The sequence below is a fragment of the Rattus norvegicus genome, chromosome 5 (genome assembly GCF_021556685.1).
Source record: "Rattus norvegicus strain SHRSP/BbbUtx chromosome 5, alternate assembly SHRSP_T2T, whole genome shotgun sequence".
NCBI lineage: Eukaryota > Metazoa > Chordata > Mammalia > Rodentia > Muridae > Rattus > Rattus norvegicus.
This window is the reverse complement of record NC_141538.1, coordinates 85,850,599-85,922,687: the sequence shown is the minus strand read 5'-3', so window position 1 is coordinate 85,922,687 and position 72,089 is coordinate 85,850,599. Positions and strand designations below refer to the sequence as shown.

The following is a 72,089-nucleotide window of genomic DNA, read 5'->3' as shown; positions in this document are numbered from 1 at the left end:
CAATAATGAAACATATATGCTCACAGGCCATTTGATGTGGGAAATCTCTAAGATGAGATTCCCCTCTCAGGTCACTCTAGACTTTGTCCAGTTGACAGTTAAATCTAAGTGGGATACGTTGTACCCCTGTGTACTCATCTTTCCTGCAGCAGCATGGGTAACTGATGAGTCCATATTCCCAGCCATGAGTTACTCATAGCCTCAGAAGTGAATACTGCTGAATTGTGGAATGTGAGTTCTCTTCCATGTAAATTTACTTTTACTATGAAAAGACTCACTTCCCTATACTTCTCATCTATTAGCCTTTGACTTTAAAAGCAACTGCCATGAATCACTTCCTACTGTTTAATCAAGAATGAATTCACACATAAAGGCCCAGCTCTCTCCTCTCAGTTAGCAACCCTAAGATCTTCAAAATGTCTTCAAATGTAAGCATTAAAATTCTCTTGGTTCCTCATTACTATTTCCATCTGTGAGTATAAAATTACTGCAGATTATAAGATAGAACTTTGGGCGGTGTTGGTAGGTCAAGCCACTGTTATTTGCTCATTACCCAGAAATTTTACATTTCTTGATATTCTTAGTAAAATCTTCAAATATCTTGGCAACTGAACTCAAGTGTTACAGATAGTGTGAATAAGAGTATCAGGCAGGGAATTTTTATCTATGGGCAAGAGAGTAAGTGTAAATGAGCTTAGTAAAGGCAACAGAATCATGGCTAGAGAATAAAAATTATTTTCAGTGCAGTGAAGCTCCACATGATTTTGAAAGAGCATAGGAAACAACCTAGGCAAAGAACAGCAACTTCAGGGGCTGGAGAGATGGAGCTGCAGTTTAGAACACTTGACGTTCTTATGGAGGGGATGGATTCAATTCACAGCATTAATCTAGTGCCTCATAAGCAGATGTAAACACGAGATTCAGTTTCAGAGGATTTGACACCTTCTTCTGCCCTGTGAGGACACAATTCAGGAAATGATAATTTTATAAAATAAAAATAAATGAATCAAGAAAAAAAGGAATATCAACTCCAGAATCACATAGACCTAAGTTATACCTAGGCTCTGTGGTCTGCCCCCCAGTAAGATTTCGTAACCTCTCTGAAACCATGTGGTTGTGTTCATTATTTCGCAATTTAGTAATCCTTATGTTATAGGAGTACAACATATACTTTGAATACATTGGATCGTACAACATACTCTGCAGCAAATACTTACTTTCATTAAATTTGTTTATTTACTGGGGACAAATATATTCCACAGCATGTATGTAGAGACCAAAGAACAGCCTAAAGGAAGCTGCTCTTTCTTCTACCGAGTAGCGCCATGGCTAGAACTCATGCCAAGGTCGGCAGTAAATCCATTACCCTCGGAGACATGTACTTGGTTCAAGTACCAACTTTTATTATTTGGAATTACTACCAGGATTAAATTATAGGTACTCTTAAATATATTTTATAATTTAAATGAATTCCTAACCTCTTTGAAAATCAGTTCTTTTTATAATCTGATTAATAGAATTTGCTTCATTATGGTGTTGATTTCTTTAATTAAGAAAGTCAAAGGCTAACTGTTACCAGAAGAGAAATGCTCTATAAACTAGAGTAGAATAAAGGGAAATAGATAAAGACTTACTCAGCATTGGAACTTGGGTTGTCCTAGCTCCAAAGGTAATGTTTTTGACTACCCAAGATTTCAAGGGCTTGAACAGAGAGGAAGATCAGCACAAAGGTTTTCAAACAGTTCAGCAGATGGGCTAACCATGAGCCTTTCATGCATCATTCTTGAGACTGACATAATTAATCTTCACTGGTACACCAATATTGCCACCCCAAGCTTACTCTGTTTTGGTAAGGATCGGTAGTATATTGTAAGAAGGCTCTCAGATGTCTCAGAGGTTTATGAAATGCCAACAAAGTTGTAAGCACAAGCACAGGCAGCCTGACAGGAACCAGCATGCCTTGCACAGGATGCTAAATATTTAAACTAGATCAGCATCTGCAGGCTCACTGAGAACGTGCATCCCTCCATGAACGATTATGGCTTTCAATAAGCACAAGTGGCCGTCCTGATAAAATTCAGTCACATGGAATTAGGGAAGAGGCCTTCATTTGGTTATTTTTCAAGACATTTCCTATCTCCGGCCAGCAGCTCTATTGTTCTGTAGCTGTTTCAAAGGACCCTCTCTGGAAAACCATGCACATTTTCTCACTAAACCTTATCAGCCACCCTCAGACCTGTTCATTTGCCTAATGATGTCTCCAGAAAAGCAGCCAGAGTTCCAAAGCAGAACTGAACAACTCATTATGAACTAGCTGCAAGAATGCCACTGACCTTTGACCTCAGAGTATCTGAGACCTCGAATTATCCCATTTCCCCAACCTTTGACATTATGACAATTGACTGTAGACACAAGAACCTATTGTGTCATGAACCTTCGAGATCTACTGAATCCAACTTGTCAGGGTCTTCAAACTTTATCAACAGGTGTTGTGACTAACGACACCACAAGGTGCAGAATGCCTCTATGTTGGAATATGGCTGGGGATCAATATATGAATAGAAACAAGGCTTTATGGTCAATGTGCTCATTATCATACATTCATGAATTGTATGATTCCTAAATGATAGAACATATATGTTACCTTAACCTTAAAAATGTCATTCTCGTTTATAAAATGGACGTGATAAAAAACAACTAAACAGTGGATCTGTGATCAATAGATGAAAAACTTTGAACCTTAGATTAGTCATTAAGGTATATTGATTTTCAGCTATCAAAATATTACTCTTCTGACAACAGAAAAGCATAGAGAACACAGAATGAAGGAACAGAAGTCTGTTAATCTTCCTACTTTTGATGTTTGACAAACTGGGCGTTCTCAAATTATTTATCCAAAGTGAGGCATGGTGGTGCATGCCTATAATTGCAGGATTCAATAACATGAGGTGTATGTTGGAAACTCAAGATTATCCAGAACTAAATGTGAGATTTTATCTAAAAAAATAAAACACACACACACACACACACACACACACACACACACACACACACGCATAGATGTACATACATTTATATTTTTCTTATAAGTAGAATCATATAAAATTACTTTATTTTATTTTTCTTCAAAAATACTTTTGACATTTTAAATGTTTTTCTGAACTCCTGCTGTTCTTTTACTATGAAATATAGTTCCATTGTGATAGCGATAATGATCTGTCTGTTGCCCTTTGGATTGTTTGGATTGTTGTTGATTTAAATATGCTATGATCATTTGTGGACAAGTGTTTTATGTGCATTTATATTTTCCTTTTCCTTAAGTAAATTTTGAGGAATTGGGTGCTTCTGATCTCTCCTCCCCACCTCCCCTGACACCTGCCCAGAATCTAGAACGGTGTTCTGCCTCTAGGCATCTGCTACCCTACTCATTTATGGAATGTCTTCAACAATTAGCAGAGTCAACTTCAGGGTAGATCACTCAGTTCTGACTGTGAACTTTGTCAGCTGAACACTGAGAAGAGGGAAAAGATCAGTGTGCTGGCTCCATCTGCAACTTGTGTGGGCAATGACTCTGGCGGGTAACCCCCAGGAGTCCTTTCGTGAAACTACTCACCAAGGAGCCAGCCCTGACAAGAGGCAATGTTTCTCTGGCCTTTCCATTTAATAGGCCCTGCCTGGCTGTTTCCTTCTCTCCAGGGAGCTACTGCTCTAATCCCCAGAGTTCTCCCTCTCCAGACTCTTGCAATCCCATTATCCTTCTGCCTGGAGAGACAAGCTCATGTAGCACTGCCAGCACAGAGACTCCTGTGGATGTATTGAATTCACCACCTGGTGACTACAATTAAGATTCCTCTCCTTTGATTTATTTTGGTTAGAGGAAAGAAATCATTTAAGTTCTTGGAGATGCAGATAAGAAATGATATATGTACCATCCATTTTCCTGATAGCAACACTTCCTGCAGCTAACACAGATTGAGAAGAAGCTTCAATCACACTCACACTTGACTACCTGTAGTGGAGGGAAGATGAGGAGTTTGAAGAAGAAAAGGGGAGAGAAGAGGAGTCAGCTAGAGGAAAGAGATAATGAGAAACTTGCATGATATTTCTGGGGGAGAGCTTTAAGCAAACAGAGCTATATCTGCTTGATTCACAGACTTTTCTATTCCATCCGAGAATTCAGCACTGTTTAAAATTCAGTTGAATTGAGTCAGATATTATCTTGAAGACGATCTAACCCAGAAATTCATATCGAGGGGACTGTGAGGATACTGTAGTTGTAGAGACTGAAGATGTCTCAAAAATACAGCAGATATTGACCTGTACCCACTGGTTTTCTTTTTTTTTGGATCCATTAGATATTCAAAACTGAGAGAAAATAAGGACTGGAAGAAGTTTATTACTAGAAAAATGGCCAGAACCACAGACACAAGTGCTGGGTCTTCGGAAGAGTATTGTATAGCTAGGATTTTAGACAGCTTGTTCTATGTAACATTGTAGTTCAGGGAAGGCTTATTCTGAACAGTATTTCTTCTCCCTCCCTTTTATCTTTATATGAGATTTGCAGAGCATATGATGGGAGTACTTTTGTTAGTGATATGGAAATGAAATTATAATGAAGTAAAGGGCATTGGTCATCACAGTTAGCCATGTTGGCACCCAGATGAGGGTTCATCTAGTGTCTTTACTGTTTCAGCAATCTCGCAATATCCCTCTATAATGTAGCTCTACAACTGCATCTCGTAGTAATATACCTACAATTGCATCAGTCTTTAGGCATTGTTTGGCTTGTCCCCCCCCACCGCTGACCCAAACACACCTGGTACACATATAGCCTATCTCAGGGAGGATTGATAAAATTCCTGAACCTGCTGTCAAGAAGAACAGTAGTAATGCACCCTCCTTACTCTCTTTCAAAGGAGATATGGCATCAAGGACTGTACGAAATTAACTAACTTGATAAATTCTCCTTTTTTATAAATGATAATGTTAAATCCAGAGAAATAGATTGCTATTCTTTGCATATTTGCAATTCTCATATTTGGCCCAGTTTTTAGTTTTCTAATGGAAAGCAAAGTGCTTTGCTCTCTGTTCAATTCACCACCATCACTAGCACAAAAGGAGCAAAGCTAGTTCAAGCAACTTCATTCTTAAGGTGTACTTAATAAACCTACATGGGCAAGGCTTCAGACCTTTAATCTAACCCTTCCTTCTAATAGTAGGCCCTTGTATGTAATGTTTCCTTCCCCATCTTCAGGAATGCAAAGCCTCTGTTGCTGTCCTTTAACATTAGAAGTCAGTCTTAAGTATTTGTTTCCCTTTTTAATCTATGGTAAGAGATTAAAATATGAGATTTAAATAGGAGCTGCCTCCTCAAATGTTGACAAGGATTAAGGCTTAGTGGTACAGCATGTGCTTTAGAGGTCTTGGATTCAGTGTCCAACACCCTCAAAAGAGGAGAAAATTAGAAAAAGCTGGCTGAATCAGACTTAGGGAAAGAACAAAGACAGAACAATCAAATCAGTGCTCTAACATCTATCTGGTAGTCCTGTCTTCCCAAGAATTAATTTACTTCCTACCACTTCCTCATCTAGGAATAGTCCTGTTAAAGTCCGAATAATTCTGTTTTGGGAGGAAGTGAAATAAATGAGGTGTCAGTGCAAGCATGTTCCACTCATGTATGCCATTTGCAACTGAATACGTTCTACCTAATACAGTGCCTAAGTGTTTGAAACTTCCCTTAAGCACAGTCTTTGCTATCATTTTAACCAGACCTTCATATGCTTTCTGTGACAATAATGAGCATGCTGGAATACACCTGAGAGAATTTTCTGGACTCCCAAACACAGAGCCCCAGGAATAACAACTCTCCTCTCTCTGAATACAAAATTATGAGGAGGGTGTCTCAGCCCTGCTCTCTTATTTCCTATTTCTCCTTTCTCCCTTTGAATACTCTCTATTCTCTACATTGGCAATCTCCTAACATTCCATGGAGTTCTGATGCCCCCTGCTGCTGGCTGCTGGCAGAAAGAACAATGTATTTCCCTGGTTGCTTCTCTCTCTCTCTCTCTCTCTCTCTCTCTCTCTCTCTCTCTCTCTTTCTCTTTCTTTCTCTCTCTCTCTCTCATTTGTATTATTTCTTCTTTCTCCAATTTTATTTTCCTTTTAGGTAATTGGGCCATCTTTCTCTGTAACTTGTGTCTTTTCTCCATCACCTTTGACCCAGCACCTTTCTTTCCATCTCTCCTCCTCCTGCCTTAATTTTATAAGATCTTGTTGTTCTTGCCCTGGAACATGTATGATCCATATCTCTAGATTCCTGGTCCATGTATGATGTAATATAATAATGCACTGGATTAGTTTCTATTGCACACTCTCAGACACTCATTGGTAGAATGTTTTCCCTTACAGAGGAAATCAATGACCCAGGTAAGTAAAATAACGGATTGATTTTCCCACATCCGACATGTACTGCAAATTGATTCAAAGAGTTCTGTTTAATTGATAAATAAATTATTCTCTCTGATATCAGGAGGTTCCTTATTTTTGCATGCTCATTACTATCAGATTGATGTTTAACACTGGGCACATAAGGTTTATCTTTTGAGCTAAAGTGTCTAAAACTTATAGAAGGCAGAGTTAGAGAGGAAATGCTAGAGGGCTCTGAGCCATCCTCCAGATGAAAAGAGAAAGGTCTGATTGTACAATACCTTGTTGGAGGAGTAGCAGTAACCATATTTGAGTTCTGGGGTGCTTCGTGTAAATTGCCTGCTCAACAGGACGTGCTACACATTCTTTTGTTAACAAGTAAAATTATTATTCTAAGAGCCTACTGCTTTGAGTTGGTTTCTGTGTCAAAGTGAGCTGTTCCTATCTTTTGAGACAAACAATCTCCCAGTATGCATGTCTATCCACCTGCTGAACATAAGGTTTGTGATTTTTCAATAGTGTCTGTGACTTTGCAGAGAAGAATACTGACTAGAATGTAGGAAAAGGGAGTGTGGATCTGCGATTTCTGGGCTGCCTTATAAACAGGATTTCACTGCAAAACTCACAATCATCCTGGTAGCCTTTGCTTTATGAGAGAGATAAGCAGACATTGAAGAGGTTAAGTACATGAGTAGCCACTGTGTATCTGGGCCAGAGTTTAAACCTCAGTCACATGAAAACCTCTCAGGCACGTAAATAAAAAGCACAGGTTTGAAGATGAGACAACTGTGAATATGGAATAGATTCTATTCCTTAGATAAAAGTTCTACCAGGAGAAAGGGTGGGCTCATCTGGTGTTCTGGGATCTAAGTTAAAATATGCAAAACTCTGCCCTTGTATTTCTTTTTACTCTCCCTGGCCTCTTTCCTGTTTATTCTGCTTTTTAGTTTATATTACCACATATGAATGTATGAATTCTGGATTGGGAGTTTCTCTAAAGGCATGACTAGTGTTTGATTTCCCACAATGCTTAGCACCTTGTTGTTTTCAATGTGGAAGGCCTTCAGCTTTCACTTTTGTTTTTTGAAAGAAGAAAGAGTGGGAGGAAACAACTCAAGCATAAAGCCTGGAGGGAGAGGATATCATAAAAGACCAGAAGAAAGGAAGAAAAAGGAGAGAGATTAATAGGTCTTTAGGTGTATTACAGGAACCATTTAAGACGTAACAGAACCTTCATTATTGATTTGTTTTTTTGCCTTTAAGTATCAATGGCTGCAGACAACTCAGAATATGGAAGGATAAAGAATGAAAAAAATCCACTGACTCTCAAATTGGTAGTGAAAATTTCAAATATCTCCTGTTAGAAAATCCAGCACTAAGACATCAGGAATTGCTTTATTGGGTGATATTTTGAAAAATATCATTTGCAGGTGCATGATTACTCTGCAAGGCCAGATACCTCAGTAACCCAAACACACTCCCTTGCTAGCTCCAGAGATACAACTCAGCATGCTGCAGCCTGATGGTTCTGCTCCCAACATTGCGTTTGCTTTCCCTACAGTATGTCCACCCCAAGACTGATGCTAGCAATCGATACCAAATGCGGCCCACTTAAGTCCATCAATGAAAAGGCTGTTACAATAACAGCAGCTATTTTTACGTGGCTAGTGATTTTTTGTGGCTCTCCAAACACAAAGATAGGAAATAATAACTGGTCATTTTTCATCATGACAGACAATGTAGGAGGACAATTGAAGCAGAGGCACCTCCTGTGATCTGTGCAGTCAAGGAGGGCACTAGCTAGGGAAAGCAAAGCTGACTCCTATAGGCTCCAATGTCTGGGATGTCGAAGGCTAGTGTTATGGACTCTTCACTAGCCCAATGGAATGTATTAACCACAAAACTGTAGAAAGAATATCTCTATTCTGTCAGTTTTAAATTTGTCATTTTAAAAACCTATAGCCTATAGGAAAGGGTAGAATAAGTGGCGGGACATCAGGGAGGCAGAAGGATTCTGGGATTGATCCACAAGAGAAGATGTGATGAGACAGACTCATTATACCTGAGCACAGGTAATCAGCCACATGGCAGAATGTAGATGAGAATGAATGAAGTAATTTAAGTTATGATCTACTAAGAGAAAAGCCTAGCAATTTGACCAAAGAATATAAGTGTATTTTGAGTTTGAGTCATATTTCTGAGAGCACGGGCTGGGAGGAAGAATTATCCTTTCCAGTTTTATCTTCAGGTTCCTTTTGCCATGACCTAATACCCAACAAAAAGTAACCAACGAGAGGAATTTAGTATGGCTCAGATCAGGATGCCATGCTGGAGGTCAGGCTCAAGAAAGAGTGTGACAGCAAAAATGCGAGACTGTTTACTCATATCTTGGAGGATCAAGAAGTATAAAAACACTGAGACTAGAAGCAGAACCTGGGTGTAGCCCCTCCAAAATCTCACCTTTGGTCATCCCCTAATCCAATGTGTTCCCACTTTCTAGATTCTTAATAACATCACAAAACAGCACCACAATCTAGAGACCAAATGCCAAAATACATGAGGTTATGGGGTAGATTATACATCAAAACTTTAAGGTAGTTTATACATTCCTCATTTTATTAATACTTTTCAAAAATTAATTTGAATGTATAATCTGATTTAATGAACACACACACACACACACATAAACACACACACACAAACACTGAAACCATATCAAAACTAGATAATTTTGTGAGAAAAGCTTCTCTTATACACCCCATTGCTTTACCCAAGAGAGGCATAAAACCAAGCAATAAAAAAATCCCAAGGCTACAGCAGACATAAGCTGGTCAGGCCCATGAATTCAGACAAATACGTCTTCATTTTGTTAAGCTTTACTGTCTTTATTTATCAACATGGGTATATATTTTATTTCTTTCATAATTTGTACGGATTGGGTTTTCAAAAGTATAAAAATTTAAAGATTCTACGCATGCAAAGCCCAAATGTACAGCCAGACAGGAAGCAGCAGTGTGAGGAAAGAGGGGGATCCTGCTCTAGAAACCATCGATTTATGCAGAACTTCTACCTTCACCAAGTGGTAGGCTGTGGCAGCCCCCATGATTATGTCTTCACAATCAAAGGCGTGCAAATCTAGGAAGGCAGATGCAGCTCTATGGAGAGGGTGGAAGCTTCTAATTGCAAGATTTACATGAGATGACATTCCCCAGAGGCAGAGAAATAGTCTGCAAAGGAGACACTGCTAGCTATTTCCCCAAGCAGAGGAGAAACCTGGGGAAGGATCGGCTTTGTTTCTGTCCCTCAGGGTCTTCTCAAGAGGAGACAAAACTTAAAACTGAACCTAGTAGCAGAGGATCCCCTTACATATTCAAGGTCACTTTGCCAGACAGGTACTTACCATGAGGCATTCTGGGTAGATGGAACAGAATTTGCATCCTCAAGGAAATGTGAGATGCAAAGCATGGTGTATCTTGTGCCTGCTGTGTATCAGGAAATCTGTCAGACACCATTGAAACTATCACATATAATACTTACAATTAGTCTGGGAGGTGGTGGCTAAATAGGAAATGTTGGGCCTCATTCATCAAAAGGTTTTAGAAAACCTGCAGGCCTGCAAGCATACACACTAGCTTCCATGCTTGGCTTACTGTAAATATATTGATCCTTTCCTCTGGCAAGTTCTTTTCATCTTCCCTTCTGCAACAATTGCTTTAGAAGGAATTATTCTGCTTCCCACTTCCAGATCTCAAGGACTCCCAAGGTAGTAGAGTTCCCAACTGAATTCTCACAATGTTCTGCAGCAATGGTGTGTGTGTGTGTGTGTGTGTGTGTGTGTGTGTGTGTGTGTGTGTCTGTGTGTGTGTGAATATATGTGTACTTGTGTATGTGTGTGTGCACAACTACATATTTATCCCTCTACATCTCTCATCATACTTTGTAATTTGTCATTGTTGTTATTCTTATTACTAGGTTTTTCTTTAGGACCCCAGTACTGTTTAAAACAGTACACACAGAGAAGAAAGGCATGCTCAGAAACTGTAGCATTCTAAATTTAAAATGCTGGAAAACATTATGGACAGAAAAGATAAATGGATGAGTAAACAGGTATAATACGGGATATGGGAATTTATACAACCGTGGAACATCAATGGGTGTGATATACCTGACAATGTTGCAGAAGTAGAAGGTGAAAGGGAGGGGGAAGTGAAACCACGAGAACTTAGCACAAAGAATAAAAATAGATAGGCCATAAAAACCAACATCAAAATAATACCATGTCTGGGAAAACTAGGACTATTTTTAGCCTGCAGTTTCCCAAAAAGCAGCATCAGACTTCTTGCAATTGGTTGTGCATTTAAAGAAAAAAAAAAGAGCAGAAGAAAATTCCCAGCCATTCTGCCAATTGAAATCTACTACACCCTTCATAGCTCATGGAGCATCTATAGCCCTCCAAACTTAGAGGAAATAAATGACTACCTGTGTGGGTTCCTCTGAACCAGTTTGGAAGTTTGTTTAGCTCTGACTAATCAGTCTTCCTTCGGACCTTCCACTAAAATCGGAACTCTTGTGCCAAACTAAAGGATATATTAGTCTTATAAATAATAAAAGCCTAACATTTTATGTTTCAACCAAATGAGGTACCTCACCCCAAAATAACTCTCATTTATTAGTAGATTTGCTCACAGCTAGTGGTATTATTTTCAGAAGCCTATAAAAGGTAGAACTGATTCCAGACAGTGCATCCTTGGTGATGCTGGGAACCGGATTCTTCCCTCCCACCTATCCCTCTCGCCTGCTCACCATGAAGTGAGTAGCTTTCCTTTACTACACATTGTCACTCCAGTGATGTTCTACCTAAATACTTGGGCCAATCGGTCATAGGTTGAAAAGTCTGAAAGCAGGATTTATTTGTTTATATTATGCATATGGGTCTTGGTCTGCATGTATGTCTGCATACCATGTGACTGTCTGGTGCCCGTGGAAACTGGAAGAGAGTATTAGGTAGACAAAAGGCTCAGCACTAGTTGGTGTTCCAGAAGATACAGTCAGGTTCCCAGCATCCTCATATTCTATATGACTATCCATCACTCCAGGTCTAGAGGATCCAATGGCTGCTTCTAGTTATTTTTAATATCCAGTCACGGGAAGAACTATAAAATCACCAGATGTGTTTTGAGTGCAGCCTTCATGGTATCCTTAGTGCAGTAGACATAGTATCTTTCTGTTGTTGTTCAAGTGTTTCAAATGCTTACTGGGTTTCTTCCCTATGTCATCCTCTTTGCTGTACAGTAGGGACTATTAATTGTCAGAGACTTCTGATTCATGTCTCCTATTATACTTCTAAAAAGGCTGACTTTCCTCTTAACAGTTAGACGGGTTGTGCACTAATTCTTGTCCATTAAGTAATAGGAGGAGATAACGGGACATGAAGACTCTGATAATGAAAGGTGTTTAGCGACCCTTTAACCCTCTCTAGGTCATATGTTCCTTGTATCCCATGTGGTATCTACATAAGGTATTACTACTAAATAGCTGGGTCCATGCTCTAGAGAGCGGATTCCATTCTACATCTTCTGAGGAGCTAATTCTAAACTGTATCAGGAATGTTTGTTAATACACCATAACCCATTCTCACCGGGTTTGAATGCTCTTATAGAAGACATGGCTTCTATAGCTTTCTGCATTTTGTGCTTATTGTGTCTGAAAGCTTTTCCCAGTCTCCATATCCTGTGTTCTTTTGTAAGCTCCTTCAGACAATTAGTCATGACCCAGTAATCCTCTTTAAAAAGTGCACTTAAATTTTAGCTCCTGATCAATACACTTGCTCCAGTGATTCAAACCTACTCCTGTTCTCTGCACCACCGAAGGAAACAAGGTAGGCTATTCACAGGTGGCCTGCACACCAGGGCATTGGACTTACAATCTGCCCTCTGAACACCTGGAACCAACTTGCATAGCGATTACAGAAAAGAACCTTGAAGCCCAAAGATTTGTTGCAGATTGAAGAATGCTAGAAATTGAAGTAGTTGTGTAGCAACAGAGGTGAGAACGTAGACTCTGTGGGTGGGGGATCTGAAGAGATGGCTTAGACAAAAAAAGCACATTCTGCCCTTCCAGAAGACCTGAGTTCAACCCAAGCACGAAAATGGTGATCGCAGTCATTAATAGCTATGTTTTCAGGACAGCCAAGAAACTCTTTTGCCCTCTGTACCAGGGTCAAAAGTTCTGCACATTGGCACAGGCAGTCAAAACATTCATAAGCATAAAATCAGATAAATACATATTGAAAAATATAGACAAAAATTGCCTATTTTGTGTCACTCTACGGCACAGATGCAAAATGCCACTCGGCTCTACATGCCACCTTCAGGGCAGTCACTAGCTCACAGAACATTCAGCCTACTCTTGAACAATCTGACTCTGGGAAATTCCTCATTGCCTTGGGATGATCTATTCTATTAAGACTGTGCTAGCTGATCTATTCTATCTGACTGTGCAAGTTGTTGACATGAGAGATAAGTAATTTCTTTCCTATAGTTTAAGAATTTCTAAGTTGTTCCTGGGTCCCCCCAAGTTGTCTACCCTTCCTTCCCTTCGAAGTTTTCCCATTTCAACATAAAAATAATTCTTCAAGGAAGAAAAAATGATTACAATCAGCTGGGAAATAAATGGATCTACTGTCAGTCTAGAGCAACGTCGATTTATTTGCTTATTTTAAAAATATTAAATAGTTGTGGTGTGTATGTGTGTGAGTGTGTGAGTGTGAGTGTGTGTGAGTGTGTGAGTGTGTGTGTGAGTGTGTGTGTATGTGTGTGTATGTGTGTGTGTGAGTGTGTGAGTGTGTGTGTGTGTGAGTGTGTGTGTGTGTGTATGTGTGTGTGTGTGTGTGTCTGTATACCAGGCAATATAATTTGAATACAATTCAATTCCTGAAATGAGAAGGCAATAATTCTAGTAAAATATAAGACATGTGGATCATTAAAATTACTACAGTTAGAAGAAGATGAAAGAATCATATTCATTAAATGCTTTCTAAATGTCAGACACTGCCAGGTACTTTTTAATGTTATTTAAGTTTGCAGCTATACCCAAAGGTTGACAGTATCATTCTTTTTTTTCCCACTGATTTAAACACTAAAACACCTTTTCAGTTTATTTGTCTACTGCTGCATAAGCTTCAGAAAGCTAACTGGGACTAGCTTTCTATTTTGGGGCTTAGCTCCTATTTTCTATGAGAGGGCTTGGGCTAATTTTCTATAATGCTTGGGCTTCAAATGTCAGTAAGGTTCTTCTGATATAACACCGGCAGTCATGCAATCTCACATTCACTACACTTAGTGTTGGTTAAAACATCTATAAAGAAGGCATAGGTTAACTTAGATATTAAATAACACTTTGCAATGAAACAGTAAAATGTCACATTGTAGAAGAAACTATGCCATGAAAGCATAGGTTTCAGTTTTATATTTGTACACACTGGAAAAATGTCACGACCTCAGGACACTTGTGATCTGATGGGTTTTCTTGTGAATCTGATTGTGCTGTCAAAGAAACTTAAAAGAGAAGGTACCATTTGAAATGGGTTGTATGATGGAGATAATGTGCATATGTATAGAAAGAATAGTCTACAGTTTAGATGGAGAATGGCTAAATTATGAAGACAGCCATCACAAGCACATCCCTATGTCTGTTTTTATGCTTGGTCATTTGATTTCTTTTTTTTTTCCTTTGGATGCTTTTTTGATTGGTTGTTGTTTGTTTTTGTTTTCTTATGGGTGACTGATCTCTCCCAATGGTAGACAAAGTATAGCAAGTATTTTGAAGCTTTGACAACCAAATGTTTGGCCTGCTCGCAGATGAGATCACTAGATAATTATCAACCATTTCACATGCAGCTTAACTGAGGCACAGCTCAGCCACTGACAGGTCAGTAAAGCTCAGAAGAAAAATGGACTTTTGTCAACCAGAGACCCAGGCATGGTTAAAGCCCTTAATGAAGTTGCAAACTAAAAATTGTGCAGAAAGCATAATAGCTTCTCTTAGACTTGGGAAACACATAGTTAAAAAGTATCTGCAATGTGAACCTTTGGAGAATTTATTACCCACTGGTACACTTAATATAAAGGGAATTAGAAAGATAGTGTCTATCTTAAATTGTACTGCTAGGAAACTCCATGGAAACTACATGCATACTCAGTGAAACCAAAGAACTGGCTTTGGCACTCCAAGTGATACTATTCAAGATAAAGTAATTTTCCATTGAATATTTGGAACTTCTGTTTAATATGTTTTAGAAATACTATAATTTTGACATACACAATTTATGAATGGAAAATGGTAGCAGTGAAAGAGCATATTTTATGAGAATAGAATTCTGACAATTTCCAATGTCCTTTCACAGAACTCAACCTTATATATTATTAGTCTCCCAACCATATAAAAATAGATTGATAGATAGACAGACAGACAGACAGACAGACAGACAGACAGATAGACGGATATACAAGCAAACCCCTAGTGGCAGACAAGGGCAACTGACAAGCTTGTCACTATAAACTACTCCTAAGTCTTTGCAGGTTAAAACTTACTTTAAAATGTGGGGAATCATTATAGCTTATAGAGTTTTTGGTACTCATATATGATTTTACATTCTATTTGGCTTTCAGACAGATTTGAAAATTAACCTCAAATCTTCTACATAAGGGTCCTCTGCCTTAGTTGGTTTTGGGTCAACTTGACGAAGTTAGAATTATGTGGGAAAGAGAATCTCCCTTGAGAAAATACCTCCACCAGATTGCATGTAGGCAAGGCTATAAAGTGTTTTGTTGTTGCTTCTGCTGCTGCTTCTGTTGTTGTTGTTGTTGTTGTTGTTAATGATGGATGTGAGAGGCCCCAGCCCACTATGACTGTTGCCATCTCTGAGAAGATAATCCTGGGGTGTATAAAAAAACACATGCAGGAAGCCAGGGGGAACATGACAATAAGCACCATCATGCTGTGGCTTCTGCTTTGGTTCCTACCTCCAAGTTCCTGCCCTGAGTTCCTGCCCTGAATTTTCTCAATCATAAAATATGACCTGAGAGTTGTAAAATAAAATAAACCTTTCTTATACGAATTGATTTTGGTCATAGTATTTTATCATAGCAATAGAAACCTAATTAAGACACCCTCTTACCTTGTACTAATGTTTAGCTTACAAAACTTTAACTTAGTTGGGATATTGGGAACATAGAGGCTCATGAAGATATGAAGATATTTAGATAATGAAATCACAAATATTTTATACATCCCAATCTACATCCCAATTTTCTCTCCAGGAAATCTGAGGTTGCTGTAAAGCATATTAGAAGGGGAGAAAAGGGTGTTTGAGAGTGTGTGTGTGTGTGTGTGTGTGTGTTTATGTGTACCTGTGGGGATGTCTATGTTTGTATGTCTGAATATTTGTGTGTAAAATAAAAAGGAAAATGAAAGCACATCCAAAGAGTCTAGGAAGGGGGGGCGAGGGAGGGAGAGGGAGAGGGAGAGGGAGAAACAGAAGATACTTTTTAAAATAGAAATATAAATGAATGGAGAAGAAAATAGAGGTAGGGAAAGAGAGTAAAGAAAATGGACAAAGTAGAGAAGAAATGGGAGAAGAAGGCAGAACAAGGTTGGGAAGAACGTGAGGGAGAGAAAAAAGGTAAGGGTAAAGGAGGAGTGGACAATCAAAGGAAGCCAGGAGGTAATTAAAGAAAAGAAGAAAGAAAAACATGGAAAGAAACAGCGAAACAGAAAGGAAAAAAGAAAGAGAAAGAAAAAAAACGATAAAACTGGAGATGATGGAAAATAAAGAGGACAGGAAATGCCGAGCTCCTACACGATCTCAAATTCTCCATAGTAACTTCAGGTTCTCAATTCACTAAGGGGCCCAAATTCCCACTGAGAACCACTGTGTGAGAGCATTGTCTCCTCCATTCTTGCACTAGCCTGACTTTCCTTGTGAGGATTTCTAGCCAGTATGGGAGAAAAGGCCATGTGTTTAGAGGATCCTGATGCTTACCACCCCAAATGTCAATCCTCTCATTCCATGTTCTTCAACTGAATTGTTCTGAGAGTTAGCACAGTCTTGACTGGGATGTTCCTCTGTGTTGATGTCAGTAGGATCCTACAGAGTTGTCCATCTCCACCCCAGGCGGTCATCCAGTACACTGTCATGATTCATACTCTGACCATAGCAGTTTGTGCTGGCCTGCTCTCTCTTCACTTTTAAAACCTTGTGGCCACAAATCTACATTCCTACCAGAAGATCCTAATTTCCTTTTCGGCTTCAACCACTATTTAGAGGGAAGAGAAGAAGGAGTAGCCACTAAAATTTTAGCTCACAAAACATTTGAGCCTTCAGTGCTCTTCCACATCTACATTGCTGGGTCAAATATATATGTGGAAACGAGAACCATTTTCTAAAAGAAAGATGTGAGTCATAGACCTGCTTTCAGAAACCCAAATCCAGACTGGAATTTTGCCATCTTTCTTAACAAGACCTAGAATATAAAAGACAGAAGAGAACTTACAAAGTCTCAATGTATATATGTGTGGGGGGGGGTGAGGAGGGAATCTCAGGCAATCCATAGATCTATAAATGAGGTTAAGTTGTAAAAGAATTCAGTCTGTTAGATAAAAGCCACCATTCCCCAGGAACTGCCCATTCTCCAAAAGGACTCACTTTCTTTGCCTCTGGTGGGGAAAAAAAAGAAAGGCTCTCAATTAGAATGTACCTGTGGCAGCAATGAACACATCAAAGCTAGGCTTCAGGATCCCTCAACACATGCTTTACATTTCAAAGTCTACACTAGGCAGTTGGCCCTTCCATCCCCAGCTACTCATCCTCCTGATAGTCCACATGATCAGTCTACCTCCCACACGGTCATTATGCTCTATTCTCCTCTATGTTGCTCTATCTCTTGTCCTCTTTCTAGCTCCACTATTCTCCCCTGCTACATTCTCTCATGCTCTCCCAACTGTCACTGAAGGCCTTGATGGTGTCTAGTCTGCTTGTCTTTCTGGATTTCCCTAGTTGCCTCTAAGTATTTTCTCTCCCTTATTCATAGTAAAAACCTTCCTCTTAATAATGGAATGGTCATATTGGCAGTTTCTTTACAGTTTTCCCTAGCATATGTCTGGTATCAAACCTGTCCTGCAGAGTGAAAGAGAACTGGTTTGGGAACTATGGTTTCCAAGGAACAACACCAAGGCTGTCTTTTTGTGTACCTTCAGCACTTACTTTTTCCATTTCCTCAGCCTATTGGTCTATATCCCTTTCATCATCATGAGGGAGTTTCTTGTCTCTTCATGCACAGTTAGTAAACCAGATGCTCCTAGTAAAATTTCCCCATCTGAACTGAGAATAGGTCCCCTATTGAAGGAATCAGAGAAAGAACTGGAAGAGCTTGAAGGGGCTCGAGACCCCAAAAGTACAACAATGCCAAGCAACCAGAGCTTCCAGGGACTAAGCCACTACCTAAAGACTATACATGGACTGACCCTGGACTCTGACCCCATAGGTAGCAATGAATATCCTAGTAAGAGCACCAGTGGAAGGGGAAGCCCTGGGTCCTGCTAAGACTGAACCCCCAGTGAACTAGTCTATGGAGGGAGGGCGGCAATGGGGGGAGGGTTGGGAGGGGAACACCCACAAGGAAGGGGAGGGGGGAGGGGGATGTTTGCCCAGAAACCGGGAAAGGGAATAACACTCGAAATGTATATAAGAAATACTCAAGTTAATAAAAAATAAAAATAAAAAAAAATTTCCCCATCTATTGTCATTGACTGACTTTCTTCCTCCCCTTCAACACACTAGCCTCCTGACATTTTGGCTGTCCTAGACCCAGGAAATTTAGTTGTAAAGATTACATTGCCTGTATCACCAATCAAAGGACTGGAACGTTAGGCCTTAGAGACAGCCCATGTGTCCAGAAATGAACTCAAGCTGGTCTGCATTGGGGATATATGTCTCTCCAACTGGCATATATCTGTGGCATCTACCAGCATATTAAAGCCCATGCTGGCTTCTAGGATCTCCCAGTCTCTACTTACAAATACTTTTTACAGGTTTCAAAGTCCATGATAATATCCTTATCCTTCTCAACCTAGTCCCGTATCCTAAACTATCTCAACCTCATGGGCTTCTCTTCCTGCAGCTGCTCATCCTGCCTACAACCCAGTATAGTTCCTATAATTCTTACTGTTGTCTCTGCTCTCTTATTACCTCACTATTCTTGCTATGCTCTGTTCTCTGCCTCTTGATCTTTACTGGCTCTACTATTCTCCCCATTCTCCCCTGTTCTATGCTCTCATGCTCCCTGTGCTCTCTTGCCTCTCTCTAAGATACCCCTGCACAAGCCTGCTTCTCTCTCTCTCAGCTCTGGACTCTTCCAGATACCTCTCAATATTCCTCCCCCTTATTCTTCACACATACCAATCAACCTTCCATTTAATAATGAAGGAATCATGCTAGCAGTTTCTTTAATGTCCCTCAGTCATACAACTGGAAACTGAAGTCCAAAGAGACTAAAATGTTTTGTCTCTCACTGGATGTTAATTAGATCATGAACTTTGACCTTCAAATTTCTCTTTCCTTTTTATAATTTATAAATAGCACATAGCTAGACTAAGTTAAGAGACAGCAATATAAATTCACCAGACTAAATTTTGTCCTGGTCTTCTTTCAAAGCATGGCACAGAACTTTTGAGGGTAATCATTGTCTCTTTGTCTGTCTGGTAGTTAACTTAACCTCTCCCCTGAGGCATAGATGCCATCTGTCTCTCAAAAGCTTAATGTGTACTGATTGAGAATGTTACAGGGATTTATTTGAACATGAAGGTGTTGAAACATCAAGCCTTCAGGGAGCTGGCATGACTATGTTCAGGATTTGGTTTCTGTCCTCTATTCTAGTAACCAGGGTGGGCTGTCTGATCCAAATACAAAAACAGTTCAAAAGAAACACTGGGTCATTAAATAACAGGAAAATAAGAAGGAAGAGAACGAGCCAAAAGATCCTGACCTTACCGCCCATCTTATCTGGATCCTCACTGGTGTCTCCTAAGTCCAAAGAAGAGGGTGGGAGCCGTGGGACTCCGAAAGAAAAGACCCCAGGCCCAAGACAAAGGCAGGCTGCAAATGGACAGGATACAACCAAGAAGCCATTTCCACCAGGTAAGCTATAAATCCAATCTTTATTACCTTTTATTATGTTGTTTCAACAGACTCTTAAAGACAGCACAACGGTCTGCTGATAGCTGCACTAAATCTCTTTCATTTTCTCCCCATATTACTTTCGCCTCCTGGATCCCACCCCCACTTCTCTCTCTTCACGAGTCAAATTTTATTGGTCTTCTCTAGAGGATGATGATAGCATTGGAAACATTGTTTATGATTGAGAAACAAAAACCAGCAGCACCTAAACCCCAAAACTGTTAGCTAGTAATAAACATGTGCGTGTACCATGTATGTTTATCTTTTATTACTGTGTCTGTGTAACATACACATTCACATAAATAGACATATCCACAGATAATGTATAAAAGCAGAATAAATGCATAAATTTAATTTAAGCCCTGGACTCTGGGGTGCATGTGGCAGGCATAAACATAAGAATAATTTAGGGCCAAAATGTTAAATGCTAGAACAGAACTAAAATAAACCGAGAGAAAAAAAGATCTGCTATTTAAGTAGGATTCTATTTAGAACTGAAGAGCAACCCTAAGAATACTGTGGGAATACTGTGAGGTGGGAAAGCAAAGCACAGAGGCAAAAGTGAGAGAAAAGGGGGAAAGAAGAAAGATGGATGAGGCTATGTGGGAAATCAGGAGGAGACAGAAAGAAGAGAGGCATGGAGTGGCATGGAGGATCTAATGACTACAAGTGTAGATCCTAGAGAAAGACTACAAATATTAGAGACAACAGTGAGTCATTTACCACAGGGTGGGTTTCTAAAAAGGACCTGACCTCTTTTTCTCTCTGTTCCTGTCTCTGCTGAGAGTTATTAGGGCTACGTTTTCTAGATAGCTTGTGCAGATTAACTGAGTTAATTTAAGGAAGGCGCTGGGGATTTAGCTCAGTGGTAGAGCGCTTACCTAGGAAGCGCAAGGCCCTGGGTTCGGTCCCCAGCTCCGAAAAAAAGAACCAAAAAAAAAAAAAAAAAAAAAAAAAAAAGGAAGGCGCTGAGGATGGGGAAGTTTGAATAGAATTTACCGATTATTTTCACCATCAATTGAAGAGAAGTGAGAACAGAAGGACACAGACATCTAGTAGAAGCTCATTGAGTGGTAAGTCCCGTCCTGGAAAGAAAGTCTGAAAAACTCCTTTTTAAAAAAAGCCAATCAACCCAGGCAATGCATTTCAAGAAAATGGAAGTTTTATCTCCTGTAGTCAAGGTGAATGTTTAATCGCACCATTACCAAGTATTTGATTTTCATTTGTATTCCTTATACTTCTATATTTTGTTCAAGTAGAGCAGCCCATCAAATTGGTGCCCAGAAATTGGAAATTCACCAGATAGGCAGCTTCCCTTGTTTTAATGAGAAAACCCATTCTTCAAGCCTTGTTAGAATTGCCAAACAGGGTTTCCTGCAGAGCAAGCTTCATTTACTTGGCATCTCCTACTGAGAGAGGAACCAGTACCATTCACAGAATGGGGAGTCAAGAAGACAGGCAGCTGATTAAAAAAATACCAACTTGAATGTGAAATTGTGAAAGAATAGAAAACTATTGTTGAGGGTTTTATTGTTGTTTCGTTTTCTTTCTTCCTTTTTTCTTTCTTCCTTCCTTCCTTCCTTTCTTTCTTCCTTTCGAGCTTTACTTAAGACTTAGGCAAATTATTTAATTTACTTTAAAATGTGAAAAGGTAAATATTTAAATTAGGAGAGCCTGCAAATTTCAGACTGGATGATTCAATTGCTTGGAACAGTGAGAAGGATCTTAGTCCTATTTCCTGTTTCAGTGGAAAAATGCTGAAACCCCCTAGTAATGTCTGCATTAGACAGGAACTTAGGTAATACTGATCTAAATTGTCATGTACTTTCTTTTCCCTATTTAGTCCAATTTCCTAGTGTTATAAATATTTTTAAGTTTCCTACGTTGTGATTTATACCATGTTCATTTATAAATTTTATCTTAGTACAGATTTACTGAGATATGAAGTTCTGAATATGAATAAGAATGATTTATGTATTCCTGGCAAGCTATTGGACATAGCTAAATAGGTTTTAGGAATTCTTGAATAATGTCATTTTTTGAATAGTTTAAACTGGCTTTTTCTTATTCCCACTGGTAACTTGCTTTTAATATTTGCTTCCTAGAAAACCTATTAAAAATAGCTGACAGTTATTAAAATGTTGTAGTGATTCACTTACATTAAATTGTATAAATGTATTACAATTTACTAAGAATTCAGAAAAAACAAAACAAAACAGAAAGGTGTGCGTGATCAGAGTAATCAACTTTCTAACGGGTTTAACTTCAAGGTTAGGTTTTGTGTATTTTGTTGCAAAGTTAATGTATTTTAATTACTGTATTTTTTCCTGTCTTAACTTTAATACTAAAGATACCAATTTACGTGTATTTCAAAATTTTTGATATTTTTAAACACACTCCTTTATTACCTGCTTATGTTATACTAAACCATACACTATAACTATATGGCATACTACATTAATTATACTATTTATCATTTGTATTATTATTGGCACTGAGAAGGTAGAATGCAAAGAATAAAACTGAATCAAATAATAAAAATTAAGCCTAATTTCTTTCTCTTCTTTCTCCTTCCCTTCCTTCCTTACTCTTTTCTCTCCCCACACACATCCCTCTTGAGATTGATATTTCTTTTTTTTTTTTTTTTTTTTTTTTTGGTTCTTTTTTTCGGAGCTGGGGACCGAACCCAGGGCCTTGCGCTTCCTAGGTAAGCGCTCTACCACTGAGCTAAATCCCCAGCCCCTGATATTTCTAACATACCAGCCACTTACATCCTTCCCATTAATCCCATCAAGCCTAACATGCCTGGACAGGAAGCAGCTGTAAGTCAAGCTGCAGATTGACAAACTCTAGACAAACAACACAGGATTCTGAAGTAGCTGAATCAAGGAAGTGGAATCAAAGAAGACACGTGATGAAAATGTCGAGATGCTGAAAGACCACTCAAAGCAGTGTTATGAAAGTATAAAAATCCTTATCTGAAATTCTTTTTTTTACTATTGGAAGGTTTCTAATTACCATTTCAAATGTTACCCCTTTCCTGGTTTCCAGTCCATAAACCCCCTATCCATACCTCCTGCTTCTATGAGGATGTTCCCCCACCCACCTACCCACGCCTTCCTGCCTCCCTGCCTTGCCCAACAAGGCCATTCTCTGCTACATATGCAGCCATAGCCATGGGTCTGTCCATGTGTACTCTTTGGATGGTGGTTTGGTCCCTGGGAGCTCTTGTTGGCTGGTATTGTTCTTATGGGGTTGCAAACCCCTTCAGCTCCTTCAGTCCTTTCGTTAACTCCTCCTTTGCGGACCCTGCTCTCAGTGAATGAGGCATCGCACAGTTCCTTGGAGTTAGGCAAATACACATCCCAAATACACATCATTCAAAACCGATTGCTGCCTCCATATGTATTAGAGCCCTGTGATTTCTGACTGACAATCACTCCAAGTAGCTCCACATGGAGTGCTGCCCTCCCTCAAACGTGTGCCATGGTTGCCAGTGACAGGCTCAGAGCACAGTCTATTCTCTGCCATTTCCAAGATCATAATGAAAGACCCCCAGAGCAGAGAAAACCTCACTCAAGTCTCGGGATGAAGCGACCTCCCAAAAACTCACGTAAGACCATCCTTGCTGTAATTTACATGAGGTTTATTGATAGAAACCAGTGCACTGAGACTCATATCCCAGGCAGGGGCAGTGGAGTTCGACCCCGAGAGATTGGGAGAAAGTGTATTTAAAGGGAGAAAACACAACCTGAGGGGGCAGGGATGGCATCATTGCAAAGTGTCCAGAATAACAGTGAAAAATCACAAGGAGGAGTTTCCTGTTTCTCAAGATTGTTTAACTTTATGGTCAGCTAGTTCCTGGGAGAAGCTTTCTGTAATCTTTATTAGGTTGGGAATCGAATATCTAAGGGCCTTATCTTAAGTCCTTTCATCTAGTTCCTGGGAGAGCAGGCTCAAGAAATGTGACCTTTTACCTACTTTCAGGTAGAGGGCAGGGTCTGGAATTTGAGGTATTTAGGGCTTCTTAGGGGTGAGATAACATTTTTAAACTTCTGACTACTTAGCTGCATTTTTTTTATTCTTTCAATAACTTTAGCCTATGAGTACTTCTAGATGTTTCCTTTATTTCCTTTTCCTGCTCTTTGCTTAACCTTCCAGAAAGTAATAATGATCTCCATATTCTAGGTTGGGATATCTACCATAGCATCTGCTCTGGGCACTAGTCCTCCTCGTTTCTGCCTGGCAGAAGCAACTGTACAGATGAAGAGAAAAGAATACATTGGATTTGCCATAAGTAGGGTGCAGGCTATCAATGAGAGTTTCATCCGGAAATTGAACTCTGTGTGTATGTGACACAGGGTAGAACACTTCATCAATTTCTAACAGGGTTCAGCTAGAGATTTAAAGAGATATTGAGGAAAGTATGGGTGTGAGTCCAAATTAAATCAGCCTACTAAGTTAATCAGGGCTTGTGATGCCTTTACCATGAAGGAAAAAAATGTCATTCAGCTTCCCAATAGATTTCAGTTAGATTTTTCAGAAGCCATTCATTTTACTAAAATCTTACTAAATGAGAGTGAGGCATATGCCAGCATTGAATTATATATAATATATAGTTTTCATATGTATGTGAAAAGATACATTTTTTTGTAATATGTGCTATTTTACAGAATAGAACAAAACTTAATTCACATAGGCACAAAGCAGTATGAAAACTTGGAGTGTAGGTAAGATAGATAGACAGACAGACAGATAGATAGATAGATAGATAGATAGATAGATAGATAGATAGATATATGTACACATATTTATATTTACTATATCTATATCCATATCTGCACATATACTGAAAGGAAAATTATACAGATTTAAGGTTTAAAAATATGAAGTTAAAAGAATAAGTTTCAAAATCCAGAGTCAGGACTAAACACTGTGAAAAGCAAGTCCAGGCAGCCCCGCCCTGCCTCTAGGACTAACAGACCATAAAGATAAAGAAAAGGAATGCGGGAACCAGCCCGAGTTATCAGGACTGACTCAAACCATCTGGCAGGAAGGCACCTCCCCCAGCTTACTCAGAGTCACACCTTAACCAGATGTCCTTCAAACCCTGATACGCCCCTAGCTCCTAAAATCCTGTATGCTCCAGTCAATACGTACTCTCCAGCTGTGCTGTAATCTCACTGCCATGTTTAAATGAGCCAATCACCTATAGCCGCGCCAGAAATTAGCCAATTGTGTGTAACCGCGCCAAACCCCCTAACCTCCCCTATATAAACCCCTGAGTTTGGAGGCTCGGGGTCGATTCCTCTGTCTCCTGTGCGAGATACGTGTCAACAAGGGATCCCGCTAAGACCCGGGATCTTGTTAATAAAGCTACCTCTTGCTGTTACATCAAGAATGGCTACTCGTGATTCCTGGGGGCACCCTACTCCGCGATCGGAGCGAGAGATGCGGCTCCCCGTTTTGGGGTACACTCTTTCAATACATATACATATATATACATATGTATATATACACAAATGCATCTTTCCAAATATATATGTATGTTATATTTTATATGCTTGTTTGTATACAAATGCATTGATTGTTTTCCACATACCAGTAGTAAATCTGTTTACTGTTCCAAACATATTTCTTAACAAATATATCTTTGTAAGATAGATGTGACAATAGTCAGGAGTCTCTAAAAGGACAGATGACATATAACAATATATGGCCAAAATGACTTTGTAGATTTGCTCAGTGATACAGACTGGGAAGTCCAAAAATGCTATCTGCATTATGGAGAGAGTGAGAACGCAGTCTACAAGGGTGGTTGCTTGAGAAGTCTCAATATGGCATTAAATTTTCTGAGGAGTCCTGGAGAGCTACTGGTCCAAAGTCCACATAGGCAGATATTCTGGAAGTTGAGCTCCAATGACCAGGAAAGGTGACAGCAGCAGCAGCAGCAGTAGTAACACCAGGGAGGGAAAAACACTCACGGTTACAAAGTGAAGGCAAGCAAGCCAGCAGCACTGATTTTTTTTATAAGACTTTATGTATGAGTTGCTCCTTGAAGCCTGTCACCACTCCAAATAGAGACCTTTCCCCCCGCCCCAGGTAATCCATTCTAGACATGTTTTACCAACACATGCAGAAACATGTTTTGTGATTAATTCAAGATCCACTCAAATTGACAATCTCTTAACTACTACAGAGGTTGAAGAATTGGTTCAACAGTTAAGATCACTTGTTGCTTATGCTTGGAACCTGATTCCATTTCATCACTCACCTGGTGGCTCATAATTATTTTTAACACCAGTTCTAAGGGAACTGATAACTGCTTCTGACCTTTACAGGCACCAGGAATGTATATGGTGTATGTGCATACTCACACTCATAAACATATCAATAAGAAATTACTAAATTTTAAACATTTAAATTGTTAGAACCTCCTGGGTCCCCTGTAGTGTTTCACCCCCTTGTCAGACCCTTCTGGGTCCCTTGCAGGGTTTGCCCACTGCTGAGCCCTGCTGATGCATGTGGAAGGCTTTTGTTCCTAACAAAGGAACAGTCTGGCCCAGTAACAGTAATGACACACCTGGGCGACTTTCATTCCAGTCTTTTGTCTTTCTGGTCTTTTGTTTTTGAGATTTAGGCTGGTGTTCTTGGATTTCTCCCCAGCAAATTGGGGGCACATATTTTGTCTTTTGTTACCGAAATCTTGAGCCGGGGTTTCCCACTGTGTTTCCTAGATTTTTCCACCTGGTCAACTTGGGATATATATTAGGAAAATAAAGCTACAGAAGGGGCATTCTTTCTTAACACTAATAACTAATAACCTTGTGTGTTTTTTTTTTAATCCCACAGGCTTACACCAGGTTCTCGGTGCCCTGTCAGTGTGGGCATCAACATTAAATAACCACTAAAATAGACAAGAAACAATTAAATCAACATACTCTTTAATCCCTTACATAATTATAAACAATGAAAAAGTAATTTATATTATGTCCTCATATCACAGAATATGCCACAGACTTCTTAAATGACACATATTAACAATTTGTGAAGGCATGTTCCAATCAGAAGATAGGCTATAAAGATACTTATAATTGTTCTCTGGATATCAAATGTGAATCAGATGCTGTTAATAGAACCAAATGATACATGGGCATGTAATATAATGCATTGTCATTAGTAATTATTGCTATAATTTGAATGACCTCATTGAGTACTCTCAGAGCTAAGACTAAAAGCCAAAGAAAGGGAGGGGGAAGGGAGGAAGAAAAAAAAAGAAAGAAAGAAAGAAAGAAAGAAAGAAAGAAAGAAAGGAAGAAAGAAAGGAAGAAAGAAAGAGAAGGGCAGATAATGTGCCTTTGAGACAATGAGTGGAGCTTGAAAGTCCTCTGGTAGTGGCTGTTAGAGAACCAATCTCAAATTCCTATGCTTGCATGGTAAGCAGTTAACTTGCTGAACTATCTCCCCAACTCCCTAGATATGTAAGTTCTCAAAACTCACTGTGAACCTTCTAAATTAGAAGTATTGGAGGCGGGGTCTTCAGAGTTCTGTATTTCAACCAGTTCTTTTAGAAATCTTGAGAACCAGTGGTCTAATGCACAGTATTCTCTAACTTCTACTTCTCAAAGCTACCTGAAGCAGAAGGCATGAAAGGGAAGCAGTGCTAAAAACCATTGCAAAGTTGTTGGTAAGTGTGCTTGATTTTCTTTTGTATGTTAGTTGGTATTTCTTTGGTATCTGATACGTGAAGACCCAGCCTTTTCTAATTACCAAAGGAGCTGAAGTCATTTTTATTGTTCATTTTCTGATTCATACAAGCATATATTTATTCATTCTGCAAATATTTGTGTAGCACTATATTTGGTATTTTTTGATAATAAAGATACAATGGTTAGAACAAGCCAAAGAAATGTATCCTGGCTGAATGTAGTTAAAAAGAATAGTGGTGATAATATCAACAATATAACAAAAATCTGCTGTAAAAATTACAAATCACTGTTTTTGGACATAAACAAAATGTATATGTAAGGAATTTCCAGTTAAATAAGGATCAGTGACCACTTCTCTGAAGAAATGATATTTAGACTGAGCTGAAGGATCAATGAACAGGTATTAACCAAGAAGAATGACACTAACTCACTGTGTTCAAGACACTAAAAGGAACAAATGCAGGGAGAGCGGAGAACAAAGAAAAGTTGTCTAGTTGGTACTAATGAAAGAGCGTACCCCAAAACGGGGAGCCGCGTCTCTCGCTCCGATCGCAGGGTGGGGTGCCCCCAGGGAATCACGAGGAGCCATTCTTGATGTAACAGCAAGAGGTAGCTTTATTAACGAGATCCTGGGTCTTAGCGGGATCCCGGGTCGACACGTATCTCACACAGGAGACAGAGGAATCGACCCCGAGCCTCTAAACTCGGGGGTTTATATAGGGGAGGTTAGGGGCATTCGCGAGGTTACACATGATTGGTCAATTCAAAAGGTGCACGGTTACTTTCGGCGCGAAATGACATCAGCAAGGAGTATGTGTTATCTAGCAGCTCGGCAGGCAGGTAGGGTGGCTCATCTCACTCAGGGGGGTGAAGGAAGGGGAGGGTGTCCTTGGGGAAGGAAGGATGGTCAGTGTCCTTGGGGCTGATAGCTGGTTTGGCAAGTCCTATCTCTGGCTCTCCCTCAGGCACGTCCGGCCCTGCACATCTGGACTCTGACAATGAGCAACCTTTATGAAACTCTGGTTCTACACTAAGACTGTTGATGAATACACAGACCATATCAGCTGTAGGATATATGGGGATTGAGGTGGAGCTAAGTGGGAATTGGCCTCCCTCCCAGCTAAACTTCATAATGCCAGGTTGTGGTATGCAGGATGCTGGGAGTGGAAACCTGTTGACCATTTTACCCAGATGAGAATCCTAGGAGGTACAGATATGATCTACTAGACAAAATATGCTGTCCACCACTATACACATGATTGTATTGGTGGCTTGAGATTGGATTGCTATAGGTTGATAGAAACCAAAATGAAGCCTGGCAAATCAAGGGGCACTGGGAAAGTTTCACTTAAACATGGTCCCAGTGGAGGCAGTGAGGATTGTAGCAGAAGCAATGAAAACAGGAAAAGCCCACAGAGCCTATAGGGACGGACGTCCACTGCCAGAGCCCAAATAAGTACTCAACATGTCCGAATAGTTGGTAAAACAGTTTCTTAAACAGCTGAGACCCCAAGGCTATGACAGGTTGACATTTTCTGGAGCTATTTCCAATCTTTCTGGACCCAGAGAGAACTGCTAGACTTACCACGTGGATAACAAAGAGATTCTGACCTCAGTGGTCCTTCTCAGTGACCTTAGGGAAGCCTTTGCTCAGAAATAGCTCCTCCCTATTACCAAGTCACTGAGTTTCTTTTCCCTAAATGTTGCCCTCCTACTGTTCTTTTAAACTGAAAATCCCCTGAGAAATTAAAGCTCTGAATTCTTTGTGCCTGTCAGTTCTCTCCTGACAGAGGCAGGTAACAGGGTTCCTTGGTTACAAGGCTAAAGTAGCACTGTGCTGTGACCCTGTTTTCCCTCTAACCCAGGTCAGGGCAGGCATGTGATGTGACTGACACTTCTTACCCCACACATGGCCCCTGGTGACTGGAAGTTGACACCTTCACCAGCCCTCCTTCCAGGGTGTCCCGTCATCTCTCTTGAAGAGCTGACAGCACTTCTTTGGCATTGCTGACAAATGACTCATTTCCAGCCACAAAAAAAGGGCTTCTATCTTTGCTTTTCTGAAGTCTCACAGAGTACCTCCCCCATCTCCTACTCTTCTGACAACTTCACTCTAGCAACTCTTAATGCTAAAACCGGCCTAATTATGCCAGATAGGGTTCACCACTATTAGAGATCAGTCTCAATCACAGATGCTGATATGCCTGCAATGACCTGCTTGGTTTAATGTTCCTACGGACCTACAGTCTAAAACCTAGAGTCACAAAACCTATTGTCTCCCCAATTTGACAGGACCCATTATCCTATCCCAGGGTATCTGTTGCCCTTCCTGTGCAACTCATTCTCTTTGTCTTACCAAGGCATGAAAACCTCTTCCTCATCATTGTCCTGCTTCATGAGCTAAAGTATATATCAAACAGACCTTTCAGTTAAGTAAATAAAGGGGAAAACTCATACTTAACCAACTTGTATCTATCTCAGCCAGGCTGTCACCAAGTATGCTTCCTTCTTATTCATTGACACTTCTCCGGTACTCAAGGCAATGCCTCGCATCAAACCACCATTGCTCTATTCTAGAGTATTAAAGAATTTTCTATTTCTCTACCTCCATTCCTGATCATTCCAGAGGCCCCAAAGTAATTATTCTAAAATACAGATCATCTGCAATAACTACTTATAACCCTTTAATATCAACCTATTGACCTTGTAATAACAACTCCAACTTGGATTCAAAGTTAAATCTAAATACTTCTTGCTTCTCTTGACTCTAGAATATTTCTGTTGATGTCCTTGGAAAATTGTCCTCTCAGGCCACTGTGTTTCTTTGATTATTGTGGCATAAAATATCTAGTTGGTTTATTTTTCCCCGATAACATTTCCTTATTCTTTATGGCTCATTTTGTAGGCATGAAACTTTTCATGGCTACCATTCTCAAAAGAAGTAAGTGGTCACTGTGAGGCTCAAAGATCCTCTGTTCCCTTCTGCCTACCTTGAACCTTATTAACATATTAGTTCCTTGTCTTCTCTCTTATTGAACTATGAGATGAGGTCTTAGGTAACTGTATGTCCAGAGATACCACCAGCAGAAGATGACAAACCATGGCACCCATTGTCAGTGCTACCCTGACCCGTCCCCGACACTACCCCTCAGCTGTGGTACGGCTACTGATGCTATGCCTCAAGACCTTCTGTCACAGCATGGATTTTAGTACTTGCCATCCCAGACAGACAAAGACACAAATATAGAAAAATAGGTAAATAGCCCCAGGAGAGTTCTGTAGCTAACTATGGCTGAATATTTAATAGGTGTTTCTTGCTTTTCCGTTGCCTGATGATGAAATGAACTGCTCCAGAAATTGAACAGCTGGCAAACATTTATTTCAGACATAAGCAAAGATAAGCAGGAGGTGTTTCTGATCTGTAGAATACTAACTCAAGCATCCAGTTGCAAGATGTCCTCTTCACTCAACTCCTGCTTGAACTTGGATATCACTTGGGTAGGGAAATGCTGCTCCCTGTCAGTCGGATGTCTCAGCTCCTGAAACTGAGCAGAGTGTTTCCCACAACACACAGTGCAATACTCTTTTGTAATCTTGACTCTTTCATTGTGGTGACTTATTTTTCAGAGGACAAAACGCATGGTGTAAGAGACATAGGCTTCTTTTGAGATACCCATTTGCAGTGCAGAATCTAACTTCTTACACAGTCCTTTGGTCAAATAAGTCACAACGTTCAGCACAGTTTCAAAAGGAGGCGGTTAAACCCAGCCTTTCAATAGCAAGGTATAAAAATTTTGCATCTGTCATTATAAAATACCACTAGTGGTTCTAATAAAATACCACTAGTGGTTCTACTAGAACCATCATGACATGTAGAAGCAATGGTAGTATAGACTTCGCTGCAGTAATCATAGAAAGAATAGAGGGAAAAATGACTGAGAGGTTAAGCTATTGAGAAACTGCCACTGATGTGACCGAGTAGGAACAACCACATTCTCATCTCTCCATTGTAGTCTGCAAAGTCAGAGAACTAAGCAAGTGGATTTCACAAGCCAAGGTAGCACATGTATAAACTGGGACATCAGGAGCTATACTTTAAAGGGTGCTGGGAAAGCTATGAGCACCCCTGGGCTTCTTTTCTGACTCACCTGAAATGAAACTCTGACATCCTCCTGTCACTTTCTGTCCCTTCCCAGAGGGAGGTCACACTAAATTATTATTTTTTAACTGTGGAAGGAAGAGGATAGAAGTCTTTTGTTGCTTTGGCCATCACAAGCCATAGTTACTCATGGGCATAAGGGACACTGGGGGTGGGATAGCTAAAGAGAATGCTACAGTAATGCCAATGCCATACATGAAAAGACGATTTCTATCAGAATAGAGTTCCCATTGCTTTCCTTACTACCACTCATTTTCATTTTTTTCTCTACTTATGTGATATCTTTGTCACCACAAGACACATGTGCCCTCTCCCCCCACCTTTGTTCACTGATCTAAAGAAAAAGAAATAATCCAACGCTATGTAGGTAACCTCTTTTCACGTGCTAATTCTCTTAACATCTGTTTTATAATCCTACAACCTAAGAAAAGACTATATACTGTCTCCTTTTGACCTTCATTATTCCATGTGAATTTCTGACACTATCAACATTGCACAAAATTAAATATACATACATAAGAGCCTATTCACAGATGAGCTTTCATTGACACAATTAAACATCTCATTATTAATAATGTCTCATTTTGCTAATGTGCTCTACAATCCCCTTAATTTTTAAGTATGAACATATACCCTACAACTATACCACCCATTGTCATATAAACAAACATATAGATATACAGAATCTATCCCCCTTGAAATATTTTGAAAATTATTCAACAATTCTGTGCAAAACAAACATATTTCCCAGAACACAGAAATTCTCTCAGTTTGAAATGCTTATTTCTAATCCTGGTTTAAATCATTAATGCCAGACTGACAACACAAATCCATTCAAATAAAGGCCATCATATTTTTTCAGAACCCCACTCCTGCAACATGCAAAATAGAAATGTCAAAAACTTTTGCACAAATCAAAATGGGATCTACTGGCTCAGTGAGAACCTGAGATCAAATCCCCAGCATCCAATGCAAAGCTGGGAATAGCCGTGCATGCCCGTAAGAAGTAGACTGCAGAACCTGATACATTGCCACATTAGTCCAAGAGGCAAGGTTCTGCTTCAGTTAAAGACCCTATGTCAAATCACTAATGCTGAGAGTGATAAAGAAAGAAACTTGACATCCTGTTCTGGCCTCCAGGAGCATATGCACTGACACACATGCATATCTACACGCTCACATTCATGCAGCATATTCAAATTACCACAAACACAGACACTGGAGAAAAAAATACATGCACTACCATATTCCTTGAAATTCCTCACGATCCCAAGGATTCTTCAAACAGATCTCAAAAATAGTAAGAACACTAAATTTGATTGAACTCCTACAAACACACACACACACACACACACACACACTCACACATGTATATGTACATGCATACATATATATATATATACATACCTCAGACACAGTACCTATCACCCTTAGATGTTATATACTCCACTCTCTCATTTTGAGCACAAAGTAATATTCAAAAACATCTACATATAATATTGCACATCCAAACATCATAGCCCTGACCACAGATCTATTTTCTTACCACTACTTGCTCTATTTCTTCTCAAATCCAGATTATGCTCAGGTGGATATCACTTCAGGAATCTCATAAAAAACACATGAACCTTCTCTCTTTAAACATAAACCTTTTTGTGTAGATAACTCTCTTTACCAAATGGCCCCAACTTGCCTATCAGCCCAAACTCACCAGCTTGGCCACAAGCATAGACTCTAGAAATACTTCTACAATTTTTCATCAGACCCAATTTGGACATATATTATTATTCCAGAAATCTAAATAGACCAAGCAGTAACACTTAAGAATGAACAAGAGCTAACAATGAAAGCAAAGGGCCCATACCAAGGAACTAAGAGACCCAGAATCATGACCTCAGCTCAAGTGTGATCTCTTGCACAGATTTGCAGGACAGGAGTATCCTGGCAGCTACATTACTCTCCGGTGATGATTTTCCTAGCTGTCAACTCAGAAGTTTGGCTTCTTGGGCTCCTTTATAAGGTTTTCAAAGCTGTGAATGATTAGGAACAGAAGCTACATGTGAGTCAGAACCATCATGTTGAGTGACTGAACACTTCTATTTAAATACCATAGAAAAAGGTATGGAAAATTTAGACAACAAAATATAGCTCAAGTCTGTGCTTTGGGTAGGTTTAAAGGAATCCACAATTGTCAACATAGCTATCTTTTGCCAGCTGTTGTGGTGAGCACAGGATCATAGACTCACCCACTAAGTTTCTCCACTAAAGAAATTTAACCTGCTTCTTTTTGCCAGCATCCAATTTCAAACTCTGGTTTACAAACATCTCAAATTCCAAGAAACAGAGTAAACCGAAAAGCTACTACTCAGATCATCCAGTTTTTTTTGGCACTTGGCGTCTGTTTCCCATAGGGTAGGAAGGGTTGAGCAATCCCAAGCCTCCTTGAGGATAGGCAATATTGCATGGCACTGATACTTAATTTCATTACTTTTAGCCATCCAGCCTTTGGTACTTCAGCTCGTTGGGTTCCAGCCGTGAATAATTGGTAGAGCTCCCACTGATTCCTGATTAGCTGCTTTTGATTAGGGCCTAATGGCTTCATTCGGTCCCTAATCTGGGGGATGAGTTGCAGGACTGCCAGCTAACTCCTCAAACCGAATTGCAGTTTTTCCAAGCCCCGAAGACATCACTTAAACTCCCCACATGTAACAAACCCACTCAGTGCTCCCTTCCTTTTCCTCATTGCCTCCGGACCACCCTGCGCAGAAGCAAAACAAACAGGAAGCCTGTGACCTAGCTTTAGGCTGCTAGAGCAGATGTCAAATAAAAGAGGCCTGGAAGCCAATGATCTCGCTCCTAGGAGGAAAGCAGCCCTTCAGAACCAGTTCAAGCATGGCACTCAAAGGAAAGACTTGGTGTGTGAAAACCTCCCCGCATTCTTCCACACTCACAGTTTGGATTCTTTGGAAAGTAAAACCATCTCTGTGCTGTGCTCTGCTTTGGTCTCTGCTTACTAAGCCTTCAACCTGAGACTTACAGCAAAGGTCAGAAAACAATTTCTTTCCAGAATCCTAGCTAATCATTCCTAATGAGCGTCTCTGACACTACCTTTATACCCTCAGATGGCAATCATGTACAAAGAAGCCAGACAGCCTGAGATACACAAACATTACCTCAGAATTCCAATGAGAATGCACACTTAACACACAGATTCTCAGGCTTTAGAGTTTTACTCAAGAACTTTGTTTAGTTCAACATTTCACTGTAAAGTAAGCAATTTAGCTAGCATTTGCTTAATATTTACTGTGTGAGAAATGCTATTTGAATCCAAAGAAGCAGAGATGACTAAGATTCTATCCTTTAACTCAAAAAAGTCCTTGCCTAATTTGACTATTAGTATCCCTCTACAGACATCATGTAGTATATGATGTGTTCAACTATAATCACATACACATATGTGCATATATGTATATGTATATTTCCATGGATGTGTTTGTGAATATCAATCACATATGTTAAATTGACAAAATATAGCAGGTATATATTTGGAAGTATGTGTATATATACCATGAGGCATACACCCATGAATATATATATACATATATATATGTATGTATGTGTGTGTTTGTATGTATATATATATGTATATATATATATATATGTATGTGTATGGGTATGTCTGTGTGTATGCATAAATGTGTGTGTGTGTATGTATGTGTGTTTGTGTACACAAAAGTAGTCTATATTCCCTCTGCACTCGTGCTCCTTGCAAGTCAACTGTTATTAAGAATTACTATATTGGTACTTAAAACGATATTTTATGTTCATGAGTATCCATTTTTTTTAAACTTTTTATTGGTTATTTTATTTTTTTATGTTCCAAATGTTATCCCTCTTCCTGGTTTATCCTCTGTAAACCCCCTATCCCATTGCCCATCCACCCTGCTTCTATGAGGGTGCTCCCCTACCCACACTCCCTCTTGCCTTACCACCCTAGCATTCCCCTACGTTAGGGCATTGAGTCTTCACAGGACCAATAGCCTCGCCTCCCATTGATGCCAGATAAGGCCATCCTTTGCTACATATTGCAGCTGGAGTCATGGTTCACTCTACGTGTATTCTTTGGTTAGTGGGTTAGTTCCTGGGAGCTCTGGTGGGGTCTGGTTGGTTGATATTGCTGTTCTTCCTATAGGGTTGCAAAGTCCTTGAGCTCCTTCAGTCCTTCCCCTAGTTGTTCCATTTCGGTCCTTATACTGTCCAATGGTTGTCAGAGCCTCTCAGGAGACAGTTATATCAGAATCCTGTCAGCAAGCAATTCTTGGCACTAGCAATAGCATCTGGGCTGCATGTGGAATGGATCCCCAGGTGGGACAGTCTCTGAATGGCCTTTTTTCAGTCTCTGCTCCACTCTTTGCCCCTGTATTTCCTCTAGACAGGACCAATTCTGAATTAATGTTTTTGAGATGGATGTGTGATCCCAACCCTCAACCAAGGGCTGTGCCTAATCTCTGTATATGGTCTCAACAGGTTCTCATTCCCCTTTGATGGGTATTTCAGCTAATATCATTCCCAATGGGTCCTGGGAGTCTCTTGCTTTCCTGGCATTTGGGTCTTTCTGATGGCTACCCTTAGATCCCCATCCCTCATTGCTTCAAACCCCTGTTCAATTTCCTCACCCTCTGTATATCTCCTCCATCTCCTCCCACACCTGATCCTGCTCCCCCTTTCCCCTCTCCCTCCTCTCATCCTCCCAACTTCCTCCTATCCTCTACTTCCCTTGATTATTTTGTTCCCCCTTCAAAGAATTACTGAATCATCCACACTTTGGTCTTGCTTCTTCATGAGCTTCATATGTTCTCTGTGGGTATTCCGAGCTTTTGAGCCAATATCCCCTCATCAGTGAGTGTATACCATGTGTGTTCTTTTGTGACTGAGTTAGCTCAATCAGGATGATATTTTCTAATTCTAGACATTTGCCAGTGATTTTCATGAAATCATTGCTTTTAATAGCTAGTAATAGTATTCCAATAATAAATGTACCACATTTTTTATATCTATTCCACTGTTGAGAAACACCTGGGTTGTTTCCAGCTTTTGGCTATTATAAATAAGCCTGCTATGAACATGTGTTCTTGTTATATGCTGTAGCATTCTTTGGGTATATGCCAGGAGTGATATAGCTGGATCCTCAGGTAGCACCATGTCCCATTTTCTGAGAAACAACCAGACTGGTTTCCAGAGTACTTGTACCAGCTTGCAATCCTACTAGCAATGAAGGAGTGTTCCTTTTCTCTGCATTCTCACCAACATCTGCTGTCACCTGAGTTTTTAATCTTAGTCCTTCATACTGGTGGAAGGTGGAATCTCAGGGCCATTTTGATTTGCGTTTCCCTAATGACAGTGGAGGTTGAACATTTCTTTAGGTGCTTCTGGATAAAAATAACATAATCCAAGTGTTTCCATGCCCAAGAAATGATTAGAGCAGTGCTCATGATGGATTAATGAAGCATCAAGAGCATAGAGTAGCAAACCAGAGAAGGCCTAGATAGATGTGTTTTGGACATAGAGTAAGAGTAGGCAGGTAACTCACAAAAACTATGGCTAAGACAATTATCTACACAGGCTATTCTAGGATTGTCAATTCTAAATTCCTGGATTGATGCCCATCAATATCAAAACAAGGTTAAACTAGATGTCTAGAAGGGCTTCAGTACTGTGTCTAACCCTTGCCTGGCTTCCACTAGTGTTTGTCAGTTGCTAGACCTTAGACAGGTTCTCCTGTCCTACTGACTGATTGCTTTGCATTTACTCTTGTTACAATCTCCAGTTCTCAACCACTGTTGGTATGACTGTTACATAATCGGAAGAAGGGGTATGGTGTTGGGGCAAAGCATAAACATTAAGGGCATGTAGTTCTCATTTCTAATTCTCATTACCATCACAGCTGTAAAACATTGAACAAACTATTTTTCATAAAATCTACTTTATATCAATAAAAAGAATAATCTGTAAGCAAGAGATGTAGTTCAGAGGTTAAGAGGTTGGTCTTCCTGAGCACCCATGTACAGTTCTACTATATGCAATAGTTCCATATAGTAGCTCACTACTCTCTCTTACTCCAACACCAAGGGATCCAGCACCGTCTTTTCACATGTGTGGGTACCGCCTGCATGTTCTGCATGGATATGCCTGCAGGCAGAGCACTAACACACATTAAAACTAAAATAAAGCTTAAAATTTAACAACAATCATATCTCATTCTCAAACATTTTTGAGAATTACAAACATAAGGAACTTAGAAATTTTCTGACACGTGGTAGGTGCCTTGTAAATGGGAAACACTATTGCCTCCTCCGATTTATTTATAGTTCATTCACTTAAGAGAATATGTTTCCTTGCTACCTGAGAGTATATCATTTCGGGGATATTTGTATGTATAACATGAAACACTGTGCCTGGCATCATAGCAAATGTTTAATAAACAGCCACTAATGGGAGAATAAACAAATGGCAGCTTCTAATTGGTAGCTCAATTAACTGAAATGATAACTCTTGATTTGGGTTGTAGAGAAGTAAGGGAGGCAATTTGAGATAGTTTACAAGCTAAGGCAAGTTTACATGAAGAGCTAATATACTTTAAACATCTAGGAAACACCAAGAATTTTGCAATAGAAGATTGATTTGTATACATAATTGGTGAGAGGCAGCATACCACACAGACAACATTCGCGATGTGTTTCATAACTCGTACTAAGAAGAAGCATATAGAAAATGATGTAGGAATAGACACAGCTCAGGATTGTCATTTGAGAAAGTCATAAAACATGGATATAGTTTGTCCCAGCTCTTACAGCCCCATGAGGAAGATCTAGATGTTTAGCTTAACATGTAGAAGCCATGTCTCTCCAGTAATGAGCAAAGAATTTGAGCAACAATTGTCCAGTGAAGAGACCTACAATCTTTGTATTTAATAGGTAACATCCTCGTTTCAATGTATGTCTCCCCATCACTGCATAAGATGAGAAAGTTTAGGGGGCAATAAAATGATACAACTTTATCAATTTCATTTTCTTCAGTTTTCCTGATTAAAATTTCTTTCACTAAATAAACTCTGGGAGGGGGTTTCAAATAAGCATGATTCCTGAGGGTATTGTTAATGTACTCTTAGATGGACAGCTAATATGCTGTGGTATTGTGTGTCTGTGTGCATGTGCTTATATGTGTGCTTGTGTGTGCCTGCGTGCGTGCCTGCTTTTGTGCATGCGTGCATGCATGTGTGCGTGTGTTATTTGGAGATGGGTATGGAAGGAGTATTATATACTTAAGGATCAGAGAAGACATCTGGCCTTTCTGCAAATTTGACTTGTGTCAAATCTCTCTGGTTCTACTGCTTCATCTTGACTCGCGCCTTCCCCACTATCTGTTAATTATGATGAGAATTGCCAGTAATTGAGTACTTGCCAAGTTTAAAAACTATGCTAAGCATTTTACATACACGATCCAATTCAGTCCCCAAAACTGTCCCTAGAGAAATCCATTAGCACTACCATATTTAAAAACATCTTAAATCAGAGAGGCAAATTAGCTTGCCCATTGTTACACTGCAAATTGATATACACTATGGTTATAGAGAATGTCTCTGTGCCCCAAAGCCTAGGTCACAATTTTCACTTTATTTTCTTGTGTGATGAGGATTCTGGGAGCTACTGTGAGAGATCATTCCCTCAACTATGAAAACAAGAGATCATAGAGAGGAATCATGTCTCGCTGCATCCAAATTTGAATCCCCGAAATATTGACACAGCTTCAAAGTATCTCCAGAATTTCCTTTTAAATCTAAGAATATACTCATTGTGGATGAGCAAGATAGCTCAGCAGTAAAGTACTTGCAGTTCAAGACTGGTAACCTGAGTTCAATCCCAGGAGTGCATGTAAAGATGCAATTCTGACCTTCATATCCATTCTGTGGCATAGACCCTGCCATCAAATCATGCTTATATGCAATAATAAATAAAGTTTAAAATGCATAGTTATACATAACATAGAAGATCCAAAGCAAAGTTTTGAAAATGTCAGAATCAAGAAGCACAGAAGTAAAGCTAGTCTATCCAAAAAGCTAAATCAGCTTCTAGCATCCTGTCAAAGGACCAGAAAAAGAAAATCAGTTGCTTGATGAACAGAACTTATAAAGAAAATATATCTAAACTCCTCAGAGAAATCTAAAGCATATAATCCCATCAAAGATGACAGGATAGTCAAAGGGCAAACTTAAAGAATTGGCCATATGCCAGTTATAGAGATAGGGAAAATAAAATAGCAGAGAATTAAAGAATGTTTGTTTTCTGGTAGAAAGGCAACTTTTTTCCCCCTAGGGATAAACATTTCAGCCATGTCCTAATGTTGGAGAAGCATGGCAGCAGGCAAGTTAGAGCAGGAACCTGGGAGATCACATCCACAATGATAAACACCAAGCAGAGAGCAAATGGGAAGTAGGATGAGGCAACAAACTCTCAAAGCTCACAGTCGGTGCTGTATTTTCCCCCAGTACAGCTGCACCTCTTCTTTACCTGCCCCGAACAATGGCACCCATTGGGGAAACAAAACATCAAATATAAGAGAGTAAGGGGACATTCTCATTAAAACAACTACAAGTAATAACTGGGTCTCAAATCAAGAAGAAGAGGAGGAAGAGCTAGAATCGTTAGGTGACAGGAAGCAAGCATTCATCGTAGATCTAGACCCAGATATGTGAAGAGAGTAGGTGCTATATTAATTAATGATGATGATGATGATGATAGAAGAAGGAGGAAGAGGAGGAGTAGGAAGGAGAGTAGACTAGAGCATGGGGTTAGTGGGGACTGGCATGGCTGGATAAATAAAGGGGTAAAGTCATGGAAGGGCAGGATTTTAAAAATCACACAAAAAGGAGGTTTTTGTGAGAAAGATGTGTGGTTCTAAGAGATAAAGGGGGAAAGGTTAATTAGGGTCAGGATGTTAAGTACCTTAAGTTCTTTGCTAAACGATTAGACTTTATCCCATATGCACCTTATGGCCATACAGTCTGTATCACATGGCCAGTCTGGTGCTGATTTGATTTTGTTCAGCTGAGAACCAGGAGGCATATATTCCTGGAGAGCTCAACAGAACCTCACTTATGGAAACTGTACTTAAAACGTGGCTACAAAAACAAAACAAAACTGTTGAAAAAAAAAATCCTCACCACTTTAAGTTCGTTTCCTCTTCCTGTGCACCCTTCCTCTGTCCTCATGTCACCCACTCATCAACTCTTACATAAGACTGTTTTATTAGGAAATACTACCTAAGGAAGTTTGAATACCATGTGGTTTACTTTAGAGTTTTAGATTTTTCCGTGTATTTGAAACTATACTATTTAAAAAGAAAACAAAATTCCATTGTCTCATTGCCTGACTTAGGGAAAGTTTTGTAAGACAGAAAGATTAGGAAATGAGATTAAAAAAAAAAAACCTTACTCATTCCTTCTAAAATATTTTCAGAATGCACTAATAAAATTTCACTGGGATTATTTGTAAAGAACTTGATGCCAAAATTCCATCTTTTACAAAAGTGGATGCCATACCTGTAGAGATGCACTCACACAGCTAAGCAATAGGGACTTAGTTTGTTGATAGAATCCCTTGCCTATCCTTTGGTACCTTTGGTATCAATGTGCAATGTCTACAAAAGAGAAATACAAATAAAATCAATATTTCATACAGTGGATCGATATTGCAAGATTGGAGTCGGGAACACTGAGGCTTTGCATAGTACTTGGTAACTGTTTCTGTATAAAATTGGTGATTAGTATCAAATGGGGTAATATACCAAAACCTCTTCCTTTTTTCTGGAAACAGCTACTCAGATTGAAAGAAACAAAACACACTAAGGATTTTTTTCTTTAATGGTCTCTTTTTATTTCCAAACACAAATGGAAAGACATGGTTCACATTGAATGGGTAGTTACTCTTCTTGTTCACTACAGAAAGCCCTAATGACTCTCTTGTTCATCAGAGAGTTTTCTCTCACTTAAAACATGGGTGACAAGTGAAAAACAGAAAGAGGACATCAGAAAAGGCCACTTTGTCTGACCTCAAAGAGGAGGGGATAGCTAGGCTAGGGATTGCTCCTGCTCTTGAAGATTTTCTGGTAGCCACAGTTGGCTCTGTCTTGGTCAACTTCCAGATTTGTGTGCTAGAGAAGACAGAGTCTCTATAGTTTCTTTTCCAGCTACAATAGAAAATAGTTTATTGTTTGCCCCACACTATCTTGCCAGCAAGAACACGCGGGGACACACGAATCCTTCTGCAGCTAAAACGTTTATTGTATCTTAAAGAGAGGGCCCGGGGCGCCAGCATGGCACGGCTTATATACACCCTAGCGTGGTGCATCCACACCTGATTGGTCGCTTACCCATGATATCATAGGCACGCCCCGGAGTGGGCAAAGACCTGGCACGAAGGCACTCTTGCACATGTGCACACAGTTAACTTCCTGAAAGGAAGTCGGCTGGCACGGCGGAGGCCAGCGCCATCTTGTAATGGCGAAAGCTATCCTGGCTTTCCACGTGGGGCGCAGTGGAAGCCAGCGCCACCTTGTGGTGGCGAATGTTATTGCGGCTCTCTACAGTTGTTCACCTCTCGCTTTGTCTGAAGATCTTAGAAGGCATTCATGCTTTAGGAATTCATAGTGTTCAAGTGAGTCTATCAGAAAAATAACCCTAAAAGGGAGCGACTGTGGCCCTTTGAAGGGCTGGGAGCACATCCTTTCGTTGTGTATTCCATCCTGCTTCAGAGAAAGGGAAATCTAATGAATTCCTGGAGGAAATGAAGGAGAAAAGGTACAGGGAAGCCTGGGATTCTGGTCAAAAGAAGTATCCAAGGATCTTCTTACCTAGGCCTTCTTAATCTAACAGCTCTAAACTGTATTATACTTTTTGCATCAAAATAAACATGTGTAGCTGATAAATGGGCCAGACATCACTATTGAGCATATTGGCATGTTGGCCTCAACTCTGTTGTAGCATGGTCCTCTTTTATGTTGTTGACAGTCTTTGTATGTTTTTATATTTTAGTTCCTATGGGAAATTCTCCTGAATCCCTGCCAGGCTGCATAGGAAGGGATGGCTAATTTCAGAGAGAGGAAATGGATTAGCATCATAATCAGTTTCATCTAGAAAAACCTCTTATCTAGTTTGGGTATTGAATTTTCTAAGAGGAAGTCTCCTGAACAGAACAGAGCTACTTCAAGAAAAGTAAATAAAAAGGTAATACCTTTTAAATTACCATAGAAATCAATAGCAATAAAGGGGGAGTTTAGAACAAGGCTCTCTTGGCTATCCAGTAGCTCTATGAACTTAAATCAAACACAAGTATGCTTCAAATGGAAAGATTTAAGGAATGAAAGAAAGAAGGTAGTTTGGTTGAATGGATGAATGATGTGTGCATTAAACAAGGGATAAGAGACATTGAAGTGAGATATTGGTGAACTAAATAAGGATGCTGAATTTATAAGTACATTCACATGTTTTTATTTCCTTTCCTAGTGTTTCCATTGCTGCCCCAAAGATAAAGATTTATCATTTCCCTACATGATAATTAAGTGGCAGAAGTCCAAACTGCTGAACACTTTCATTTTGTTCTGTAGGCTTCCTCAGTGAAGCCCCATTTTTCAGATTTTATCTCATAAGCATATTGAGGTGTCTCATGACAAGGCATGTCACTTGTCAGAGATGTTATCAAGTTTGGCCAAACCTACTATTCCCTTTAGAAGTGAGCAGCTGCAATTGGAATAATAATAGTGCCGCTGCACAAGATCATGCCAGGATCTGTGCACTAACGCATATTCTATCTATGCCCAGGATAACATATGAAGGACAAATGTCTATTTTGTGGTAGTGTGCATGTGCAAGCACGTACACACACACACACACACACACACACACACACACACACACACACACACACCACAATGAGCATTCATATGGAGTAATCTTGAATACTATTCCTTAAGAACCATCCATCTTATATTTGTTTGTCTTTCTTTTTCTTTCTTTCTCTTTCTTTCTTTCTTCCTTCTTTTTTATTTTTTATTTTTATTTATTTTTTTTTTGAGACACGGTTTCTCTGTGTAGTTATTTATCCTGGAACTCACCTGAATTTTAATCCTGAATTCTGGGATTAAAGATGTCGCAACAACCACCTAACTTACCTTATTTTTGTTTTTGTTTTTGAGCAGTGTCTTTCATTATCCTGGAGCTTAATGAGTAGTCTAAGTTGCCTGGCCAGAGAGCAAGAGTGATTCATTTGTCACTAATTTACCAATGCTAGGATTATCAGATTCCTACAATGCCTGGCAGTTTTTATATGGGTTTTGGAAACATAACTTCTATCTTCTTGAGTATGTCACAAGCCCTTTAGAAACAGGGATATCTCCTAAACTCGGTATTTCTCTTTTATATTTCAAACAGGGCTCTCATAAATTTTTGATCTTGCCCAAACCCACCACAGTGATAAGGAACATTGTTGAGATTGGAACTCAAGTCTTTCTTTTATTCCACGAGCTAAGGTATTCTCCCCTACCTAGAGCTGACATGACGAGTATAGTCTTAGTTACACAACTCCTGTTTACTTCCCTTCTACATCTCAGAGTTTGTGCAGATTTTATTAGGCCACTGCTATAGAGTTCTCCAGTCTTAATTTTTCTCACTTATTCTTCAAATCGTTTCCATTGGTCTAATCAAAGAGTAAAAATGGAACAAATAAATAGCTGAATAAAAAATACATGGGTAAGTGTGTGACAGAGAAATGATGGGAATGAAGAAGTGGAGTGGGTAAGGTGAGCCAGTTCAGGTGGTACTACTGATAATATTGAAAAGCTGCGACATCAGTAAAAACCATCCACTACAGTCTATATCAGCTGAAGAGAACTAAAAAGGTGTGAGTGGCTCGAGAAGTGAAGGGGGAAAGTCGCATAGAAATATTTGAAGGCTGACTACATAGGTCTCCGCATTGCAGTGTTGGAAGAATGGAGAAGTCATAACTGGGCTACAGCTCACATATCTGATAGATTAAATCATACAGAGTAAACTTTTCTCCTCAAATCCTGCTAGGTGAATTTGGCACAGGTCCAGCTATAGGCTTTCTTCCAACCTGTGTTGTCAGGAGTAGGATGCAGGTGATGGGAGAAACATGGGTCCCAGGAAGATCAAGGCGCATGCTTTTATGCCTCAATTAAAGTTCTGCTTGTAAGGCTTACAAACACAATTTAACCTTTCTCTGCTGGGCTGGGCTAGACACAAAGACAGGCACTGGGTCTTTAGAAACATGGCTCCCTTGAGCTTCTCATAATTAACAGTTCCCTCCTGCTCTACAGGGAAGGGTTTTGGTATACAACACGGCAGGCATCAGAGAAAGGAAGCTGTGGTAGTCAGGGTATGCAGTGTGGGCTGTCTGCCGAAGACTGCCTGTCACAGCCTGATAAGGCTTCAAGACACAAATGCTTGAGGAAGGGAATTAAGAGATAATGTCCAAACAAGGGAGAGAGATGAAAAGGAGGAGGGGAAGGAGGGTGGCAATTTACCTTGTGTGCTGTAGTGGAAAGAATGACCATTTAAAGCAAGAGAACCTACAGCTTGCCCTGTTCAGAATTTGTCACTTTCTGGGCTGCCTTTGGACTGCATGATAGGTCTCAAACTGCCTTTTGGTGAGAATTAAAAAAAACAAAACAAAACAAAAAAAAAAAAAAACAAGATATCTCTGAAAATTTGCTACAAAGACTCTATCATTGCTCTTTTGGAAAAATTGTATTACAGTATTAGTTTCCAGGCTCCCATTGATGCACTTGATAACCTTCCCATGCAAGCTTTTGTTCATCACCATCTAGCCACTCAAGCAGAACACATGCTGGACTAGTCAGGGTTCTCTAGAGTCACAGAACTTATAGAATATCTCTCTATATTGAGGGAATTTATTGTGATGACTTACAGTCTGTAGTCCAACTAACCCAACAACAGTCAGCTGTGACTGGGAAATCCAAGAATCTGGTAGTTGCTCAGTCCCACGAGGCTACTTGTTTCAGGAGGTCTTCTGTGGAAGTAGCTTCCAACAGATGTGCTGGCAAGTAAGTGCAAGCTGACAAGAGTGAATCTCCCTTCTTCCGATGTCCTTATGTAGGCCTCCAGCATCCTTCTTCCAATGTCCTTATGTAGGCCTCCAGCACAAGGTGTGGCCGACATTAAAGGTGTGTACTTCAACTCCTGGATCTGGGACTCATTTTGGCCCTGGGTGACCTTGAACTCAGAGATCTCCTTGCCTCAGTCTCCAGGAATAAAAGGCATGCACTACCTTGCCTGGACCTAAACTCTTCATGACTAACTATGTCTTAAAATATCCATGCCAAAATCCAGGTTGGAAACTTGTGTCTTCCAGCATAAGATCTGGATTGCAGCTGAGCCCTCCAATTCTGGACTGTAGTTCATTCCAGTTATTGTCAAGTTGACAATAAAGGAATAGCCCTTACATTTGTATTTACTTTCCACTCCAGTGTGGGCTATTGAATAACTTTGGATGCCCCACAAGTGGAACTGTGCCTTTGACAGAAAAATCCTGATGTCCAGAGGACAGGGGTACCACAGAAACAGTTAAGCTTCAGAAATACAGATAAAAGTATTTGGTTGATTTGTCTGAAAAGTAGAGGGGCAGGCAACATACAAAGGAGTCAAGGGAGGAGAATACTGGAGATCAGCTTGCTGTTGTATACTTGACCTCGCCTCGGAACAGCAGGAGTCAGAGGCTTAATGGACCTGGAATAATGCCCTCCAGGCCCCCAGTGTTGAAAATGGCATGATTCCTAGGTGAAGGTATTATATGGCATACTTAAAATCGACCAAGAAAGTAATAGAACACTGTGTTCCTAATACATGACAATTGGAGCTGTAGAAGTTCAAGACCATCCTCAGATCCATCATAAAAGCAAGGACACTCTGGGCTGTAAAGAGACCCTTTATCAGAAAAAAAATAAAATTAAAACTATAATTAACAAAAAGAAAATCGTGGATGTAAAGCAAACACTATGGGAAAATAATGGAGATGTTCCTGGCCTCCACACTTTTGGATGTACTTTTGTACCCAAAGTCAAATTTGTACAGTATTTCAATGTCAGTTACATCTCAGAGAACTAGGGGTGTACAAAAACCAGAAGCAGTTAAATGCCAAGACTGGCCTTCTAATGGTACACTCATGGTGAGGGGGGTGTTGGGAGACTGGGGGGTTCTTAACACCTTCTTATCATGTTAACTGATTTGCAGAATCTTCAAGAAAGTCCACCTGGTTGCAGAATCGATTTAATCCCCCAGTGAATCTTGGCACCTCGTTTCCTGGGCTTTGGAAGACTGCCTGCTCATTCAATCAAAAGTCAAGGGACAACAGAGGGGAGCAGGCTGCTTGGTCTGCATAGCAGCAACTCCTCCTTCCTAATAGAAATCGGATTCCCAACCTCAAAGAGGGTTTGAATCATCTCGTTTAATGTTCTCCGTATTTGAGTGTTCATACCCTGCCGTATCTGATCCCTAAGTAACACCGAGTCACAGACTTTGAGGGTGAGGGGAAACAAAGAAAAAAGAAAGAAAAAGTATATCCCAAAGAAAAACGTTCAATGCTTTTACATCAAACAGCTCATTCATCCCCGATGGCCTGGCGAACTCCGGGAGTCCAGCGCCTGTGGTAAATAAGAAGACAGCTAGCGCACCCGCCAGACTGTCCCCATCTTTTATTGTCTCCTGAGCGAATGCTGGCGCTGCTGAAGAGGTTTGTGAGCACAGCAGCTGCCGGTGCAAAGCTGAGCTTACATCCTTCCTAAGAGTCAGGGAGCCACCCCTTCAAAGTTCCGTTTTGAAAGCTGTCAGCGACTTGAAAGGCAGCTCAGAAGTGTTTGCAGGCACACACACTGCCCAGTGGGACCTGGTAGACCTGGCTCCTTGCTTAGAAGAGTACAGTATGCAGCCTGCAGAGGGACCTGGCCCTGGCAGTCCAGGAACCACCAACTGAGTGCAGACTCCAGTGGCCTGGTTGCCACAGGACATCCCAACACTCTTCAAAGTTTTCCAAATGAAGCCCTTGTGCTTCCCTGTTTCATGCAAAGGGGAAAAAACCCAGCAGAGTCAGGGGGCATTGGGGAAAGAAGAAAGAAAGAAAGGAAAAGAACCCTAAAATCTTTCAAGGAAAGATAAAGCTGAAACTTCAGAATAGAGGTTCTCTGCTCTCTTGCCTGGCTCCGTGCATTCTAATTACAGTCTGACGATGGAAAGTGCTAATTCCAAGAAAGATGGATATCTGGGGCTTACTAGGAATTTAGGTAAAGAAAACCAGAGAACTAAGCTAGTGACATAAAAAGAACTGTGAAGGTTTGAATGGTGAGAAGTGTGATTCTTATTGATCCCCAAGAAGGCACTATAGACAGAGGTCCTCCCCCAGTTTTACCAAGAAACACATCATATAGATTATATTTGACATCACAGATGAGAAAACCAATTGCCAAAGAGGATAGGTGATATACTCAGACCAACACAGGCTCTATTGCTGGACATTAGCTTTAAAGACAACGTGTGTTTTAAGACATACCATTTGCCTGCTAATCTTTAAGTAGATAGACAAATGAAATTAACAAAGGAAAAGAGGACAGCTAACCAAGTCGGGTTTTAGTCTAGCAGTGTAAAGACGGGAGCTGTAAAAAAGACTCGCAGACTACTATGGAAATACCAGTACTCTATCAAATAAACAATGTCATTACATATTCATTCACAAAACACAGGAATGACATCAATCAAACACAGAGAATATGCAAGGCTCTTTAGAAAATGTTCTAGGGAATAAGGGAAGGCAGGTCTCATAATCCTGGGAATCCACAGTATAATAAAGAAGCAGTTTAAAGAATCATCTGTGTGGCAGAGACGGTAAAAGGAAGGCAAAAGGAAGCCAGTAGTGGTAGACAGCTAAAGCTGGTGTGCAGGTATGCAATGATGTGCAGAAGATGCCCAGTGTTTACCACGGAGTGATAACAGTGACCAATGCTGCTGGTCCATAGCCTCTTGCTATCACTTTCTCATTGTGTAACCCTTTGCCCATCAATTAACTGTTGAGGTTAGTGGACACACATACACATTCAACAAGAAAAGCAGAGTTAGAGAGACGGCTCACCAAACAATAGCAACTTCTTACCAGAGGTGCAGAGTTCAATTCACATTAGATGGCTCACAACTCCCTGTAACTCCAGATCTATGGGAACCAATGCTTCATTCCTCTGTGGGCACTTGCACAGATGTGGACACCCACACCACACACACACACACACACACACACACAGAGAGAGAGAGAGAGAGAGAGAGAGAGAGAGAGAGAGAGAGAGAGAGTGAGAGATGCACAAAATATATATCTTTCACAATATTGACCAAATAAAAATAAATGTGAAATGCATAAAGCATTACTTAGCACATTTTGAGTGATGACTATATTCTCATTGTGGCGATTTGGCTTTTCTCATTCAGTCCTCTAGAGGGTCACATAAGTAAACTGAGCACAGAAAGTTTATATGGTCGGCTACAGGCCACTCATCTAGTAAACAAAACTTTAGGCTCATACTCTCTCTATATCTGTACAGTGTCACCTCCAGTGTCATCGATTAAAAGTTCTGTGAGGGTAGAGAATTGGAGTGTTGTAAATGGTCAGCCAAAATTATCTTCTGCTGTCTTCAGTCATGTTAATAGCCATTTATCATCCACCCTACTATCTGCTTTAGCATTCTTGTGACTATCAGAACTTTTGGAATATATTAATACATATTAGCAAACCACGAGCTTCTACCAACCCAGAAGCTGATAATGTCATCAGATTGCAGTGGAGAGTATAGCAAAGACTTCAGTGATGTGTAATCTACCTACCCACCAATGAACCTAACCACATACTTGGTAACTGAATTAATTTATGGCTATCCTCTGTTCTGTTACTACAAAAAGTTCATATAAAATACCTTCACAGTGAGACAAATTATTCTGCACCACCTAACCCCTGTTCCTCGGCCATGGTAATTCATGTTAGGCTTAGTATAAACTATCATGTATAATCTTTAGAGCAAGAACTGTGATCTGAACTGACAAAAATTTCCAAACATGGACATGATTCTTCCTCTTTCTACCTCTGCCTCTTTATTGTCTGTCATGTGAAAATCTGGAAGCAAGCAAAAGGTCTCAGTCAAGCAAAGACACTGAAATAAAAATTAGCATTGGAGGTTGATTGCTTTAACAAACCTCACACCCAGTACAAAACTCCCAATTTTCTGAATATCTGCAAACATAAGAGTGTCACTCCATTTAAAGAGTCTCCGATTTGATAATGTCACAGACCCACCAGTCACGTTATGGTTGTTGTAGCTGTTGTTGGTGTTGCTCTCCTCTTCTTGTTCCTCATCTTCCTCATACTTCTTCTTCCTCATTATTTTATATTGAAAAATATATTTTGTTCTCATATAATACTTCCTGATTGGTCTCAGTTCCTCCCCACCTCCACTACTGATCCATTCCCTTTCTGTCTATCTTTTGCAAACAGTCTTCCAAGGTATAATGCTTGGCTCTGCTATGTTAGGCTATGCTCTGAGAAAACTCACACGCCAGAATTATACAAATCAGACAGGAAAGAGACCAAGAGAAGGAACAAAGAACAGAGTCCCACTCCAGATATTTATTCTTATATGAAAATGTGAATTCTACCCATATGTTTTCTGTCAATTGGGAAAAGTGTAATCAGTCTGATCTTTTTAATTTTGATTTTTTTAAAAGTTATACTCATCTCCCTTTAAGTATTTCACCTGAAAATGGAACATCTTTATTTTTCTACATCTTCTTTTAAAGAGTACCTCAGTCACTTTCCTCAATAAAGGATGGAGCAAGCTAGCACATCCATATTCAAATAAATACGCTAGACAGAGACAGATGTGTGAGCCCAACCAGAGTCTGATACATGAACTCCCATTTGGGTACCCACTTCATAAATGCCATCTTGGACATTCCCTTCCACCTTGGAAAGGGAAAATTCAGTGCCAGCAATAACATTGTTAGTTCATCTGCATTTCTGTTGTGGACAGGAAAACCAGGTAATTAATTGTTTCTCTTCTGTGTTAGGCAGTGGCTTTCTTTGGAAAAGTTGAGCATTCCTCATCTAGCCATGGTTTCTGCAATTAAAATTATCCACAGCCAGGCGTTTGATTAATAGCTAGGAGGTTTCTCCTTTGCTGACAAATGAGAAAAGGAGAAATCAGATAGGGAGAGGCTGAATGCATTTGCTTAGTACAGGGCAGTTAATGTTCTTTCCAAAGAAAGAAGTGCAGTAATTTCCTAGGGACCGAAGAGAGAAAAAAAATTCATCAAAGTGTGCACAATAATGGATACAGAAAACAGATGTGCATGCTTCTCAGGAGTAATGTGGGAGGGGCAGTAAGGGCTAATCTCTCAAGCTGGAGAACACATCCATTCACATCACTCGAACAGAAAAATTAATGCCCAGAAATGTCACCTGGTTTCCCCATGGTAACACCACCAGCCCAAAATTCAAGGGCAGGTGAGGCCAAATTCTTTATTCCGCAGAGACACAGAGTAACATTGTTCAGATAAGTTCTGCCCAAGTATTTCAAAGAAAGGAATTTGAACTCTGAAAGGAGAATCCTAGACCCCACTCAGCTCTCTCTCCAGCATCACAGCTGCATGTGGAAGATGTATTTAGTGACCAAGAATAAGCTCTGTAAGAGGTAAATTGGCCACTCTCTACATTTTGTTCATAGTTCTCACTATTCCCCCAGCAACTGTCCTGTGTAATTAACATCTTTTGCCTCCTCAGAGATTAAGACAGCAATTCTTCCACTACAGCCCAAGGGTGTTCTCCCATGACTAAACCCCATAAGTTCCCCGAACCCCTTCCTAAAGGTCCCAGGGGAGTTACAAGAGAAGTGAAGCATAGGGGGATTGAAAATAGCAGCTAATTATAGGACATCTGCAGTCCATGAGGGTAAACTGTCAGAACCAAGGCAAGCCAACTGGGTATAAATATGTGACTTTGTTCAAAATAAATAACTAGGCAGAGACTAAAACCAAGAGGAGACTGAAAAGACTTTGGGACTACCATAGGATACGCTCCTTAGGAATGAATTATTGTGTTTCTGGATTATCACATTTTGCTATAGGGAGATTCTTAGAAGATCTGAATTTTGACCCTGCAACTGCCAAACCAATCTCGTTTGCCTTTTCTGCAGGTGAACACCCAGCATCTACAGAATAAATCTGACACGCTTTTAAACATTTGAGTTTTCAGTCTTGTTAGGAAATGACATCAGTATTTCTCAAAAGATATCTATAAAGCATTCCAAATTCAAATCCCAACATCCAAGAGTAAAATTGCCTTGGAACACAGGCCAAAGGCCACACACTTCTTCTTGCTGTTTCATTTGATATGTTATTTCAGATTTTTTTGTTTTTGTTGTTGTTTTTCTGTTTGTTTATTCTGTCTTTTGTAAAGCAGAAGCTGAGAAAGTAGAGTGGCAACAGAAATCTTACAAGCCTCACTATTTGGTCCTTCAGAGACAAAGTTTGCTGGTCCTCAGAGCAGAACCTACTCTCTTGCCTACCTATCTCTTAAGTTCTTCAAAGACCTGGATTTCTGATTCTATGCACAGGGCATAGGTCTGCTCCCCCAGCTCAGGATTGTATACAACATCAACTATGTCTTGCATCTGTATCTACTGGCATGAGGTGGTGGTGATAATTCTCCATGTGGCTGTGGACTGATAAATCAAGAAGTCCAAGGCCCCACAGAGAGTTAAAATAACCATTTTCTCCAAAGTGCATCTTTCTCCTCCTCTGTGCAAATGCACGTGCTGTTTGTGAAGTCCTAACAATTCTTGTCATAATGGAAAGGAATCTCACCCATTTTATTGCCATAGTTACCGAGATTGCAAGTTTAGATGCTGTATTAGCAGTAAGTGCACAGTAATAATAGAAGTCAGGGAGGAGGGAACGAAAAGGCTCCTGCTTCTCCCTACAGCATCCTTCAGGGCAAATATACCAGAGACAGTTTGCATTAAATTGCAAAGTTAGCGATTTTCTTAAAAAAAATCCAAATAATTGCTTTAAAATCTCTTGTCTTCCCCTGACTCGTTAACCCTCATGCAGCCCACCTCATCCTGAAACAATGAAAAGGAGGTTAAAAGAAAAGTAAGTGGCCAAGGTTACTATGGAAACCAAAGTAAAGGCAAGTGAAAGTCAATTTAAGGTTTAAATGCATATGATGTAGATGTGTGTGGACATATTTGCATATAGACATCTATCTCTCCTCTTCTGTGTTAGCCATAATGTATTTTCCCTTCCAGGCCCACCTAAGGACTCTTACAGAGCGATTGTTCTGACAATTATAATTCCCAGTAATCTCTGCCTTCTAGAACTCTATTTGAACTGCTGTCTGGACACAGGATTTGACCTCTTTATATATTGCCCTACTAAGGGAATGTCCAGTCCTCTGAGAAAGCTGACCACTGTCCTCTATTTTATCCGTATGAATTTCTTCTTGGTGTGTGCCCCGTCAGTACTGTGCTTGCCTACTCTTTTCGTGCTCTCCTCTGAAGCCTCAAGTCTTTATGTAGATATCCATTTATGTACAGTATCTTCTCAATCCTTCTGTGTCTCATGTTAAGTGAGGGGTGTCTCATCAATGGTTAAAGAGCTCAACTTACCGCTTGTCACATTGAGTTGTAATTACTACTTGCAGGATTTCACCACTCTCCAAAATACACACAGACACAGACTGTATTTTACTTTGTATACCCTTATTGCTAATGAATAAATATGAGAATAAGACATTCAAAATAGGTCAAAACACCCGTCTCCATGGACCAAAAACAGCTGGTAAATGTTATTATTATTGCTTCTAATTATTATCATTATCTTCACATGTACAAGGTACAATTTTCCCCCTTCATTCGAAGGAGAACCTGGAATATATGAGACAGGTGCAGAAAGGGAAGAGAGGGGGCTGGGATGAGAAACACTGTATTTCCTTTTCTTATGAAAAATAGGTCAAAGATCCTGGCACATCTGGCACAGGAAAGACAATGGTGAAATGACATTCTATTAAATTCACTTCTCAGAAGAGACTCATCGTACAGAGCATTTCCAGTGAGGCAAGTGCAGGAGCAGTGACATATTAAAGTTATAGAGCAGTCTGTCTCATATGCAAAAACATGCAGAAACTGAGATCTCCTCAATATTACAAAGGACAGTTGTGTGGAATACCGAGTTTCCCAGCACAGAGAGCATGCAAATGGTCCTCACATGGCCAAATGAAAGATATAATATCGGTTTAACAAATTGCCATCAGGAAACTCTGGCTTGATTTGATGGAGGTAGGAAAAGTCAGAGGTGACCAAGACTAAATAGGTGTAAGTAGGAGAAACCAAAAAGTAGTTTAAAGAGCTCACAGCTGACACCTGGGAAGTTGCTTGTTAGTTCTTCTGTAGCAATGGGTGTCGTGGAAAGGAGTTGAGGTAGAATGGAACATGAGCCTTAATGTACTCTTTGAATAAGACTTTTTGTCTATGAATGAGAAAGAATCGGGGTGGGAGGTGGAGTTTGAGGTCTGGAAGACACTGTACAGCTATCACAATAACCATTTATAGAGACTTGAATGATGTTGGGAACACAGGAATGGAAAGGGGCAGAGTAGGGATAGCAAGGGCATGGGATCAAAGCAGAAGAGACAGAGTATATCAGCCTGCCCTTCCAAGCATATTCCCTTCGAAGTGGCTGTGTGCCACCCCTACAGATGCCCACCTGGAAAACAGGGCAAGCCTTTTTATTCACAACGCAAACTCAGACTGTCGCTGGCCTTCGAAGGTTGCAGTCACCTTGAGTGGATTCCCCACGCTGCTCAGCAAGAGGCAGAGCCTTTCCTCTGCTGCTCTGTCAGCTCCACTTTGCATCAAGACTGCTTTGTATGTCACCAAGTTATTAAAGTTGCGGATTGCAGTGCTGTGTCAGGCGTTGTAGTGCTGAAACTGGGTCAGCAAGAGCTGTCTCTCAGGCAAGGCACAGGTTCCTGGTGTCCCCACACACAAGCCCTGGTTGCAAAGATACCTTCTCTGCCTCTCCCCAGACACTACAGAAAGAATGGCTTCGCAACCCACAACCTGGCCTTTCTATTTAGCAGCTCTGGTGGTAAATAATTCCCTACATGAAGATTTGAAAGGAGTTCCTTTGTCCTCCCTAGCACTTATTTAGCTCACAGCAATGCAAGGTCAGAGTTTTTCAAGCCTCTTTTGAATCCTTCCTTTTCACAGATAGAATGACTCTAGGAATTGAGGAATCAGCTGTTTCAGATCTTGAATTTCTCTTCTGCTGCTTCAGGCAGCCCAGGGGCGAAGGGGCAGAGACAGGTACAAAGACAAACATGCACAGCCTCTGAGGGAATCCATGACAAAAAAATGCTCAAAAACCTCCCCAGGAGTAGGAATGGTTACATGTCAAAGGATATTTTAGGCCACAATTTCAGAGTCAGAAGAGAGGAGAGCCTCAATTCTGGTCAAGGACAGATCTGCCTCAATTCCATCAAAAACATGTATAAAGCATCTGCTATGTAAAAGTTAGGAAATACACTCACGAAGAAGGCAAAGAAACAAAACAGAAAGTAAAAGGCCTTATCTTTGCAGTTTGTGTTCTAACAGATGTAAGTCATAAATCATGAATATAGTGAATACTTAAATAGTGTAAATCACATGATATGCTAGAAACTTTCATTACCGTTTGTGAGAAAGTTACATGAAAATCTATAGTAAAAGGATGGAGATGAAGTCAGAAAAGGGAAGAGAGGAAGAGAAAAAACACAGAACGAGAGGTAGAAAATGCTAAGGGTCTGCATTGTAACTTTTTTGAAGGCTGGTGAGGGTAGACTGAATTACATGCATAATGGTTAAATAGTAAAGGAAAGGAGATAAGAGAGTTTAAAAATGGATAATCTTAGAGTGCGTGTTCCACAGACTAGGAAGAACTCCAAGGGTCCATCAGGACCATATATAGCAAGGAGGACAGTGACACTGGAATGCAGAGGCAATAGGAATAACAGCAGAAAAATGAAATTCAGATGAAACCATAAAGAACCTTTAGATTTATATGATTACTTCAGCAAAAGGCATCAATGCAGTCTCTGTTATGAGCTCTCAGGAGAGTATATGTTTTTGTTTTTTGTTTTTAATCCAGAAGGAATGATTCCCAATCAGGCATTCCCTCCCCGCCAGGGAGCACTTAGAAATGTCCTAAGGTACTTTGGCTATTAAAGGAGGGGCTAGTGTCTAGTGCACAGAATGTAGGACCTCTCATGAAGTGGCTGTAGTCCAGCCTTCACAGCACAGGGCCCTACCAGTACAAATGTCAACTGTGATGAACTTGAGAATTCCAGATCAAAGAGAAAAATCACACTGCCCTTGACTATCAGTCTCCATGTTCTCTGAGTAAAATGCACCACCATTTTTAGCAGATTCATGCAGGCAAACCTGAGCATCCAGTATAGTAGGCACCATCCCAGGATACTTTCAGAAAGACATAGCATGCATTTGTTTTCATCTTAAAAGAATAATGTATAACTGATTCTGTATCTTTCACATTGTATTACTCCTTATATGAAAAATGTGATAGTTTTAATTTCTTATTTTGATGGTTTCGATGTAACCTAATCTAGAGTCCAAAGTACTGTAAAACATGGACTGGCTTTGAACTCTTTATCCTCTTGTCTCTTGTCCACCACCAGATAGGAGCAAGGAAAGCAGGGTTCATTCAAGAGCTGAAAATTTGGGGACATGCTTAGGGCTCATACTGAGTCTCATATTTGGGTTACACCAGCTTCCTCAAACTGGAGGAAATGAAATTGGATATTAAAATACTATAAAGGTCCCCATGCCCTTCTTTGTAATTTTGCAATACTTCTCTGCTTCCTGTACTCTTTAACAGAGTACTTCTCCTAACCTTTATAATACTATTATGGATCATAAAGAAGTTCTTATCATACCTTATTCTGATATGCAAGAATAGAGGCTCAAGGATCTACATGACTTGTTAAAGAGTGAAAAACAAATAAATGCCGAGAGCCAAGCCCACTTATACCCCCTCTGTTTCAGGAATGTTTCAGGCCTACTTATACACCCTCTGTTTCAGGAATGTTCTTAGGAATGTTTCAGGCTCATGTATACAGACTCTGTTTCTAGGAAACGTAGCCAGTTTTCTGTTCTTATCAGTTTACACCTGCAGTTGCAGTTCATGGTTACAGGAATGGAAAGAACAATGGGAGGGTGGTAACGGTGATGGATTGGTCTTGGGCCCTATGTGGCCTTTCCACTCGCTTGTCTTTATAAACCACTGCCCTGAGATAAAGTTTGAGAGCTTGATCAGACAGTGTCTTGCTCTCCTTCTTTGTGCTTCCTGTTCCCCATTCTTTCACACTCTCCTCAGGTCTCTGCTGAATCCCCTACCAGCCGGGACAGATAAGAGTCACAAAATAGAATTCCAAGTCTTTGACTTCTCTTTCTAGACTGTCCTTCAAGCCATCACATTGTATTATTTTCAATATGCCATATGATACCTCATATATACTTTGCATTAAAATTCCCATTAAATATTTGAATCAGTTTCTTAGTGAAGAGACCACCATTAGTCTAGGCACTAACAACAGCAATTAATAAATGAGATTTCATGAACAGTTTCTGTATGGCAAAGGACACTGTCATTTGAACAAAGCTGAAAAATGACAGAATGGGAAATTTTGTTTGGCCAGTGCATATATAATAGAGGATTCATATCCAAAATATATAAAGAATCCAAGAAACTGGAAATAACAATAAGAAAAAGCCCAAATTAGATACAGAACTAAGCAGAGTTCTCAAAAGAGGAAACAAAAGTGGTTGAAAAACACCTAAAGAAACATTCAACATCCCTAGTCATCAAGAAAATGCAAATTAAAACTACTTGAGACTTAATCTTATACTAGTCCGAATGACTAAGATCAACAGAACAAGTGACAGTTCATGGTGATGAGGGTCTAGAGGAAGGGGAACAGTTGTAGGAGTGCAGACTTGTACAGTCAATACGGAAATTAGTGTGGCAGTTTGTCAGGAAGCTGGGGATAGATTTACTTCAAAATCCAGTTACCTCACTTTTAGGCATATACCTAAAGGACACAACATTCTTTTGCAGACACACTCTCTCAACCATGTTTCTTGCAGCTCTATTTATAATAGCCAGAATTTGAATACAGACTAGATGTGCATCAAAGAATGAATATGGATGAAAAAATGTACATTTATTCAATGACATAATCTATAAATACTTTTTAATATTCATTAAAAATCACAAAGTTCACAAGTAAATGGATAAAGTTCGAAAAATCATCCTCCATGAGGTAACCCAAACACAAAGGACAAATATGGTATGTATTTGTTTTCTAAGTAATGTGAAGTGCTAGGTCTTCAGTAATCAGGCCTCATCTTAGGATGTTAAGCAGTTGTTCTTATCCTCAGAAGTATAAGAAAAGATTTGTGCAGAGAATTGTACAGAGTTGGTAAATCCAGTTTATTTAAAGAAAATCCCATTGCACTTTATTTCTTCCCTGTATTACTTTCATCAACATGAGAAAATAAATATTGAATAAGGAAATAATACAAAAGAGTACATTAAGATTCTAAGTTTTTCAGGAATTTCTGTTAGCAAAAGAACTATATAAGTGAGACTATTCTACTGAGTAGTCTTTTATTATGTATTCCTCTTATATTCTGGCCTGTTACTCCAAAGAATCCCACAATTTTTCGTAAGTTTTCTGTCCTATTTGTTGAAATATGGTAAGTTCCAGACAAGAAGCTCAAGGCCTCAGAAGGAAGACAGGTTAAGCATTAGGAGAATGTGTCTGATTTGCTCCTACTTGGTTAATGCCCATGTGGTCCATGGATGTACTCTTTCTTTTTTTTTTATTATTTTTTTTTATTAACTTGAGTATTTCTTATATACATTTCAAGTGTTATTCCCTTTCCCGGTTTCTGGGCAAACATCCCCCTCGCCCCTCCCCTTCCTTATGGGTGTCCCCCTCTCAACCCTCCCCCCATTGCCGCCCTCCCCCCATAGTCTAGTTCACTGGGGGTTCAGTCTTAGCAGGACCCAGGGCTTCCCCTTCCACTGGTGCTCTTACTAGGATATTCATTGCTACCTATGGGGTCAGAGTCCAGGGTCAGTCCATGTATAGTATTTAGGTAGTGGCTTAGTCCCTGGAAGCTCTGGTTGCTTGACATTGTTGTACATATGGGGTCTCGAGCACCTTCAAGCTCTTCCAGTTCTTTCTCTGATTCCTTCAACGGGGGACCTATTCTCAGTTCAGTGGTTTGCTGCTGGCATTCGCCTCTGTATTTGCTGTACTCTGGCTGTGTCTCTCAGGAGCGATCTACATCCGGCTCCTGTCCGTCTGCACTTCTTTGCTTCATCCATCTTGTCTAATTGGGTGGCTGTATATGTATGGGCCACCTGTGGGGCAGGCTCTGAATGGGTGTTCCTTCAGTCTCTGTTTTAATCTTTGCCTCTCCCTTCCCAGCCAAGGGTATTCTTTTTCCTCATTTAAAGAAGGAGTGAAGCATTCACATTTTGATCATCCATCTTGAGTTTCGTTTGTTCTAGGGATCTAGGGTAATTCAAGCATTTGGGCTAATAGCCACTTATCAATGAGTGCATACCATGTATGTCTTTCTGTGATTGGGTTAGCTCACTCAGGATGATATTTTCCAGTTCCAACCATTTGCCTACGAATTTCATAAAGTCGTTGTTTTTGATAGCTGAGTAATATTCCATTGTGTAGATGTACCACATTTTCTGTATCCATTCCTCTATTGAAGGGCATCTGGGTTCTTTCCATTTTCTGGCTATTATAAATAAGGCTGCGATGAACATAGTGGAGCACGTGTCTCTTTTATATGTTGAGGCATCTTTTGGGTATATGCCCAAGAGAGGTATAGCTGGATCCTCAGGCAGTTCAATGTCCAATTTTCTGAGGAACCTCCAGACTGATTTCCAGAATGGTTTTACCAGTCTGCAATCCCACCAACAATGGAGGAGTGTTCCTCTTTCTCCACATCCTCGCCAGCATCTGCTGTCACCTGAGTTTTTGATCTTAGCCATTCTCACTGGTGTGAGGTGAAATCTCAGGGTTGTTTTGATTTGCATTTCCCTTATGACTAAAGATGTTGAACATTTCTTTAGGTGTTTCTCAGCCATTCGGCATTCCTCAGCTGTGAATTCTTTGTTTAGCTCTGAACCCCATTTTTTAATAGGGTTATTTGTTTCCCTGCGGTCTAACTTCTTGAGTTCTTTGTATATTTTGGATATAAGGCCTCTATCTGTTGTAGGATTGGTAAAGATCTTTTCCCAATCTGTTGGTTGCCGTTTTGTCCTAACCACAGTGTCCTTTGCCTTACAGAAGCTTTGCAGTTTTATGAGATCCCATTTGTCGATTCTTGATCTTAGAGCATAAGCCATTGGTGTTTTGTTCCGGAAATATTTTCCAGTGCCCATGTGTTCCAGATGCTTCCCTAGTTTTTCTTCTATTAGTTTGAGTGTGTCTGGTTTGATGTGGAGGTCCTTGATCCACTTGGACTTAAGCTTTGTACAGGGTGATAAGCATGGATCGATCTGCATTCTTCTACATGTTGCCCTCCAGTTGAACCAGCACCATTTGCTGAAAATGCTATCTTTTTTCCATTGGATGGTTTTGGCTCCTTTGTCAAAAATCAAGTGACCATAGGTGTGTGGGTTCATTTCTGGGTCTTCAATTCTATTCCATTGGTCTATCTGTCTGTCTCTGTACCAATACCATGCAGTTTTTATCACTATTGCTCTGTAATACTGCTTGAGTTCAGGGATAGTGATTCCCCCTGAAGTCCTTTTATTGTTGAGGATAGCTTTAGCTATCCTGGGTTTTTTGTTATTCCAGATGAATTTGCAAATTGTTCTGTCTAACTCTTTGAAGAATTGGATTGGTATTTTGATGGGGATTGCATTGAATCTGTAGATTGCTTTTGGTAAAATGGCCATTTTTACTATATTAATCCTGCCAATCCATGAGCATGGGAGATCTTTCCATCTTCTGAGGTCTTCTTCAATTTCTTTCCTCAGTGTCTTGAAGTTCTTATTGTACAGATCTTTTACTTGCTTGGTTAAAGTCACACCGAGGTACTTTATATTATTTGGGTCTATTATGAAGGGTGTTGTTTCCCTAATTTCTTTCTCGGCTTGTTTCTCTTTTGTGTAGAGGAAGGCAACTGATTTATTTGAGTTAATTTTATACCCAGCCACTTTGCTGAAGTTGTTTATCAGCTTTAGTAGTTCTCTGGTGGAACTTTTGGGATCACTTAAATATACTATCATGTCATCTGCAAATAGTGATATTTTGACCTCTTCTTTTCCGATCTGTATCCCCTTGATCTCCTTTTGTTGTCTGATTGCTCTGGCTAGAACTTCAAGAACTATATTGAATAAGTAGGGAGAGAGTGGGCAGCCTTGTGTAGTCCCTGATTTTAGTGGGATTGCTTCAAGTTTCTCTCCATTTAGTTTATTGTTAGCAACTGGTTTGCTGTATATGGCTTTTACTATGTTTAGGTATGGGCCTTGAATTCCTATTCTCTCCAGGACTTTTATCATGAAGGGGTGTTGAATTTTGTCAAATGCTTTCTCAGCATCTAATGAAATAATCATGTGGTTCTGTTCTTTCAGTTTGTTTATATAATGGATCACGTTGATGGTTTTCCGTATATTAAACCATCCCTGCATGCCTGGGATGAAGCCTACTTGATCATGGTGGATGATTGTTTTGATGTGCTCTTGAATTCGGTTTGCCAGAATTTTATTGAGTATTTTTGCGTCGATATTCATAAGGGAAATTGGTCTGAAGTTCTCTTTCTTTGTTGTGTCTTTGTGTGGTTTAGGTATAAGAGTAATTGTGGCTTCGTAGAAGGAATTCGGTAGGGCTCCATCTGTTTCAATTTTGTGGAGTAGTTTGGATAATATTGGTATGAGGTCTTCTATGAAGGTTTGATAGAATTCTGCACTAAACCCGTCTGGACCTGGGCTCTTTTTGGTTGGGAGACCTTTAATGACTGCTTCTATTTCCTTAGAAGTTATGGGGTTGTTTAACTGGTTTATCTGTTCCTGATATAACTCGATACCTGCTATCTGTCTAGGAAATTGTCCATTTCCTGAAGATTTTCAAGTTTTGTTGAATATAGGTTTTTATAGTAAGATCAAATGATTTTTTGAATTTCCTCTGAATCTGTAGTTATGTCTCCCTTTTCATTTCTGATTTTGTTAATTTGGACGCACTCTCTGTGTCCTCTCGTTAGTCTGGCTAAGGGTTTATCTATCTTGTTGATTTTCTCAAAGAACCAACTTTTGGTTCTGTTGATTCTTTCTATGGTCCTTTTTGTTTCTACTTGGTTGATTTCAGCTCTGAGTTTGATTATTTCCTGCCTTCTACTCCTCCTGGGTGTATTTGCTTCTTTTTGTTCTAGAGCTTTTAGGTGTGCTGTCAAGCTGCTGACATATGCTCTTTCCTGTTTCTTTCTGCAGGCACTCAGCGCTATGAGTTTTCCTCTTAGCACAGCTTTCATTGTGTCCCATAAGTTGGGTATGTTGTATCTTCATTTTCATTAAATTCTAAAAAGTTTTTAATTTCTTTCTTTATTTCTTCCTTGACCAGGTTATCATTGAGTAGTGCATTGTTCAATTTCCACGTATATGTGGGTATTCTTCCCTTATTGTTATTGAAGACCAGTTTTAGGCCGTGGTGGTCCGATAGCATGCATGGGATTATTTCTATCTTTCTGTACCTGTTGAGGCCCGTTTTTTGACCAATTATATGGTCAATTTTGGAGAAAGTACCATGAGGAGCTGAGAAGAAGGTATATCCTTTTGCTTTAGGATAGAATGATCTATAAATATCCGTTAAGTCCATTTGGCTCATGACTTCTCTTAGTCTGTCGACATCACTGTTTAATTTCTGTTTCCATGATCTGTCCATTGATAAGAGTGGTGTGTTAAAATCTCCCACTATTATTGTGTGAGGTGCAATGTGTGCTTTGAGCTTTAGTAAGGTTTCTTTTACGTATGTAGGTGCCCTTGTATTTGGGGCATAGATATTTAGGATTGAGAGTTCATCTTGGTGGATTTTTCCTTTGATGAATATGAAGTGTCCTTCCTTATCTTTTTTGATGACTTTTAGTTGGAAATTGATTTTATTTGATATTAGAATGGCTACTCCAGCTTGCTTCTTCTGACCATTTGCTTGGAAAGTTGTTTTCCAGCCTTTCACTCTGAGGTAGTGTCTGTCTTTGTCTCTGAGGTGTGTTTCCTGTAGGCAGCAGAATGCAGGGTCCTCGTTGTGTATCCAGTTTGTTAATCTATGTCTTTTTATTGGGGAGTTGAGGCCATTGATATTGAGAGATATTAAGGAATAGTGATTATTGCTTCCCGTTATATTCATATTTGGATGTGAGGTTATGTTTGTGTGCTTTCATTCTCTTTGTTTTGTTGCCAAGACGATTAGTTTCTTGCTTTTTCTAGGGTATAGCTTGCCTCCTTATGTTGGGCTTTACCATTTATTATCCTTTGTAGTGCTGGATTTGTGGAAAGATATTGTGTAAATTTGGTTTTGTCATGGAATATCTTGGTTTCTCCATCAATGTTAATTGAGAGTTTTGCTGGATACAGTAACCTGGGCTGGCATTTGTGTTCTCTTAGGGTCTGTATAACATCAGTCCAGGATCTTCTGGCCTTCATAGTTTCTGGCGAGAAGTCTGGTGTGATTCTGATAGGTCTCCCTTTATATGTTACTTGACCTTTTTCCCTTACTGCTTTTAATATTCTTTCTTTATTTTGTGCGTTTGGTGTTTTGACAATTATGTGACGGGAGGTGTTTCTTTTCTGGTCCAATCTATTTGGAGTTCTGTAGGCTTCTTCTATGTCTATGGGTATCTCTTTTTTTATGTTAGGGAAGTTTTCTTCTATGATTTTGTTGAAGATATTTACTGGTCCTTTGAGCTGGGAGTCTTCACTCTCTTCTATACCTATTATCCTTAGGTTTGATCTTCTCATTGAGTCCTGGATTTCCTGTATGTTTTGGACCAGTTGCTTTTTCCGCTTTACATTATCTTTGACAGTTGAGTCAATGATTTCTATGGAATCTTCTGCTCCTGAGATTCTCTCTTCCATCTCTTGTATTCTGTTGGTGAAGCTTGTATCTACAGCTCCTTGTCTCTTCTTTTGGTTTTCTATATCCAGGGTTGCTTCCATGTGTTCTTTCTTGATTGCTTCTATTTCCATTTTTAATTCCTTCAACTGTTTGATTGTGTTTTCCTGGAATTCTTTCAGGGATTTTTGTGTCTCCTCTCTATGGGCTTCTACTTGTTTATTTATGTTTTCCTGGAATTCTTTCAGCGATTTTTGTGTCTCCTCTCTATGGGTTTCTACTTGTTTATTTATGTTTTCCTGGAATTCTTTCAGGGATTTTTTCGATTCTTTCAGGCATTTTTGCGATTCCTCTCTGTAGGCTTCTACTTGTTCTCTAAGGGAGTTCTTCACGTCTTTCTTGAAGTCCTCCAGCATCATGATCAAAAATGATTTTGGAACTAGATCTTGCTTTTCTGGTGTGTTTGGATATTCCATGTTTGTTTTGATGGGAGAATTGGGCTCCGATGGTGCCATGTAGTCTTGGTTTCTGTTGCTTGGGTTCCTGCGCTTGCCTCTTGCCATCAGATTATCTCTAGTGTTACTTTGTTCTGCTATTTCTGACAGTGGCTAGACTGTCCTATAAGCCTGTGTGTCAGGAGTGCTGTAGACCTGTTTTCCTCTCTTTCAGTCAGATATGGGTACAGAGTGTTCTGCTTTCCGGCGTGTAGTTTTTCCTCTCTACAGGTCTTCAGCTGTTCCTGTGGGCCTGTGTCTTGCGTTCACTAGGCAGCTTTCTTGCAGCAGAAAAGTTGGTCTTACCTGTGGTCCCAAGGCTCAAGTTCGCTCGTGGCATGCTACCCATGGGCTCTCTGCAGCGGCAGCAACCAGGAAGACCTGTGCTGCTGTTTCCGGGAGCTTCAGTGCACCAGGGTTCCAGATGGTCTTTGGCTTTTTCCTCTGGCGTCCGAGATGTGTGTGCAGAGAGCAGTCTCTTCTGGTTTCCCAGGCTTGTCTGCCTCTCTGAAGGTTCAGCTCTCCCTCCCACGGGATTTGGGTGCAGAGAACTGTTTATCCGGTCTGTTTCCTTCTGGTTCTGGTGGTGTCTCAGGCACAGGGGTTCTGCCGCTCCTGGGCCCTCCCCCACGGGAGCCCAGAGGCCTTATACAGTTTCCTCTTGGGCCAGGGATGTGGGCAGGGGTGAGCAGTGTTGGTGGTCTCTTCCGCTCTGCAGCCTCAGGAGTGCCCACCTGACCAGGCGTTTGGGTCTCTCTCTCACAGGCGGATGTACTCTTTCTTAATGGCTTCATTGCAGTACTTTTTTTTGTCCTCACTTAGTCATTTTTCACAACGCTACAGTGGTGGCTTAAAATCATTCTCATCTCTTTCCTCATTTAGTAACAAATGTATTTAGAGCATTCATTTAACACTTTATCTGGTAATTAGAAACTGAGAAAGAAAACAAACAAAACCAAGTTTACATTTCTAGGAGCACTTAGTATAGGTGAAGGTATAAGAATCATACTTGTGAATTAACTTAGATCTACTAGGTAAGATATTAGACTCATGACATTCTGATACAGTTCTCTGGGATACATAAAGAGAAGGACTTGTTCTACTAGCAAATATGTGGTGACTGGAGAAACAGGGAGTCATAGAAGACACTTCAGGAATATGCTTAAACAAAAAGAACATTACAGAAGAACAGTATAGCACTAACAAAGTCAGACATGAACAAGAAGGCATGTCACCTCAGAGAAAGCTCAGAGTATCACAGCAATAAGTAGCAATATGGAGTACTTATTATTGGCTGTAAAGTATTTTACATACTCGGTTCTAGCAAATCATTCATGCACTTCTGATTTTCACCTACTTGAAAGAATAACCTGTGGCCCAAGAAATCTGTCAGTTAGACAAATTACTAAATAAGTCCTGACCTTACCATAGATAAATCCCTGTTCTCAGATGTCCCTGTATGCTGCCCATGCATCTTGTGGATGGTGAGACTATGACCTGGAATGAATTCCTTTATTGAACATGCTTTATTGAACAATAATCAAATTCCTTCATTGAACAATCATTCAGCTTCGAATATTGGCTCAGAAGCTTGAGCCAGTTATGGTCTCTTTCCACTACTCCACACTGTTGTTTTCTGAAAAAATTCATTGAAGAGATTTCAGGATTGAGGCAGAAGTGTTTTCCGTTGTTTTGTTTTGTTTTTCCCCAAGTTGGTGACAAGAACTAAATACACAGCCTCAAAAAAGAATGTTACCCTTCTGGTGTGAATAGATATATCAATACAAATTGCGTCTCAATCTTGTGCATCATGAAAGGGAAAATACACAGAGCCAGAGAAATTTCAGGAAAAAATGAAAGGGAAACAAAAAATAGTGATCCGATGGAAGAAAGACTGGCATGTCTTCAGGGAGGAAATGGGAAGATAAAGGCAGTGGGTTTCAGGTTGACTCAGAGGAAGCACTAGGGAGTTGAGAGTCAGGGATGAGAGTTGAGAGTATGGGATGCACGTGATGCTGGAAATAAAGAGAGCAGAAAAGGCTCCTCTTATTCAGTGAAGCAAGTAGAAACACATGGTACTAAAGATGGCTTTGTCTGAAACTCACAGGGGACAAATGGGAAGGGTTTTATACGAAATTAATGGAGGCAAAAAGCAAAGAGTAGAGACTGTAAGTCCCATTGGTGATGATGTATACATTCCACAAAGAACAGTGCATGACTGAGGAAGTTTCAACATGAGGAAAAAAAGCAGCAAGACAAAGTAAAAAAAACCAAGAGGCTTAGCAAGGTAAGCCTTAAAGGATGGGAACAAAATCTCACAGACAGCGGAATCCAAGTCACAGTAGGAGGCATAAAATACAAAGAGGAAACAAAACATATGGCCTCTAAAGGAAGAGCAAGTGGTGACAACCCCAACAAAGAAAGGAATGTGAATGAACAAAACAATAAATGATTTCCTGAAGGAAGATGGGCCTGACAGTTATGTGTATTGTGCTTAGTATTTATGTAAGTCTCTAATTCCATCTTTCTAATAGTACACCATGTTTAGGTTTTTATGCAGATGCATTAGAGAATGTTGATTAAGTTCGTGTGTCTAATTTTCCTAGAAGTTTGGTGATGACTGGAGTCTGCCTAAGCCCACAACCCACTTCTTCACTTTGATCTTCTGCAGCTATGGAGATTGTTGCGTCATACACCAGTAACTAGGGTAAGGCAGTTAGAAAATCTGAGGAGCAGTCTGTACTCAGCAGAGCAAATAGCTAAGAAGGGGAACCGATGAATGACTTTTGGCTCATGGTTTCAAAGGTATTGCTGCGTCATAGCAGGAAGAGGGCAGTGGAACAGAGCAGCTCACCACAAGGCTGATGTGAAGCAGAGAGAAAGAGTGCCTATGTTGTGTTCTCTCTACCATGTTTCTTCCTATTGATCCTCAACCTATGAGATCATGCAGTGCTCATTCAGGTTCATTTTCCTTCTTAGTTTATTCTTTCCTGAAGCGCTTCCATAGGAGTATACAGAGCTTAAATACCCTAGGTACTTCTCAATCCAGCGAACTGATGGTCAAGATGAAACATCACAGACAGTTTGATGTTACATATAAAAGACATACGGCTAAAATAATATATTATTATTTTCACCACACCTGGAATGTACAGATTATTCCATAAATATTGATTATCAGGATTATATTTACCTAGAAATTGGATCAAGAAAAGAAATGTGGCTTACACGAGCAAGGAAACAAAATGAGTTTTGGAGCTGGAGATGTGGGTTATCTCAGGGTATTTTTAAATGTATGCTCATTCAGTGTGCTCAACTTCAATTCTCAATGCCCATGTTGGGGAACTCATCCACTGATAACTCCAGTTCCATGAGACCTGATGCTCTCTTTTAAACTTCATAGTCACACTCATGTGAATCTAACCCCACATACACACATACACATAATTGAACATGTTAAAATAAATATTTGAAAGATAGATATTATAAGACAGTGGAAGAGACACGACAACTCCTTATCTATAAAAATTATCTATGTTTTTCCCCATTCCAACCTTAATTACCATCATGTGGGTATTTTGAAATAAGCCATAATGGGTATTTCACAAAGAATTTGGTTCATACTATTATGACCTTCTATTTCATGTAAAGAGAGCGGGTAGATAAACAGCAATGACTTTATCACATCTGTTTAGAGAAATGTATGGTTTGAGTTATAGTACAAGAAATGGTGTTTTTAAAATGATTTTTTTCTTTCTCATCGATGTATGTAAAGAGTCATACTTGAATAAGTTATTTTATTGCAAGAATAAAATTGATTTATTTAGAAAAAGGTCTTAACTGCTTTATGGAAAAATCAAGGTGTTGAAAGTGACTATATGATCTATGAAGATGCATGTCTGTACTTGAAATTGGACAACAGCCATTCAGACACAGATATTAGATTCCTGAATCAGAGAATAGTTCTGTTGCAGAGAACAGCTTTTAGAGTCATCCCGTCAGTAGTTAAATCCTGGCTTTGCCACTTACAAGGATCTTAGGCCAATCAATTAACTTCACTGCTGCAATTTTATCTGTAAAATGAGGGTAATAACAATGCTTCTCAGAGGAAGTTCAGACGGCCCAGCAAATCAATACAGGTCAAATGATTTGCACAGTTCTGTGACATGAAGATTATTCTTTACATGCTGGCCTTCAGAAGTACAACCAGCTAGAAACTGGACCTGGGGAACTGATACAATGTTTGTGAAGCATGAATAGAAAAAACAACAAATCCCATCTGATTATCTCAGGGTATTAATTGAAGCAAAACATTCAAATTCTATATAACTCAAGCAAGATATATAGGGGTATTTGAGCTCTTCTTATAATAGTAGAGGACCGAAAATATATTTTGAAGATCCAATCTTACCTCAACCTTCCTACACACACAAAGTAAAAGATAGAAGAATTTTGTGCTACTTGAATCTGACTAGTCATAAAATCACCCAGAAGATTTAAGTGAAAACATGCTTCCCATTCTTAACTTTGAAGGTATTTTGAAGTCCTTAAGAACAGGGATCCACAAATATCTTTTTTTCAAAGCATTCTTGCCTACTAAACTTTGATAATCATCTTGAACTGAGGGCCACTGAATTAATTCTCTGGCATGAATTTATAAAACAAATCTTGGAATATTTTGCACCTAAGTTAAGGCCAGCCCCACATGGACACTTGTACTGTTATTTGGGTCCTGGCTGTACAATATTTGGGGGCCTCACTGATAAGTCTGAAGTCAACATGGGGTTATTGCCTTCCAAAGAGATTCTTTCCAACTTTGATCAGGTATTGCTCCCATGAGAACTTAATTTCTGTTGATACCATTCCTGGCTATCCCACTGCAATATTCTACCATCACTGCTTGCTATAACCATCAGCAGCATGAAGTGTTCTCTTAGGATATAAGTCACCACACAACTTGGCATTTTAGCAATGCTTAGAACACATGCTGTAGAGCATCCCAATGCAAATCCAAGTGCATCACAATGTAGCAGTCACTTTGGTCTAATAAGTGACAGAGTTTTAGCTAGACATTAAACGCTTAAAATTGGAAATGATTTCAAAAGACAAATATTGAGTGAAGGGAAATAATAAAGTCCCCTGTTCTAGGAAGGGATGAGACTATTGATCATTTGAGTCTACGAAGGAAGAAATTAGTTGTTCCTCCTGGGATAGAATAGTTGATGAATTAAAGGAAGTCAGAAGCCACTGGATATGGTATGCTTATAGAATCCATGCTCACAATGCAGTCACTGAGTCAAGAACTAGCTTTTTTAAAGCCTTCTTAAATGTCATGATTCCACCTCTATAATCTTATTCTACCTCATCTGAGAAGGTAACCAAAATTATCCACAGTTGACATGTTGGGTTCATTCCATTTCTTATTGCTAAGACCATATTCTGGACACAAAGTAACTTAAAGGAAGAAAGACTGAGTTTAATATTTCTCTTTCTTTCTCAAACTAACAATGCAGATTTTAGGTACTTACTACATTCAGTGTGGCTCACTAAACACTTTATATACAGTAACTCAAATCCCCCAAGCCTCCTTATAAGAATGAGGGTATAATTTGCTCATTAGTTAATGGAGATTTAGTAGACAAATCATTTGTAAAGTTAAGCAAATTAGTGGTGGAGATGAGATACAAATCCACATTTTTCCCTCAAGAGAATTTCAAAGTCTTGGAACCTCATCAATGGGAGCAGGGCTTAGAAAATGGAAGGTATTATCTTAAATTAGTCCACTAAGCTGATTCCTCATCCATCAATTTGTCAAACATTAATTGAGTATCTGCTATTTGTCAAGAACTAGGTTAGTCAAGGAGAACGTAACTATGGCCTCGAATCTATACTTGAGCAGACTCATTAAGCGAGAAAAATAAGAAGTGGCTATAAATTACTTAAATAAAAGAAAATGGCAAGCACCACAAGAACATCAGTGAGAGGTTTTCAAAGGTTGGAGAAAGAGTCTGTGACTCATTTGGAAAAAAATTAAAAGAGAAGAAGTAGCATATTAGACATTTTAGTATTAAAGAAAGAGTAAGCATTAGGTTCCAGCAATGGGGAAAGGGAGTTATCTAAGATGAAGAAGCAGAAAATGGGAGGGAAAGGAATGATTATTTCCTCATGGACTCTGGGTAACTGAGACTTGTCTAGTCTTCTTTATTAAGCTGTTATTTTCTCATGTTTTTAATCTAACTTGGATGATGCAGGATCCAAACTGTCCTTGTCAAAAGGGACAGTCGCTCCCCTTCGTTTAGTGTTTCCAATCTTTGATAATCCCTATCCTGTCTTTCCTCAATGCCATATATGAACCTTCATCAGGAGAAGAAGACACTTCAAAGGCTGAAAGGTAAGCAGCAGTATAATGGGGATCAAAGAAACCATAGATCCTAGAAGGATTTATCCTGCTTACTATGTAAGAAGCAACATAATCCATCTTGGCAAGGAAGGAAGGCATCATGGCAAGAACATGATTCAGCCAGTCACATGGTATCAACAGTCTGAAAAGTGGAGAAAGAACGGGAAGTGGTATTGACCTACGCAAGGTCAAGACTTGGCCCAGTGACTCACTTGTTCCACCTCGTTCCCAGGTAAAGTTTTGTCTCAAGAAGCAGGAACACTTCAAACTCTTCAAACACATGAACCAGTACAGGACATTTTATATTCAAACGACAATGTGTAAATCCACTATAGTTAAGAGACTGTTTGACATTCTGAGTGCTACGTGTGCAAGAAGTAATTAGGACTCAAGCAAACTTGTCCTTATATCTCAGAAATTTAAAGCTATGGGGTTAAGCCTCAGGTTAACAGACAGACAAAATGCCTAGATAGCAGCCATTTGCAGAAGAAACTAGGGAAATACATTGGCGGAAGCGGAAAGGATAAAAGCATATTTGCTAATAATATACACTAGCATTTACTGCAATCTTAGTGATCCCACCCTGCTGTCTACTGGCTAATATATTCTACAGGGACGTTAGGGGATCCCAGAGAGAATGACTTGTAAGTTCATAGGAAGTGGAAGACATGAGAATTACTGGTAATTCCACGGTCTTCTTTGAATACTCTAAGGAATTAAAAGACAAGTTTTGTTTTGCTTTGTTTTATTTTATTTTATTTTTTTCAGAAAAAGGATTCCCACCTTCATCCCTCACCCCACCCCTGCATTGTGGTTGGCCTAGATTGTATTTTCCGCTCCTGGTGTTCAGTTAAGTGATAGTAGAGGTCTGACAAAACAGAGCCTTTGTAAAAGAATAAAAAAATATTTGCATACATTAGACAACCAACTCTATATGGCCTCCTGTCACTGCCCCTGGGGTCCTTTGCTCAAATGAACTTACCTTCTGTCTGTTGTCACCACAGCTCTCTCTGTAAATATCCAGAACATTAGCTACTAACAGAAGTGGGCAGAGCCCACGTTGATGAACCAGGACACAGGAGACCTCTCAGTTGCTGCCTTCTCCCCAGAAAAGAACAGATTGTGCTTTTGGCCCTGAAGGTCTTACTCTGTGCTTTGTAGGACACAGCTAAGCTTTCAGTGTCTTCTACTCTAAGTTTCTTCTGTCACAAGATCAGAAATCTCTGTGACAATTGAACGAGTTGTAGATGGCACAGTGTCTTTTCTCCTTGTTCTACTGACAGGCCCCTTGAGTCTTGCATTCGTCCAATTCATTCTGTGCAGCCTTATTAGTGGGAGAGATCAAAACAAGAGAGAAA

The 72,089-nt window shown here is 39.8% G+C and overlaps 1 long non-coding RNA gene across 1 annotated transcript; it reads left to right on the top strand.

The window, feature by feature from the left end:
* Window positions 1–19,103: 19,103 nt before the first annotated feature.
* On the top strand, window positions 19,104–49,731 carry LOC148005850 (uncharacterized). The gene is made up of 3 exons (XR_015620946.1): window positions 19,104–19,621; window positions 27,289–27,347; window positions 46,851–49,731. It is a non-coding gene; the product is annotated as an uncharacterized LOC148005850 (long non-coding RNA).
* Window positions 49,732–72,089: the final 22,358 nt, after the last annotated feature.